Genomic DNA, 72,089 nt, shown 5'->3' with positions numbered 1-72,089 from the left:
AGGTGGGGAGTCAGGCAGGTGGGGAGTCATGCAGGTGGGGAGTCTGACAGGTGGGGAGTAAGCAGGTGGGGAGTCTGACAGGTGGGGAGTCAGGCAGGTGGGGAGTCAGGCAGGTGGGGAGTCAGGGAGGTGGGCTGGTGGGAAGTCATGCAGGTGGGGAGTCTGACAGGTGGGGAGTCAGGCAGGTGGGGAGTCAGGCAGGTGGGCAGGTGGGGAGTCATGCAGGTGGGGAGTCTGACAGGTGGGGAGTCAGGCAGGTGGGGAGTCAGGCAGGTGGGGAGTCAGGCAGGTGGGGAGTCAGGGAGGTGGGCTGGTGGGGAGTCATGCAGGTGGCGAGTCAGGCAGGTGGGAAGTCATGCAGGTGGGAAGTCAGGCAGGTGGGGAGTCATGGAGGTGGGCTGGTGGGGAGTCATGCAGGTGGCGAGTCAGGCAGGTGGGGAGTCAGGCAGGTGGGGAGTCAGGCAGGTTGGGAGTCAGACAGGTGGGGAGTCAGACAGGTGGGGAGTCAGGCAGGTGGGGAGTAAGCAGGTGGGGAGTCAGGGAGGTGGGGAGTCAAGCAGGTGGGCAGGTGGGGAGTCATGCAGATGGGGAGTCTGACAGGTGGGGAGTCAGGCAGGTGGGGAGTCAGGCAGGTGGGGAGTCAGGCAGGTGGGGAGTCAGGGAGGTGGGCTGGTGGGGAGTCATGCAGGTGGCGAGTCAGGCAGGTGGGGAGTCAGGCAGGTGGGGAGTCAAGCAGGTGGGCAGGTGGGGAGTCAGGCAGGTGGGGAGTCAGGCAGGTGGGGAGTCAGGGAGGTGGGCAGGTGGGGAGTCATGCAGGTGGCGAGTCAGGCAGGTGGGGAGTCAGGCAGGTGGGGAGTCAGGGAGGTGGGGAGTCATGCAGGTGGGGAGTCAGGCAGGTGGGGGTCATGCAGGTGGGGAGTCAGGGAGGTGGGGAATCAGGCAGGTTGGGAGTCATGTAACACGTTTAAAATTTGTTATTTTCAATGTTCAATAAAGAATAGTATTTTCTAGTTGAAAGAGTAATTAACCATGTCATTAATTGATTGTTAATTTGAAATTAATGTTGATTGTGTCTCGTGTCCACAGCTGACGGTGACTCCCAGGACGGAAACGAGGCTGAGAAATCCCCTCCAGATGACCTTGACAGTGAGTGTGAGCAGAAAGCGTGCGAGGCTGAGTACGCGGAGATCGGAGACTCTCGTCTGCCTCGGTACACGGACATTTTCAAAGAGAACATGGAGGAGAAGGGCGACCCCTTCAACAAGGCCACGGCCCCGCCCCTCTATTCAGAGGTCAACCGGAAGGGGTGTGTCACCTCCAGCGTGCGCGCGCCGCCCTCGCTACACAGCAGCCTGATGGACGAGATCCACGTCTTGCCGGCCGAGTCGCCGACACACAGCGACGGTGCGGACGACGTGTTCGAGGGCCAGCACGCCCCGACCCCCGGGCACGCCCCGACCCCCGGGGACTCCAAGTACTACAACGTCCGCGAGAAGAAACGAAAGAAAAAGTCGAGCAGCCAGGGGGGAAGCACGAGCAGCAGTAAGGGGGAGAGGAGGGGGGTCCGGCGCAACCGACCCAGCGTCCCGAGCTTTGAGATGATGGTCAAGAGCTCCAGCGCCTCGGAGACCATCGGCAAGCCGTCGGCCGCCTCCGTCACGCGACACAAGCGCCGGTCCGCGCCACTCGACTCGGTGGATGTGTACAGTGGAATCTTACATTCGGCTCTACCCCAGCACTCCACCTCACATCCACTGGTCACGTGTTCAAGCAGCACGTGCTCCGTCATTCACGAGGCGCCCAAAGCATGCCGGTCCAGCGAGCGACGTCACAAGGCGAGAAGTTCTCGCGAGAACGTCACTCCCGTCACACGAGCGTCGAGAAAAAGCTGCGACTATGAGAACTGTGACGTGACGTCACCAGGCGCGTGCCAAGACGCCGTGACGTCACATCCTGCGGATATTGATGACGCGACTAACAACTCTGTCTCCATCTCAGCGTCGAACGGCGCAGTTATAAACGGTTGTGACGCGGCATCGCTGGGCATTGGTTCCCTGGAGTCAGAGTCACCCCAGCCCAGCGAGAAGGACTCGCTCCTGCGGAGCCCGTCCTGCCACTCCGGATGCGGCAGTGAGCCGGGCTCCTGCGAGCACTGCTCGACGTACGACCAGCTGCAGTACAGCTCCGACACGGAGGGGGGGAGTGTGCACCTGTACCAGTCGCTGGAGGAGGTGGGGAGGGAAAGGCGGGCCCTCGCCTCCAGCCGGAGGGACGGGCGCCCTAACGGAAATGTAGCCCGGGACGAGTCGAGTCTCGCCCTGTCCCCCGCAGCTCGATGTTGACGATGCAAGCCTTCGTCAGTCTCTCGTCTGCTTCATGCAAGTCTAAAAGTTGGGCATGGCTAGCATCGGTGTCGTACACAAGTACACATAGGGTGGGACGTGTACACGCCCCCAACTTCAATCTCATCATTCTTAATGAGCCAATCAATTCAAAGATTAATTAGTGTACATTGTTACATGTGATTCTCTAATGACTCGAATGAGTCTTGGATATTTAGCTTCAACTTTATGCACTGAACACATCACATCCTGATGTGCATGTACACATCACATCCTGATGTACATGTACACACAACTTCTATATGGATAGTCTTAGGTTGGGGACCAATATGGCGCCCTTTTCTCAAGAAACCAAATCACCTTGACCTTTGTACCCTATGTGTACCTGGCCTCAAACGTTTTATTCATTGTGATAGCCCAGTCACTCCAGTTGTGTGTGGGGGCTGTGTGGGGTGGCTGTGTGTGGGGTGGCTGTGTGCGGGGGCTGTGTGTGGGGATCTGTGTGGGGAGGCTGTGTGTGGGGGCTGTGTGTGGGGATCTGTGTGGGGTGGCTGTGTGTGGGGGCTGTGTGGGGGGGCTGTGTGGGGGGGCTGTGTGTGGGGATCTGTGTGGGGTGGCTGTGTGTGGGGGCTGTGTGTGGGGATCTGTGTGGGGTGGCTGTGTGTGGGGGCTGTGTGTGGGGATCTGTGTGGGGTGGCTGTGTGTGGGGGCTGTGTGGGGTGGCTGTGTGTGGGGGCTGTGTGTGGGGTGGCTGTGTGGGGGGGGCTGTGTGGGGTGGCTATTTGTGGGGTGGCTGTTTGTGGGGGGCTGTGTGGGGTGGCTGTGTGTGGTGGCTGTGTGTGGGGCTGTGTGGGGTGCCTGTGTGTGGGGCTGTGTGGGGTGGCTGTGGGGGGCTGTGTGTGGGGGCTGTGTGTGGGGCTGTGTGTGGGGCTGTGTGGGGTTGCTGTGTGGGGGTGCTTGTGTGCGTGATTCCCCCACCCCATCCCCAAACTTTATAGGCTCCACCAGATCCCCCACTTTAATGTGATATTGCCATTAATTCCCCCCTACCCCCAATCCCTTCCCTCCACCCCTATTTAATTCCATCTTGTATTTTTGGCCAACTGGTGTTTCGGGATGTAACAAAACAAATATGTATCCTACGTCAGGTTACTTGTGATTTTGGGGGGGAGTGGGGGGGGGGGGAGGGGGGTGGTTGAAATGTGTGCACACAAGACTTTAATTATTGTTGTATTGTGTCGCTTTTTTCTTTTCTGTATTATGTTTTTTTCTTGAACTCAATGTTGACCGATTGTTGGCCATAGGTCCATCAACGTTTAAGTTCAAATGTTTTGTTAAAGGATCTAAAATGTGTGTGATAGTAATGTTCGTAGATCACTTTGGTTCAGTGATAAAATATTTTGCTCATGTAGAATACAGCCGACACATGAACCTAATTCAAATGTAACATTTTCAATTGTTGACATATTTTACGTGTTTCAAACGTTATCAAATTTTATCTGATAACAATGTTATCAAATTTTGTGTTTAAAATGTTAACAATTTTTGTCATCATACTCAGCTTTATTATAAACACGTTTTGATGTCAATGTGTGTGTGTGTAGTTCTGTGTGATTGTAAGTGTGTGTGTGTGTGTGTGTATGTGTGTGAGTGAGTGTGAGTGTGAGTGTGTGTGTGTATTGTGTGTGAGTGTGTGTGAGTGTTTGTGTGTGAGTATGTCTGGATGTGTGTGAGTGTGAGTGAGTGTGAATGTGTTTGTGTGTGAGTGTGTGAGTGTGTCAGTGTGAGTGTGTGTATGAGTGTGTCAGTGTGAGTGTGTGTATGAGTGTGTCAGTGTGTCAGTGTGTGGTATGTCTGGATGTGTGTGAGTGTGTGAGTGTGTGAGTGTGTGTGTGTGTGTGTGAGTGTGTGTGAGTGTGTGTGTGTGAGTGTGTGAGTGTGTCTGGATGTGTGTGAGTGTGTGAGTGTTACTGGATGTGTGAGCGTGTGTGTGTGAGTGTGTGTGTGAGTGTGAGTGTGTGTGTGAGGGATTGAGTGTGAGTGTGTGTGTGAGTGTGAGTGTGTGTGTGTATCTGGATGTGTGTTTAGGTGTTTCAGACACTCGTCACGTGATATTTTTAACATTCTTGATCTTGGACCTCTGTCCATAAATCTTCGTCTTAGCTCACTGAATTTGGTATCCAAACGACCTTTGACCCTAAACCTCGTTCAATAGACATTAAACTATGTTGCTAATGGGTCTAATTAGTTGTTCATTAATAATCTTTAAGCAGTCAGGCGCCTTCAAAGAAAGAAAATGTTGGGTCGATGTTAAAATGTGGCTCAAAAACAGAATATTTATTTGTTTGTTTGTTTGATTGATTGTTTGTTTGTTTGTTTGATGATACATTTAGTAGAGGCAGCAATCATCTGACTTTAGCGACAAGATCAGTTTGACTTGCAAAGAAATGTTAGTTAGTAACCTGATATATTATGGTCTATTTATATAGTTAGAGCTACAAAAAAGCAGTTAGGAATGATTTGCAAATATGACTTTTAAAAATACCTTTCCTGTTTGGTCGAAGACCTACTATTGGGTTACTGGAGCCCTATTCAGGAGCTAGACGATTGTATTTCATGTGATGTGGAGATGTGTTGTACCCATTTCATGTGATTTGTTCACTTTCAAAATGTTTTCACCACTAGACATAAACTCGGGTCACTGACCCCGTTAGTCGTGCCCCTCCCCCTCCCCCACCCCACCTTTGTTTACAACAAATGTATGCAATGATAACTCATGATTTGAATGTTAAAATCTATTTTAAAATAAAATCGTTGGTCAAACTTTCGGCGCTTGTCTCTTCATGTTTTCTTACCTGACGAATTAACGCTCTATATGTTGGGAGGGTGGGGGTGGGGGGGGGGGGGAGGAGGAGTTGGGATTACACCGGTTTGTGGCGGGGAGGGGAGGGAGGCTAATATCTAGATGTTTCTCACAAATCTAATTTGATTGGCTCGGAGTTTGTGTAGCGTTATACATTGTGTGTGTGTGTGGGGGGGGGGGGGGTGAGGGGGGAGGGGGTGAGGGGGCGGTACATGTGTCACATTTCACAGAGCGGGAAAAAAATGGCAGAAAAATGTCACAATTTTTTAAATCGAAAAAACGTCAATGAAATAAAGTAACAGGTAAAAAAACTCGCAATGATCTACAAAGAAATATTTTGATTGAATTACAATCTTTGGTGTTTCTAAATATAGGCGGAGCTTTAAGTAACGTATTTATAAACTTTATAGCATTATCATTTTTAATAATAATTTGGCTTCTATCTTCTGAATAAGTAAAAATACCATATATATATATATATATATGTAGCTAGGGTGGGCCTAGCTACTAGTCACAAATCTGATAACGAACGATAAGCCGAGACGCAGTATTACAGTCTGACGCAACCGATAGCAGGTGGCTTATTGGATCGGACTGATAACAATCTCAAAGCCAACGCGTGCTATTTTGGGAAACGGTACGAGGGGATTCAGACGGCCTGTCAACTTTGATTGATAGGATGCAGATGTTTATGACACGGACTGTACGTTAGAACTGCGCAACTAGTGGTCGGAGACATCGAGTACAAGTATCGATTACGGAGAAATACAAGTACGAAGATGAGTACGAATACAAGGGATAAATAGGAGGGGACGGCTGAACTCGCCCCTTCCCTCTTCATCGCTCGCTTTAGATCAGTCAGTCTGTGTGACATATCAAGTTGGTTATATTGTGTTAAGAAGGACATTAGACATGTGGATTCAGTTATATGAAGCCTAGTGAGGACTGTTAGGGGGTCAGTTGATTCAGACTATTATATTGAAACATTTCTGTTGATTCAGTGTGTTATATTGAAGCATTTCTTGATTCATGTAATAAAAGGATCAATAGCGAACCTGCATCTTCGAGTCTTTCTACTGTAGTCGATGTTGTGTAGCATGAGTGGTTCAACTCGTTACAATTGGCGTTGTCGGGCAGGATAGACTCGGGGAAGGTCACAATTGGCGCTGCGAACAGGATGAATTCAACTAGACTTGCCGAGTTAGGCACCCATAGTCAACCTTGTGCATAACTGTGTTTAGTGTGTGTGTGAATTCTGACATTCAGGAACGGTGAAAATCGAGGAAAATTTTTTTCATATACACACGGTAAGAAAGAACTCTTTTGTTTTACTTACGGAATAAAATGTCTACTCTGGACGAGAAGCAGACCCATATAGTGGTCCTACCCAGAGAGTCCCACATTAACAAATTTTACGGGGACGGTGATCCAACTTTAACCAACAGGTTCAGCGAAGAGGTCAAAGCGGCCTGGGCCTCGAGAAGCATGTCACCAGAGGAGAGATTAAGACTGCTGATGGGCAGTATAGGAGAGACGGTTAGGGCAGAGGTCAAATGCCACGATAAAACCATCCAATCAGATCCAGATAAGGTGCTGGATCTGATTATGGAGACCTTTGGGGAGAGACGGTCGGGATCGCAACTGCTAGCAGGGTTCGTAGGCTTAAGGCAGAGATTGGCGGAGAGTGTGATGGAGTACTCACACCGGATGAACAGGGCCTTTGATTCGGTAAAGGTCAAAACACCTGACATTGATGTGCGCCTACTGAGGGACCATTTCATCGAGGGGCTGGCAACCCCGATCCTAAGAAGAGAGTTGAAAGAGGAGGTCCACAAAGACCCGCAGTTGACCTTCCTTCAGGTCAGGAACTCAGCGATCCGCAGGTCCGAGGATGAGGACCAATCGAACTGTTCGGTGGACAAAGTCTCTGTGCCTGAACAGAGACAATCCCCACCCACAGGGGCCGACACGATGGAGACCATGATGGCTCAACTGTTGGCCCACCTAGATAAGGTTGACCAACGTTTGGAGAGGTTAGAAAGCAGGTCAACAGCTGAGAATCAGGAAAAGAACGGGACAAAACAGGGACGGGCTGGACGGCCGCGTCCCGCCAAGCCATCACTCCAATGGACGGCCGACGGCCGACCAATTTGTTTGTCTTGTTCACAACCCGGACATATGGCACGGTACTGCCAGGGAAACGGTCGTCCTCTGTAAGGCAGGGCCAGGCTACAGAGGGGCGAGGTTATGGCCCAAGAAGCAAAATGATGGGAGTCTGTCCCGAAATGGTGATTACGATTGGGGACATCGCGGTGAAGGCAATTGTGGATACAGGCTCCCAGGTGACGACAATCACGGAAAATTTTTACACCAAATGGATGAAAGGAAAAGACCATAGGTTGAGGTCTGACACATGCATGCGCCTGACGGCAGCTAATGGACTAACCATTCCATACTGTGGTTATTTTCTGGCGGATGTCGTGGTGGCAGGACATAGGTTGAAGCAGGTTGGGGTGTTCGTTACGAAACACAACCTAGAGACAAATGTGTCAAATATACCTTGCCTGTTGGGCATGAATATTCTTGGCCAGTTGCCAGAATTTCTTACAAATATTGTCGGATCGACCACACCAGGTCGGGGATCCAAGATGGCCAGGTTTGCCAAGACCAGAGGAAGGACAGCAGTCCCGGCAAACACGGTCAAGGCAATCACATTACAAATTGGTGATAGAAGTGTGAATGGTGATGTGATGATAGAACCATGTGGCGCCGCACTGAGGGCAGGTGTCGTGTTACTGCGGACATACACATCAGCGGAAAATGGACTAGTTCAAGGATTAGTGGCAAATGTTTTGGATGAGGAAATTTTTATACCGCCTAATACTCTGGTAGGAGTACCACAGAACGTCGAGGTACTAAGGTCGGCACAGTGCATCGAACTGAGCAATACCAGCAGTAATGAAGTAACAATTAGGTCGGTCAATGTGACGGCCGAGGTGAAGAAAGAGGATGGCCGATCATATACATTCCCGGAAACTGAGGACCCAAAACTAAATGAATTGCTGAATAAATACAGTGATATATTTGCCTCGTATGAGGGTGATTTGGGGTACACGGAAGTAATCAAACACCAGATACCCTTACTACAAGACAAGCCGGTGGCGCAACCTTATCGAAGATTACCACCAAGTCACTACTCGGCGGTGAAAGCACACCTGAATGATCTACTAAAAAGGGAATTATTACAACCAGTACAAGCCCGTATGCGGCACCGATAGTAGTGGTAAAAAAGAAGTCAGGGGAGATAAGACTGTGTTGTGATTACCGGAAATTGAACAATATCACAAGAAGGGATGCATTCCCCTTGCCTCGTATTGATGAATGTCTTGATGCGTTGGGGGGAGCAAGATTTTTTTCTACCTTGGATTTGGCTAGTGGCTACCACCAAGTGGCCATGCACCCCAACGATCAACATAAAACTGCATTTATTTCTCCACTGTGACTGTACGAGTGGACCCGTATGCCGTTTGGTCTAACTAATGCACCTGCTACATTCCAGCGAGTAATGCAGAGTGCTATGAGTGACTTTCTATTTCAAATAATGTTGGTGTATTTGGATGATATTCTAGTTTACTCAAAAACTTGGGAGGACCATCTAAAAAGATTAGAACAAGTGTTTCTCCGTCTCAGGGAGATAGGAGTAAAGCTGAATCCAGACAAATGCTGTTTTGGTCTGAAATCGGTACATTTTTTGGGTTATGTGATTTCGTCGGATGGCATCGCCACTGACCCAGAAAAAATTGCAGCTGTTAAAGAATGGAAACAGCCAACAACTACAGTAGAGGTCAGATCATTCTTGGGCTTTGCTTCCTATTATAGAAAATTTGTGCCTGGTTTTGCAAAAATTGCCGCACCATTGCATGACTTGGTAAACAAAATGACAAAGAAACACAGTAAGGAGAAAAAGAAAGGTAAAACACAACTGATAGGTGAATTATGGACTGATGAATGCCTGAACTCGTTTAAGCTCTTGAAAAAGGCTTTGACAGAGGCGCCGATATTGGGATACGCGGACTTTGATAAACCATTTCGGTTAGAAATTGACGCCAGCTCTAAAGGTCTGGGAGCTGTGCTATCACAACAACAAAAGCAAGGTTTCAGGGTTATTGCGTATGCCAGTCGAGCTCTGAAGGGATCAGAGAGGAACATGACAAATTACAGCGCCATGAAACTAGAACTTTTGACATTAAAATGGGCTGTGACTGAAAAATTCAGGGACTATCTATTAGGTGCTAAATGTGTGGTATACACTGACAATAACCCCTTGAGTCACCTAAAGACAGCAAAGTTGGGATCCATCGAACAGCGATGGGCAGCAGAATTGGCACTCTTTGACCTAGAGATAAAGTATCGCCCGGGGCGGTCCAATGGCAATGCGGACGCCTTATCAAGGAATCCTTACGAGAAACCGGGTGATGAGGAAGAAACGCTGACAGGAATATGTGAGGTCAGAGCGTCAACAGATATCCCTCATGGGGTACAAGTGATGCAAAACGGGCAGACCGGGGTGGAGCACATATCCACAGAGCCCGGACATATGGACAGTAGTGATTTTAATTGCTTTAATCACAAAAAGATAAGAGATGCCCAGAGAACGGATAGTGGCTTACAACCGCTATTGAAATACGTCCAGGAACAAAAATTCCCAGGAAGAAGGGAAAGAGAACAATTTGGTCGAGAAACAAAGAAAATACTGAGTCAGTGGGACCGTCTCAGTATAGAGGATGGTGTTCTCATGCGGAGAATTCATGACCAAATTGATGGGACAATACACCAGGTGGTGGTGCCTGGACAGTTACGAGAAGAAGTGCTAAGGTTGGCACATGACAGGGCAGGACACCAGGGTCAGGACAGGACGCACAAAATATTACGATGGAGGTGTTACTGGCCCAATATGGAAATGGAGGTCAAACGCCATTGTGAGGCTTGTGTGAGGTGTCAGCATGCGAAAATGCCAGTTGTCAAAATGAGACAGCCATCAGGACACCTACTAGCGACAAAACCACTAGAGATTGTGGCTATGGACTTTACGTCGTTGGAGCAATCATCGGATGGGACGGAACATGTGTTGGTAATGACTGATGTATTCACCAAATGGACGGTGGCGGTGCCCACGCGAGATCAGACTGCCAAAACAGTGGCAAAGGTCTTAATAGAACATTGGTTCATCAAATATGGCATACCAAGACAATTACACTCTGACCAAGGAAGGGCTTTCGAGTCAGAAGTAATTAACCAACTGTGCAGCCACTACGGGATCAACAAATCTAGAACAACCACATTTAATCCGAAAGGAAACGGACAGTGTGAACGGTTCAACCGCAGCATGCATGATTTGCTGCGTACGCTAGAACCTGAACAGAAAAAACGTTGGCCTGATTTTCTCCCAGAGTTGGTATATCTATACAACTGCACACCCCATGCCACAACCGGCTTTTCGCCACACATGTTGCTGTTCGGACGAGAGGCTCGACTCCCTCTTGATTTGTTCCTAGGAAAAAGGGAGAGTATGACTGGCTCATACACCGCACTGGAATATGTGAATGAACATATGAGAAGAATTAGAGAAATGTACAGGGTAGTACAGGAAAGACTAGAACATGAAGCACGGCGAAGGGAACCGCCGGTACAGACGAAGGACCCGCCACTCAAACTGAATGACAGGGTATTACTGCGTAGCCACCCGTTAGGCAGAAACAAAATCCACGATCTCTGGGGACAGGAGATATGGCAAGTCGTGGAGATGCCTAAAGTAGCAGGTGGCCCCTTTAAGATAAGACCCATCGATCACGCCAAACCGGATCGGTGGGCGAATATTGCTCAATTAAAGAAATATTGGAATAGGCAAGAAGAGCAGTTACACGCAAGGAAATCCAAGACAATTAGGGAACCGGAAACTATAACGGAAATTCACATACCCATCCCGGAACCATATCACCATCAACAGAACAACCGCGATATACAAGTGGAGGATAACGGCAACAAAGAGGATCCCGTTCCTTCCAGAAGCAGAGAGACAGTAGACCATCAGATAAGTGGTCCGCGGAGAAGTTTGAGGAACAGAAGGAAGACGAAATTTTTTGTCAGCAACCATCAAGTCTTTCATGGTCGCGCTGGTATGAGAACAGACGGTTCAAAAACCTATAAAACTGAACTGGTGAAGGCACCAAACGAGAAGGGTGGATGTGAATTCTAGAACTGTTTTGTGTCTCAGGAAGACGATGTAGACACAGTTGATATGTGAAATAGGTATAACTGTCAATCGTATACGAATGGAACGTCGTGGACAGTGAGTGGAACAATAGAATTTTTTTTTTACGATTGTGCGATTGACTTTGGAGGAGTGCACCTGCCAGGCGTTGTTTGTGGTTGAAAACACACAAAAAAAGGCAGGGGTGGATGTAGCTAGGGTGGGCCTAGCTACTAGTCACAAATCTGATAACGAACGATAAGCCGAGACGCAGTATTACAGTCTGACGCAACCGATAGCAGGTGGCTTATTGGATCGGACTGATAACAATCTCAAAGCCAACGCGTGCTATTTTGGGAAACGGTACGAGGGGATTCAGACGGCCTGTCAACTTTGATTGATAGGATGCAGATGTTTATGACACGGACTGTACGTTAGAACTGCGCAACTAGTGGTCGGAGACATCGAGTACAAGTATCGATTACGGAGGAATACAAGTACGAAGATGAGTACGAATACAAGGGATAAATAGGAGGGGACGGCTGAACTCGCCCCTTCCCTCTTCATCGCTCGCTTTAGATCAGTCAGTCTGTGTGACATATCAAGTTGGTTATATTGTGTTAAGAAGGACATTAGACATGTGGATTCAGTTATATGAAGCCTAGTGAGGACTGTTAGGGGGTCAGTTGATTCAGACTATTATATTGAAACATTTCTGTTGATTCATTGTGTTATATTGAAGCATTTCTTGATTCATGTAATAAAAGGATCAATGGCGAACCTGCATCTTCGAGTCTTTCTACTGTAGTCGATGTTGTGTAGCATGAGTGGTTCAACTCGTTACAATTGGCGTTGTCGGGCAGGATAGACTCGGGGAAGGTCACATATATATATATATATATATATATATATATATATATATATATATATATATATATATATATATATATATATATATATATCAGCCTCAAATGTGTGTTACATATTTGAGTACCCGGTAGAAAAAGAATGCTGAAAGAAATGTAGCCAACCACGGTGCCTTGTGCGTCCACATTATGTTGACAGCCTTTGTATTGTGTCGGCCTTTTGGCGTGATCCTATGTTTTTTGATGGAATGAGATGAGAAATGTGGGCATTAAAGATGGCGGGACTATTGTTGCGACGAGTTGAGGTCAACAAATCATTAACTTTGTCTTCTTCCCATTTCACTCTAATTCAAAGTTTGTATTTAAAAAACGCGATGAACCTGAGAAGGTTTGGACATTCTACTTAATTATATTCTATAACGGAGTTAAAACTTACTTCAAGCAAAATGTTTTGACGTGTTACAATAGATAAACAACCTACGAAAATTTATCTAAAATATCTATATTAAAGTTATTTAATCTTATGTTGATTTCCACTTTCTGAAAATATAAGAGTATTAACAAATTCCATGCAAATACACATTTGGTTTTTTTCTGTGACTTTTTTTTTCCTACAATCGTACGTAGACCAACTTTTTAAAAATTAAGACAATAAAGCATTGTTTAAAACCATATTCAGCTTTAGAAATAACTGGGAGGGGGGGGGGTAGGAGGTGAAATACCCCTTGGGGCTACCCCATCCCACCCCCGCCCCACGCCTGTCTCCTCTAACCGTCCTAGGTGTGAATCACCACACCCCAGGTGTGTGTCCTATGCCCCCCCTCCTCCCCACCTGCTCGTTAATGATTGATTAGGTGTCACATGGGATACCATTGATTTAGCGTACACAACATAAACAACGGGCAATGACAGCTGAGGTGAGCCAAATATCATTGGGCGTGCGACAGCCGATGTCATTGAGGTGAGGAAGTTTTCAGAGGGAGGCAGAGGATACATTTCAAACTCCGTTGTGGGAGAGTGGAGACTACCCCACCTCTTCGTGTAGTGTCTGTCATATCTGTTGGCAACAGTGAAATGTGTAGGCGTCAGTGCCATTTGTAGATGTCAGTGCCATTTGTAGGTGTCAATGCCATTTGTAGGTGTCAGTGAAATTTGTAGGTGTCAGTGAAATTTGTAGGTGTCAGTGAAATTGGTAGGTGTCAGTGAAATTTGTAGGTGTCAGTGAAATTTGTAGGCGTCAGTGCCATTTGTAGGTGTCAGTGAAATTTGTAGGTGTCAGTGAAATTTGTAGGTGTCAGTGAAATTTGTAGGTGTCAGTGAAATTTGTTAAGTGACTCACCTTCGTGTCAATGTGCTTCCGGTGGATCCAGCTTTGCGGCCGGAAGTCGAGCCTGTGCCGATGCGCGCGCATGTTTGTGTTTTGGTCTGTCGTCACTTCCTGTTGGGTGCTTTACGGGATCCACCTCAAGCAGGACAGTGGCGTGGGTGGGGACAGGGGTGAGGGCCGGGGTGGGCGTGGCTTGTACAGCGTGCTGGGGCAGTTTGGAGGTGAGGCGAACACGTCATGGCCTGATGGTGCTACGTCAGTCAACTGGACGGGAGATGGCCATCCTGATGTACAGCTAGATGGCCAACAGCTAGATGGCCATCCTGATGTAGATGGCCATCCTGATGTAGATGGCCATCCTGATGTACAATGGCCTGTGGCCAATGGCCCAAGAAAAGATCTCACAGACTTCAAACCAGGCCACCACGTGACTGAGCTAGAGAAGCCTCTAGAGAAAATCATGCCAAAGCTCCGCCCTCCCGTCCCGTACCAACCGGCTCCCGTCATACACCAACCGGCTCCCGCCCAGCACAATCCGGCTCCCGTGATCCACCAGTATGCCGAAGATGTGGAGGAACAGTGGAGCGACTTGATACGGCGTCGGATGGAGACAGGAGCCGGATCAAACTCAGACGCTTCAAAACTCGACCGGCTAAATAACGCTCCTGCCGGTCCCAGGGACCCAGCTGCCGGCCTCAAGTACCCAGCTGCCGGCAACATCACGACGCCATTGAATGACGATTTGACATCACTGATTGGGAAACTCAAAGAGCTGGAAGAAAAAAACTCACGGCAACAGACTTTCCCTGCCGGTAAAGACCGGAAAATTCCGGTTGCACCTGATGTGCCCGCGTATGTGTATAGAAACCTCCACTGGACGATCAGAGAGAGGGGGAGGTACAGCCCCCTGCTGTACGCCCCACCAGCACACGAACAGCCCACTCAGCGGCTGCCTCAGGTGGGTAGTTGTCATGGCAACTACAGCTTTACAGACTGACGTCCTACATGACTGTGACGTCTTACCGTGACGTCTGACTGTGACGTCTTACATCCCGCAGGCCATCATCATCGGTGCAGGGAAGTGCGGTACGCGTGCACTGATCAACTTTCTGGACATGCACCCGTACATCGTGACGGCGAGAGCAGAGATTCACTTCTTCGACGTGGATGAGAACTTTAGGAGGGGCCTGGGCTGGTACCGGCACCAGATGCCACTGTCCTACACCAACCAGGTGAGGTGACACACACACACACACATACACACATACACACATACACACACATACACACATACACACATACACACATACACACATACACACACATACACACATACACACATACACACATACACACACATACACACATACACACATACACACATACACACATACACACACATACACACATACACACATACACACATACACACATACACACATACACACATACACACACATACACACATACACACATACACACATACACACATACACACATACACACATACACACACATACACACATACACACATACACACATACACACATACACACATACACACACATACACACATACACACATACACACATACACACATACACACATACACACATACACACATACACACATACACACATACACACACATACACACATACACACATACACACATACACACATACACACATACACACACATACACACATACACACATACACACACATACACACATACACACATACACACATACACACATACACACATACACACATACACACATACACACATACACACATACACACATACTCACGCATACACACACATACAGGTCAGATGATACAATTATCTACTCCAATGACGTCACACAGCTACAAAACCGCTAACAAAACTTGAAACGCTGAGATGAGAAGGGACGGCATGGCCAGCGCTAGACAACTCATCCGAAAGTCTCGAGTTCGAATCCTGGTTCAAGGCAGTAGAACTTGTCTGAGTCCATCCAGCTCTGATGGGTACCTAACTCACGTTAAGAAAAGTAAAGGCGGCTGGAAATAGTGCTGACCACATTATCCTTTATATACCGAGGTTACAGAAACAGGTGAACTCTAGACCGTCAGGTTCAAAAATTTATTTCACTTCTGATAAAACTTGACACCATCAGATTACCTCTGATAATGTGACACCCTCAAGTTACCTCTGATAATGTGACACCCTCAAGTTACCTCTGATAATGTGACACCCTCAAGTTACCTCTGATAATGTGACACCCTCAAGTTACCTCTGATAATGTGACACCCTCAAGTTACCTCTGATAAACTTGAAACCATCAGATTACCTCTGATAACCTTGACACCATCAGGTTACCATGGAGAAGACGCCATCTTACATCTGGAGCGGGAGGGCGGTGGAGGAGATCTACAAAATGAACCGTGACGTCAAGCTGATCGCTGTCATCAAAGACCCAGTCAGCCGTGTCGTCTCACAGCTGGCAAAGGTCAGCTGGTTTGTTGGATGTCATGTTGGATGTCATGTTGGATGTCATGTTGGATGTCATGTTGGATGTCATGTTGGATGTCATGTTGGATGTCATGTTGGATGTCATGTTGGATGTCATGTTGGATGTCATGTTGGATGTCATGTTGGATGTCATGTTGGATGTCATGTTGGATGTCATGTTGGATGTCATGTTGGCTGTCATGTTGGATGTCATGTTGGATGGTTTGTTGGATTTCATGTTAGATGTCATGTTGGATGTCATGTTGGATGTCATGTTGGATGTCATGTTGGATGTCACGTTAGATGGTTTGTTAGATGTCATGTTGGATGTCATGTTGGATGGTTTGTTGGATGTCATGTTGGATGTCATGTTGGATGTCATGTTGGATGTCATGTTGGATGTCATGTTGGAAGTCATGTAGGATGTCACGTTAGATGGTTTGTTGGATGGTTTGTTGGATGTCATGTTGGATGTCACGTTAGATGGTTTGTTGGATGTCATGTTGGATGTCATGTCGGATATCATGTTGGATGTCATGTTGGATGTCACGGTAGATGTTTTGTTGGATTTCATGTTGGATGTCATGTTGGATGTCATGTTGGATGTCATGTTGGATGTCATGTTGAATGTCATGTTGGATGATTTGTTGGATGTCATGTTGGATGTCGTGGATGTCATGTTGGATGGTTGGTTGGATGGTTAATTTGATGTCATGTTGGATGGTTTGTTGGATGATTTGTTGGATGTCATGTTAGATGTCATGTTGGATGTCATGTTGGATGGTTTGTTTGACGTCATGTTGAATGGTTTGTTGGATGTTATGTTGGATGTTATGTTGGACGCTGGTTGTGTTAAATGCCGGTTACATGCCGGCTATTTGTTTGACGTGTTTTGCTGGCCATGTACTCGTCCTGCGCGTGACGGCCCAGCCACGCCCACATGACGCCAGCAGCCAATCAAACCAGACAGGAACACGCATGCCTACACGAGATCTCCCCCCCCCCCCCCCACCACCACCAGACACGCCAGCATCTAACACGTTAACACAACCACAACACGAGACGGCACTCCTGATAATTCTAGAAATGTCCATAGAGTCCAAAGATGAACGCGGAGTCGCTGTTTGTGACGCAGGAAGATGGCGTCACACGAGTCGATGACGCGAGTCGGACGGTGGACTGGGGCGTCTATGTCAAGTACTTCAAGCTGTGGCTGTCTCGCTTTCCGCTCACTCAGGTCTTTAGCTTCGCTTTACGTCGTCACACTTCTTTGATCGTTCTTCGCTTTACGCTTTTTTTTTTACTTCTCAATATCATTCATTCCCCCACCACCCCTTCCCTCCACATTTCCAATGTCACATCTCATCCAATATCCTTACATCCATCCATCATGTCTGATCCAACATCCACACATCCATCCATCAGATCCACGTCTTGTCTGGCGAAGACCTAGTGTCCCACCCCGCCCGCGAGGTGCAGAAGATCGAGAAGTTTCTAGGAGTCCCCGCCCGACTGACCGAGCGGAACTTTGTGTACAACAGGAGCAAGGGCTACTACTGCAGGCGGCCTCTCCACACGGACCTGGTCCAATGTCTGGGGAAAGGTCACTCCCACCCCGACCTCGAGCCTCGTTTTCACTCACTGCTCTACGACTTTTATAAACCCCACAACGAGGCTCTGTTTGATTTGTTGGGCCGGCGATTTGATTGGTCAGCTCGAGCTGCTAATAAACCATAAACAGAGAGACACCCACTAGCCGGGTCATTGACTGGACACGGGGTGATGGACGGGTCACACCATACAACATATGAACGGGTCATCCAACAAACTTTGCTGTGCTGCACGTTTCAACCATATTCACCCAACACGAGAACAGCCACAGGACAGCTGGCGACAGCCACAGGACAGCAACACAGGGCTGTTGGAAGGATTGTAGGAAAAAAGTCACAGGAAAGAAAAAAATCAATTTAATTCAAGTTAATTCTTTTATGTATAATATATTCAGAGAGTGCAAATCAACTTATGATTAATTTTATGTAATGTTTGTAGGTTGTATAAGTATAGTAATTTTTATAACACATCTAAAAATATTTAGTGTGAAGTATGTAGATTGTAACTATGTTAGACATAATATAAATCAATAGAATGTTCCAACGTTCTCGGTTTTCATCGTGTTTTGTTTTTTTAAATACTAACATTAAATTACCGTCAAATGGTAAGTTCTTCTGACTTGCTGCCGTCAACTAATTGCAACAATAGTTATGTTTAGTTCAACCACCTTTACTGCCCACATTTATCACGCTCATTACATAACAAAACTTAGGATCAAAACAGTGAGCCGACAAGGTTCAAAGGCTGTCATTGACGCATAACGTCAACAACACAAAATATGTTCGGACAAGGCCGACTGAGGAAAAGCCGACCAGAGAATAGACAGCGGCAAAACATATGCAACACAATAATGTGCCTAAATTTCTTTTATAATTAATTTTTCTACCACGAATTTAACTAAGTACGTAACAATAGTAGAGATTGTTGTGTAAATTATCTTAGAGTATTTTTACTTACAACTGATATAAACCATAATGCTTTTGACGTCTATAAATAATTTATGCTATCAAAAAATACAAACCACAAAAATAAACACACACAATTTTACAATTCTTGATAAATAAATCAAAATATTTCTTAAATTAGTTTTGTGACTCTTTTTCCTGTGACTTTTTTCCGTTGACCTTTGAAAGTGCTGTACCTTCCTAATTTTACCGTCGTGTTTGACAGCCCACGACAAAAATCTGCTCGATCAATAAATCGATGCAAATATTTCATGGCTCCGTGTTTCACGCCGTAAAGCGATTACAGCAGGTGGCAAATCAAGGCTTTCCACACCCGGTCTGTGCAGGGGGAGTAGAGTTGACCTATTCATAGTCTGTGTAGGGGGAGTAGAGTCGACCTATTCATAGTCTGTGTAAGGGGAGTAGAGTCGACCAATTCACTCATAGTTTGTGTAGGGGGAGTAGAGTTGACCTATTCATAGTCTGTGTAGGGGGAGTAGAGTCGACCAATTCACTCATAGTTTGTGTAGGGGGAGTAGAGTCGACCAATTCACTCATGGACTGTGTAGGGGGAGTAGAGTCGACCAATTCACTCATGGACTGTGTAAGGGGAGTAGAGTAGACCAAATTATAGACGTAATAGAAATGATCAAGTCACTGGCAGCCATTACAACTGTTCTAGCTGTAGCTATTACAAATATTATAGCTGTAGCCATTACAACTGTTCTAGCTGTAGCCATTACAAATATTATAGCTGTAGCCATTACAACTGTTCTAGCTGTAGCCATTACAAATATTATAGCTGTAGCCATTACAACTGTTCTAGCTGTAGCCATTACAAATATTATAGCTGTAAACATTACAACTGTTCTAGCTGTAGCCATTACAAATGTTATAGCTGTAGCCATTACGACTGTTCTAGCTGTAGCCATTACAAATATTATAGCTGTAGCCATTACAACTGTTCTAGCTGTCGCCATTACAAATATTATAGCTGTAAACATTACAACTGTTCTAGCTGTAGCCATTACAAATGCTATAGCTGTAGCCATTACAAATGTTCTGGCTTCCACTTTACAGCCATACAGTCGAGCTAAGATTACCCCCCCCCCCCACCAATCGAATGTGTGCTGCCATTTATCCCACAGGACTTACAGGATAATTGCTGTTGTTTCAAACCTGGTATGTCATTACCCGCAGGGGAAGTAGAGCTGGTCGATTGGCGCATTCTCTTCTTCAGCAATCTACTATCACCTTGTTTTTTTTGTTTGCAGATGTCATTCTATCTAGATGTCATGTGTCATTCTATCTAGATGTCATGTGTCATTCTATCTAGATGTCATGTGTCATTCTATCTAGATGTCATGTGTCATTCTATCTAGATGTCATGTGTCATTCTATCTAGATGTGAAATGTGTCAATCTAGCCAAAGATTGCATGTACCTACTTACAAATGTCATGTGTCATTCTGTTTAACATATATCAATCCACCTACATATGTCATATGCCTATCCACCTACATATGTCATATATCAATCCACCTACATATGTCATATGCCTATCCACCTACATATGTCATATGTCAATCAAATTGCAGGCTGTGTATGTTCTGTTCCAGCCCGTGGGTCGGGCATTGACGTCACTAAATTCAATACTCCAACGATCTTGACATTTTCCTACCCCAAGCTCCCCTCGCCTACCCCAAGCTCCCCCCACCTACCCCAAGCTCCCCCACCTACCCCAAGCTCCCCTCGCCTACCCCAAGCTCCCCCCACCTACCCCAAGCTCCCCTCGCCTACCCCAAGCTCCCCCCACCTACCCCAAGCTCCCCCCACCTACCCCAAGCTCCCCCCACCTACCCCAAGCTCCCCCCACCTACCCCAAGCTCCCCCCACCTACCCCAAGCTCCCCTCACCTCCCCCAAGCTCCCCTCACCTACCCCAAGCTCCCCTCACCTATCCCAAGCTCCCCTCACCTCCCCCCACCTTCCCCTACCTCTCCCCTCACGTACTAACCTGCTCAAATTATCTTTTATTTCACAATTGTAAACTTTAACATTTGAAATTTGGACTGGCTTTAGTACACCTGTGATTCTAGCACACCTGTGATTCTAGCACACCTGTGATTCTAGCACACCTGTGATTCTAGCACACCTGTGATTCTAGCACACCTGTGATTCTAGCACACCTGTGATTCTAGCACACCTGTGATTCTAGCACACCTGTGATTCTAGCACACCTGTGATTCTAGCACACCTGTGAGTCTAGCACACCTGTGATTCTAGCACACCTTTGATTCTAGCACACCTGTGATTCTAGCACACCTGTGATTCTAGCACACCTGTGATTCTAGCACTCCTGTGATTCTAGCACACCTGTTATTCTAGCACACCTGTGATTCTAGCACACCTGTGATTCTAGCACACCTGTGATTCTAGCACACCTGTGATTCTAGCACACCTGTGATTCTAGCACACCTGTGAGTCTAGCACACCTGTGATTCTAGCACACCTTTGATTCTAGCACACCTGTGATTCTAGCACACCTGTGATTTTAGCACACCTGTGATTCTAGCACACCTGTTATTCTAGCACACCTGTTATTCTAGCACACCTGTGATTCCATGATATCTGTGACAGCTCAAATTCCATCGCTATCAACATTGTGTGAGGCATGGCAATAACCCAGGTCTAGAATTATCTGATGGTGGTCGACTTTGATGGTGTGTATCTGAGCTTTATTGTTGATAAATGATGAGCCATCGTTTGACAGCTTTGACAGCAAAACAGCCACCACAGCAAGACAGCCATGACAGCAGGCAGCCATGACAGCAAGACAGCCATGACAGCAAGACAGCCATGACAGCAGGCAGCCATGACAGCAAGACAGACCATGTCTTTAGCACGCCCCATGAACACTATGACGCCTATGTTTGGTTTAAAGAGCGCCATACACAATGGATGTGGTGAACTCCTATAGTCGTCACCCGGAACCCCGCCCGTACGGGAGGGGGCCCCGAGTTTCCCAGAGACCCCTGCACGGGGTTCGTTGATTGGTTGTGCTGCACAATGATACCACGTGATGCAGCTGTAAAAATGCACACGGACGGCCTCCGGCACCCGGCAGTCGACTGACACGGAATATTCCGGTCTGCTATATGAGCACTATGTCGTCTACATTCGTTTTAAAAATCACAATACCCCCCCCCCCCAGAATGACCCACCTCAAGACAATTAGTCCACCCCTCCCCCAGAAATACCTACTTCCCCCACACCATATACTACCCATCCCCCAGAATAACCCACCTCAAGACAATAAGTCCACCCCTCCCCCAGAAATACCTACCCCCCCCCCCACCATATACTACCCCTCCCCCACACTAACCCACCCCAAGACAACACGTCCCCACCTCGCGTGTTGAGCATTGTGTTGGAAACTTGCGTGCAAGGGAGAGAACTGCTACTAAAACATTATGTCGAAGCCACCCTGATTGTTTACCTTGGTTGTAAAACATAAGCTGGTCAATTTGTGGTCGACTTGTGGTCAACTTGTGGTCAACTTGTGGTCAACTTGTGGTCAACTTGTGGTCAACTTGTAGTCAACTTGTGGTCAACTTGTGGTCAACTTGTGGTCAACTTGTGGTCAACTTGTGGTCAACTTGTTGTCAACTTGTGGTCAACTTGTGGTCAACAATATCATGTGGCTATTTATTTATATATTTAAAAAAAACTCATTTCAATTTTTAAAGCTGACTTATTCAGATAATTAATTAATTAAACGTGTAATTCTTTGTGAAGGAGATTGAGTGTGTGGAGGGGTGGGGGTAGTTGGTGAATATCTCAAACATGATCGTACACTATAAATAGGATATGAGGTTGGGTTCAATAGGACATGGGGTTGGGTTCAATAGGACATGAGGTTGGGTTCAATAGGACATGAGGTTGGGTTCAATAGGATATGAGGTTGGGTTCAATAGGACATGAGGTTGGGTTCAATAGGATATGAGGTTGGGTTCAATAGGACATGAGGTTGGGTTCAATAGGATATGAGGTTGGGTTCAATAGGACATGGGGTTGGGTTCAATAGGACATGAGGTTGGGTTCAATAGGACATGGGGTTGGGTTCAATAGGACATGAGGTTGGGTTCAATAGGACATGGGGTTGGGTTCAATAGGATATGAGGTTGGGTTCAATAGGATATGGGGTTGGGTTCAATAGGATATGGGGTTGGGTTCAATAGGACATGAGGTTGGGTTCAATAGGATATGGGGTTGGTTCTAAAAAAATATGGTCACCGGAAGTATAGATTGTGTCATATCTATGTTACACAGAGGACGGTTATCTTTTTAGATTGTGATCACTAGAGACACTGGAACGTTGCTACACCATTACACAATCAAAGATCTGTAATATTAGTTTTGTTATTACCCACGGTAGTTACCACAGGGTAGTTACCCCACGGTAGTTACTCCGGGGTAGTTAGCCCATGGTAGTTACTCCAGGATAGTTACCCCACAGTAGTTACCCCACGGTAGTTACCCCATGAATATGAATGCAAAGATAGGAGTTCAATAACAAAAGGTGGACAAGGACATAACCTGGTGTTCACCGCCATTTAAGGTCATGACGTAAGCAGGTCTCACCGGAGGTTTTTCTCACCTGAGGGCAGAGGCAGACGTTCATTAGGGGCAGAGACAGACGTTCATTAGGGGCAGAGACAGACGTTCATTAGGGGCAGAGACAGACGTTCATTAGGGGCAGAGACAGACGTTCATTAGGGGCAGAGGCAGACGTTCATTAGGGGCAGAGACAGACGTTCATTAGGGGCAGAGACAGACGTTCATTAGGGGCAGAGACAGACGTTCATTAGGGGCAGAGGCAGACGTTCATTAGGGGCAGAGACAGACGTTCATTAGGGGCAGAGACAGACGTTCATTAGGGGCAGAGACAGACGTTCATTAGGGGCAGAGGCAGACGTTCATTAGGGGCAGAGACAGACGTTCATTAGGGGCAGAGGCATGCGTTCATTAGGGGCAGAGACAGACGTTCATTAGGGGCAGAGACAGACGTTCATTAGGGGCAGAGACAGACGTTCATTAGGGGCAGAGACAGACGTTCATTAGGGGCAGAGGCAGACGTTCATTAGGGGCAGAGACAGACGTTCATTAGGGGCAGAGACAGACGTTCATTAGGGGCAGAGGCAGACGTTCATTAGGGGCAGAGACAGACGTTCGTTAGGGGCAGAGACATACGTTCATTAGGGGCAGAGGCAGACGTTCATTAGGGGCAGAGACAGACGTTCATTAGGGGCAGAGGCAGACGTTCATTAGGGGCAGAGACAGACGTTCATTAGGGTCAGAGACAGACGTTCATTAGGGGCAGAGGCAGACGTTCATTAGGGGCAGAGACAGACGTTCATTAGGGGCAGAGACAGACGTTCATTAGGGGCAGAGATAGACGTTCATCTTCCTAAATATTAGTAAAGGTATCCAATAGATACTAAAGTGACCCACGCTTTTTTTATAGTTATAGTATTGTCTAATATTTAGGAAGAGACCCACTCTTTTCTTTATAGTTATTTAAATAGTAGTTTATAATTTATTTTCTACTTTTTAGTGCATTATTACATAAAAGCTTTTTATTAAAACGTTTTTTTATGAATATTTTTTTCTTATTGTTCTTAAAAACATTTTTTCATTTCTTTTATTTTCTCAGCGTTCTTAAAAACATTTTTTCTATTTCTTTTATTTTCTCACTAGCCATCGGTACCCGTTTCACGTGAGTTATAGGCCTATATATTTTAAAATGTTGTACTTGTTTGAGAAAAATAATTTATAAAATAGTTATTGGTCAAAACGCAGTGTGCTTTACTACGTGCTGAACAATAATAGTGACAAAGCAAAGGAATAAATAATTAGCTAAAAACCATAACACAGGCACACACCGATTAAGTTACTTAAATGATTCCGTTAAAAATATGGCTATTCAATGGTCATTATGTAGTTTTTAAGTAATTTGTTGAGTAGATCTATATCTAGATCTAAATCAAATTTAAATGAAGTATTTCCTTTCTTTATAGTCTAAAATCGGAAGATTCACATATTAAAAAACAAGCAAAAAAACGTGTTTGACTTGGTGTGTCTCGATCCCGCTCCACCTGCGTGGTATTAAGTCTCTGCTATTTAGGTACCTTATAAAACATAATTTTATCCAAAATTAGCCAATTCCATAGTTAAACAAACAAAGATTTCTATAAAATAATTAAGGCCTGAAATAGTTTAATATAGAAATTATTATTGGAATAGATTCTAGAGTAGATAATCTAGATCTAGGTCTTGGCGTCTAAGTCTAGTCTAGTTTTGTGTGTAGATTATCAAGTCTTGATCTAGAGATCTAGAATTTAAATAGATAAAGTAAATTTTATAAGTTTAGGTTGAGAAAATTGTATTGTATAGATCTAGATTTCATAGCGTACGTAGATCTATCATATTTGAATGAAATAGTTCATTTTTACTTTCTCGTATATACGAAGTATAGAGAAAGTATTGTAATCGTGCACAAAAATCATTTGAAATTTTAACAATTTTCACCGTATTACACCTCAGTCCTTCATCACATCCGAAGTATAGAGGACTTATTTTAATCGGGCAAAAATTATCAATCCAGATTTATCAAAATTAAGAGGTTTTATGCGTAATCCAGTCTGAAAAACTGGACTTTGCAATTCTGTCCGTATGTCTGTGTGTGTGTGTCTGTGTGTGTGTCTGTCCGTGTGTAAACACGATAACTTGAGTACCGTTACAGCTAGGTTGATGAAATTTCATATATAAGTATTTTATCAAAATCGTAGATCCGTATCAACTTTTGAGCGATTTCCGATAACCGGAAGTGGTACTTTTCCTACTTTGAATTTTTTAAAAGCCTATAACTTGAGTACTATTTCAGATAGATAAATGAAATTTCACATGTAAGTAAAAGATCTAATTCTCTACCTTCTGTTAAATTTTGAGTAATTTCCGTTGACTGGAAGTAGTAATTTACGCTACTTCCGATTTCTCAAAAAACTAATGTAAATTTTTAAAGTACTAATAATATTGCGCACTATTATACGCGTTTTTATTCGGCGTTTGCTTGGTGTGCAATGTTTTTTTTTATGAGATTATATTCTATTTTTAAAAGTTTAAGTATTTAAAATGGATTAAAAATCATAACTATATCCCCAGTTACCATCCCCTGTTGTTTTATATAAGAATATTCGAGAAAGTTTAGGGGAGATCACTACCGGTTTATTTTATTTTATTCTAAACTCGGAAGATGACGTCATTAGTTTCGTGCTCTTTCCGTAGTGAAAAGATTAAGCGACGTCATTGTTAAATGCGTTCTTGTTCCAAGTCTAAACACTTTTCCGGTTGCATAATTAAAAATGTTTTTCTAAATTCGAATACGCCTTTATTTTTATTTTTCTTCATTAAATAAAATTAAGTTTATACATTTAAAACATCTACCATATTATTTTCAACAAAATTTCGTATCAAGTTCTCCATATATCGCTGAAGATTCTGATGTGATATCCTGCGAAAATATTTTGCGGACAGAGAAAGAGAGAAGTGCGCACATGGCCTTTTATATATTAGGATTGTTCTTAAAAACATTTTTTTCATTTCTTTTATTTTCTCATTGTTCTTAAAAACATTTTTTCTTTTTCTTTTTTTTTCACATTGTTCTGAAATATTTTTTTTTCTATTTCTTTTATTGTCCACATTTATTAAAACGTGACCACCTTAGCTACCAGCCTTTGAAAGATTTTGATAAGCTTTTGTTTAGTACACAGTGTGTGTGTGTGTTTGTGTGTGTGTGTTTATGTGTTTGAGTGTGTGTGTTTATGTGTGTGTGTGTTTTGTTTGTTTGTTTGTTTGTTTGACCTCACATCTAAAGCAGATGTCGTTCTAATTTCTTGTTTCCAGTGGCAATACAATTATATCTATAATGTAATATAATTAAACATTTGAATAGTCATTAAAATGTCATTTGAATAGTCATTAAAATGTCACTTTAAAATGACAACTAAAAAATTAAAGTGGAGATGACAAGATTAAAACTTGTGACCCCTACAACAAATGGCTGGCATCAGGGTCAGACAACTCGTGTTTAGGGATATTTTTTGTCATAACCCAGGGGTCTCCAAACTACGGCCCGCGGGCCGGATACGGCCCGCGAGGTCATTTTATCCGGCCCGCGACGATCTTTTTGTCCACTGAATAAATGTTTGTTGGAGGTGGCTGAGGAGCTTTGCACAGAAAATTCAAAACTGTTCCACCTCTCAACTGCTTGTGTTCATTAGAGTTGTGTATGAAGACCTGAACATAATACAAGAGCTGGTTCCGCTGGCTTCCCTACATAACATGTATGGCACTTTTACCGAAGAGGATATCTAACTATCAGAGACAAACAGAAAATCTCAAGATTTACCATATTTCACATCAGTAAGATTGATAATTTTGCGAGAAAATTCTGAGCAGAGTATCTAAGAAAAGAAATAGGTGACTTCCTGATAGTAAAGGCAAGTCACAGCCATTATTGTCTGATGAAGAGTGGGTATAGAAATTGGCCTCTGCTGCAAACATAACTGGTCATTTAAATTTTCTGAACTTATAACAGCAAGAGAGTGAAATCTAGTTTCTGACCTATACACCCACCTAAAGGCCTCTAGATACAAACTTGTCATGTTTTTTAAACAAGTACAGGCTAACAACTTGACACACTTTCTGCAGTGCAAGGTCTTTACGGCTGAAGCAACCAGTGAGTTCCCCACGTCATTTATATACGAGATCGTTAAAGACCTCCAGCTGCAGTTTCCGTAGCGGTTTTCTGAATTGGATTCAAAGGCAGAAGAAGTGAGACTGTTTCAAAGCCTATTTGAAGCAAATGTGGCCAGTTGCAAAGATGAACTGCAGCTGGAGGTCATTGAATTGCAAGAAAATGACTTTCTTAGAGACACGTTCAAAGAAGGGCGGATGGGTTTTCATAAGTTTTTGCACAAGGAAGACTTTCCTAACATTAAATCCTTTGCATCAAAGTACCTTTCAAATTTTCCAACAACATACCTGTGTAAACAAACATTTTCAAGAATGAAATACGTGAAGAACAGTTTGAGAGCAAACGTGGACCTCGGGTGTGGGGAGGGGGGGGGACACTCAAAATTTTTATATATTCCAATATAAATTATATTTCGTTGGAGGGGGGGGGGGGAGGGGCGGTAGTCGTTCTTCAGGGGGGGGGGGGGGGGGGCGCCACGACCCTGAAGAGATGCCTTAAAGAAACTCTGGCCCCCGAACTGATATTTGATAGTTAATGCGGCCCTCGGGCTGAAAAGTTTGGAGACCCCTGTCATAACCTATTGGCTGTCGACTTCATGTACAAGGAATTACAAGCAAGTTTTAAAATAAACCAAATATAAAAAAAAACACATTTATAATAATAAGCGTCCAAGTGCGTCGATAATAGGAAATTTATTTTTTTAGCTTTCGCTTATACAGACATTGCAAATACACATTTTTTTTTACTTTTTGTTACCCCCCCCCCCCCCCCATAAACACACACACGCTAGAAAAAAAAATTCAATATATGAAACTATACAGGCCAAGATTTAAGATCATGACTAGAGCCAGGAATTAAATTGGATGGTTATAGATACGAGTTCAAGTTGATGTTTACAGACTCAAGTTAAAATGTTGATGTTTACAGACTCAAGTTAAAATGTTGATGTTTACAGACTCAAGTTAAAATGTTGATGTTTACAGACTCAAGTTAAAATGTTGATGTTTACAGACTCAAGTTAAAATGTTGATGTTTACAGACTCAAGTTAAAATGTTGATGTTTACAGACTCAAAAATGTTGATGTTTACAGACTCAAGTTAAAATGTTGATGTTTACAGACTCAAGTTAAGGATGTTGATGTTTACAGACTCAAGTTAAAATGTTGATGTTTACAGACTCAAGTTAAAGATGTTGATGTTTACAGACTCAAGTTAAAATGTTGATGTTTACAGACTCAAGTTAAAATGTTGATGTTTACAGACTCAAGTTAAAGATGTTGATGTTTACAGACTCAAGTTAAAATGTTGATGTTTACAGACTCAAGTTAAAATGTTGATGTTTACAGACTCAAGTTAAAATGTTGATGTTTACAGACTCAAGTTAAAGATGTTGATGTTTACAGACTCAAGTTAAAGATGATGTTATGAATTGATCCTATCACGAGGCACCATTAGTCTTGAAACTTCGCCAGCATCACACCCCCCCACCCCCAACTATACCCCCCCCCCCCCCGTACATTTCCTCCTATCGTGACCTTGATACAGGTAACACGCAGATAACTCCTGCACGTGCAGGCTAGGCTGACATTTAACTCACACATTTACCTGCTGTGTGGAGAAAGGTCATCACACACGTGTACGCTGTAGTGGTGTAAGCTGTAGTGGTGTAAGCTGGTGTAAGCTGTAGTGGTGTAAGCTGTAGTGGTGTAAGCTGTAGTGATGTAAGCTGGTGTAAGCTGTAGTGGAGTAAGCTGTAGTGGTGTAAGCTGTAGTGGTGTAAGCTGTAGTGATGTAAGCTGGTGTAAGCTGTAGTGGTGTAAGCTGCAGTGGTGTGAGCTGTAGTGGTGTAAGCTGTAGTGGTGTAAGCTGGTGTAAGCTGTAGTGGAGTAAGCTGTACTGGTGTAAGCTGTAGTGGTGTAAGCTGTAGTGGTGTAAGCTGGTGTAAGCTGTAGTGGTGTAAGCTGTAGTGGTGTAAGCTGTAGTGGTGTAAGCTGGTGTAAGCTGTAGTGGTGTAAACTGGTGTAAGCTGTAGTGGTGTAAGCTGTAGTGGTGTAAGCTGTAGTGGTGTAAGCTGGTGTAAGCTGTAGTGGTGTAAGCTGTAGTGGTGTAAGCTGTAGTGATGTAAGCTGGTGTAAGCTGTAGTGGAGTAAGCTGTAGTGGTGTAAGCTGTAGTGGTGTAAGCTGTAGTGATGTAAGCTGGTGTAAGCTGTAGTGGTGTAAGCTGCAGTGGTGTGAGCTGTAGTGGTGTAAGCTGTAGTGGTGTAAGCTGGTGTAAGCTGTAGTGGAGTAAGCTGTACTGGTGTAAGCTGTAGTGGTGTAAGCTGTAGTGGTGTAAGCTGGTGTAAGCTGTAGTGGTGTAAGCTGTAGTGGTGTAAGCTGTAGTGGTGTAAGCTGGTGTAAGCTGTAGTGGTGTAAACTGGTGTAAGCTGTAGTGGTGTAAGCTGGTGTAAGCTGTAGTGGTGTAAGCTGGTGTAAGCTGTAGTGGTGTAAGCTGTAGTGGTGTAAGCTGTAGTGGTGTAAGCTGTAGTGGTGTAAGCTGGTGTAAGCTGTAGTGGTGTAAACTGGTGTAAGCTGTAGTGGTGTAAGCTGTAGTGGTGTAAGCTGTAGTGGTGTAAGCTGTAGTGGTGTAAGCTGTAGTGGTATAAAGTGACGTATATAAATGATATGTGACACAGCGTTTGCACTTAAGTTTGTCAAGAAAGGACAGTGACATTACAATTTCTGAAAATGAAACTTGCAAACATTGAAACCCCAGTGAACGGCTCCCGTCTATAAGGCTCCCCTCTATAATGCTTCCGACAATCGACTCAGGCGTCATGGCCTCACCAAAACCCTAACCCTACTACAATTGATATTGTGAAAATATCAATTCTGCCCCCCCCCCCCCCCACACCTCTCATCTCTCTCTCACACAAACTCACCCTCCAAACTCTTTGTCCCATCAAACAACACCCCCTCCCCCCTCCCACCATACACCAGCCCTCTATTGTGCGCGATAAAATTAAGGTGACGTCATAAAAATGAGCAGCGAGAAGGCGATCTAAAATTAGCTCACTGCCAGGTTTCCTTGTGCCGCCAACTACGTTATTGGCGTCTGCGGTTATCTGCTCCTGTGATGATTGTAAACAGTGAGCACGAGCTAGGTGAGGGGTACAGAATATATTGGGCAGTGATTGGTTCTATCTCAGGCAGTGATTGGTTCTATCTCAGGCAGTGATTGGTTCTATCTCAGGCAGTGATTGGTTCTATCTCAGGCAGTGATTGGTTCTGTCTCAGGCAGTGATTGGTTCTATCTCAGGCAGTGATATTTGTTGTGATTGGTTTTTTCTTCAGATCGTGAGTTCAGTGATTGATTCTTGCCTGGATGTCAATCTGTGGTCAGGAGGTCAATAACAGACAGAGTCCCAAGTCTGCCGACAACTAAGGTGGGTGTTGACATCATTGTCTGCCCTTAACGTCTTTCTTTGTTTTGATTTTTTAAGAAGTTTTAAAAGATTTTTTGTTCCATTTTGAATTTTTTTTTTAAAAGTTGTAGTGTCAGAGTTAATGAGAGGAGAGTGGCGCCACTGGCTTGTGTAGAGTGGCGCCACTGGCTTGCGTAGAGTGGCGCCACTGGCTTATGTAGAGGGGTGCCACTGGCTTGTGTAGAGTGACGCCACTGGCTTGTGTAGAGGGGCGCCACTGGTTTGCGTACAGCAGTTTATGGATGACTAAATTTGTAGGTGTGACCACTGTGGATCAGTCAACTGTGACTGTAGGACATTCCAGAAAAACATCAGTTACGTAACTACCCGGACCGGTACCCTTCCCCCCCCCCCCCCCCCCCCATCGCAGTGTCTATCTCTGCTTCAGCTGTTAACAAAGGGAAGTAATGCGGTTAACCCAAGCTATAAATAGCTCCACAAGTTCACTTCCTGCCAAACGTAAACAAAATATCGAAGCTGTAATCGTGGAGTGGGGGGGGGGGGGAGAGAGGGGGGGGGGACGACGACGTTCTGCTTGAGTGGTGCCAGGGACAAGATGGCGGAACTCAAGGCACAGCCAACCAGTGCTGATGACCGCTGTGATTAATTGAATTAATTAATGACGTCACATCCCATATGTCGCTAGGTTTAATGTACCAGTGTTGTTTCGCCAGATGGACACACATACATACACATACACATACATTAACACTACACCAAGAAACATACACATACATCAACGCTACACCAAGAAACATACACATACATTAACACTACAAACTCATACAAACAACAAACACATACATACATCAACACTACAAACACATACAAACACATACATACATCAACACTAGCCCATTAACCAGACCACGTAAGACTGGCAGTAGTATAGCTGAGTTAAAGCACTCACGCTCACTCACACACACACACACACACACACACACACACAAATCTGACACTAACCTACCACACACACACGAACAAATATGACGTCCCCGTATGTAAACGACACGTGACAATGTGACGTCATCGATTTATGACAACATTGTGTCGACCTATTTGTTTAGTTCATCTCTTTTTTTTCAGATTACCAAACATCATCAATAGACGGCCGTACATCATCAGTAGACGGTCTTACACCATCAGTAGACGGCCTTACACCACACCATCAGTAGACGGCTTTACCCCCGATGGGGCTGGCATTCTCTAATCTATTTTAGCACGAAGCAGGGTAGATAACTCAGGCCTGTATGTCAAGATGCGTGGGAAAAACTTGAATAAATGGATTATTTCCCCTGTATCGCCTTAATCACATTACAGCAGGCGCGCTGCATGACAGCAGAGGGAAGAATTTGGTCGGTTTAGATAATAGGATTGTTGCGGTGGGACATTGTCCCAGGACTAGCTGTATGACATTGTCCTGTAAAGCATGGGTCTGTGTACGGACACCAGAACGACCTTGAACTTTCTCTTGCCGCAGAAAAACCTGGGCGAGAATGACGTCATAGAGGCCACGAAGGGCAACCGAGAGGCCGAGGTCAAGCGGATCCTGACCTTTGACCCGTCCAGTCGCTTCCAGGTGGACGAGAGTGGCCGCACGGCCCTGCACTGGGCCACCGAGTACGGCTACCGCAGGCTGGCCCACACGCTGCTCAACGTGCCCACGTCATCAGAGAACCTGCAGCTTGGCCAATCGCTGCTCAACATGTGCGACTTCCGGGGCCAGACAGCGCTGCATATCGCCTGCAACTGCAAGAGAGAGGACCTGACCTCCCTCTACATCACCCTCCACAGTGACCTCAACTTGGGCGACCGCACCGGGAACACGGCGCTACACCGTGCGGTGCGCAACAACCTCGAGACGACAGCGATCATGATGTGCGAGTTCGGCGCTGACGTCAACGCGAAGAACGAACTTCAGTGGACGCCCCTACACGAGGCAGCCCGCACAGGCAACGAGAATATCTTGAGGGTTCTAATCCAGCGGGGGGCGGACCTAGACGCGGTGACTCAAAACAAAATGACGCCATTTTTGACGGCGTTTTTCTATTACAAAATCGCGTCGAAAGGAAACACATACTCCAACCTCGAGAGCGTCTGGAAGATTTTCATCGAGTCAGGATGTTCGCTGTCCAAAAGCGACGGCCACTGGACGCCTTTGACCGCCGCCATAGCCTGCGACAACAGCTTCATAGCCTCCATCCTGCTGCTCAACGGCTGTCAGGTGGACAGGGCGGGGCGCTGGGGGCGGGGCATCCTGCAGGACGCCTTCGCCTGCAGCGAGCCGATGCTGGTCAAGCTACTGGTGCTGCTGGGCTACATCCCCAGCCCCGACGAGGTCCTCTACTGCAGCAAGCAGATCCCCATGTACTCCAAGCTCTTCCTGCGGCTGCCTGGCCTCGGGTCCGGTCTACACCGGGACCGGCAGGCGGTCGTCAGGTGGCTGAAGGAGCGGCAGGCCACGCCCCCCTCCCTGTCAGAGTGTTGCCGGGTCAGCGTCAGGCAGGCGATGAACGTGTCGACAGGCGACAGGTCCATCACCCCCAACATCAGCCGCCTGCCCCTCCCCGGGAAACTTCAGAGGTTTCTGGCCATGTCTGACTTCACGCACTACCTGCTGGACTAGCTGCTGGGTACTGACATTAGCTGACTCAGCTCACAGCTGGATGACATGTGCTATTTTGTTGGCGCTTTGATTGACATTTGTTTAAGTTACTGGGCATTGTGTGAACATCTCAATGATTGAATCTGTTGTGTTGAGTGATTGTTTTAGCGCTTGGTTGAAACATCTCAATTATTGAATCTGTTGTGTTGAGTGATTGTTTTAGCGCTTGGTTGAAACATCTCAATTATTGAATCTGTTGTGTTGAGTGATTGTTTTAGCGCTTGGTTGAAACATCTCAATTATTGAATCTGTTGTGTTGAGTGATTGTTTTAGCGCTTGGTTGAAACATCTCAATTATTGAATCTGTTGTGTTGAGTGATTGTTTTAGCGCTTGGTTGAAACATCTCAATTATTGAATCTGTTGTTGAGTGATTGTTTTAGCGCTTGGTTGAAACTTTTGAATGATTGAATCTGTTGTGTTGAGTGATTGTTTTAGCCCTTGGTTGAAACATATCAATGATTGAATCTGTTGTGTTGAGTGATTGTTTTAGCGCTTGGTTGAAACTTTTGAATGATTGAATCTGTTGTGTTGAGTGATTGTTTTAGCGCATGGTTGAAACATATCAATGATTGAATCTGTTGTGTTGAGTGATTGTTTTAGCGCTTGGTTGAAACTTTTGAATGATTGAATCTGTTGTGTTGAGTGATTGTTTTAGCGCATGGTTGAAACATATCAATGATTGAATTTGTTGTGTTGAGTGATTGTTTTAGCGCTTGGTTGAAACTTTTGAATGATTGAATCTGTTGTGTTGAGTGATTGTTTTAGCGCATGGTTGAAACATATCAATGATTGAATCTGTTGTGTTGAGTGATTGTTTTAGCGCTTGGTTGAAACTTTTGAATGATTGAATCTGTTGTGTTGAGTGATTGTTTTAGCGCATGGTTGAAACATATCAATGATTGAATTTGTTGTGTTGAGTGATTGTTTTAGCGCTTGGTTGAAACTTTTGAATGATTGAATCTGTTGTGTTGAGTGATTGTTTTAGCGCATGGTTGAAACATATCGATGATTGAATCTGTTGTGTTGAGTGATTGTTTTAGCGCTTGGTTGAAACTTTTGAATGATTGAATCTGTTGTTGAGTGATTGTTTTAGCCCTTGGTTGAAACATTTGAATGATTGAATCTGTTGTGTTGAATGATTGTTTTAGCGCTTGGTTGAATAAGTGACTGTGTCACGTGTCTATTTTAATGAGTGACCAAATGATTGTGCATCAAATGAATTGTTGATAAAAAGTTTTTAAAGTTTTGAACCATGATCAAACAACGAGCAACGTCTTCTTTGTTGTTTTTTTTATCAACCGTTGTCAACTAGTACACAGTAATGATGACGTCAGAAGTCTAAAACACAACTTCACATTTTACACTAGCCTAACACACCAGCAGTAGACGCACATGTGAAGAAGTGGGTCTAGCACACAATGTGCAGTTTTCGATTGAATCAATCTGGGATAATCTACGGCGTCTTTAGTGGATTATCACCATCTGGTGCTGGGGAGGGGTGGGGGGGGGATCACAAACATTCTGCCGTGATATATCTCAATCCCTCACCCCTCACCCCCTCTCATGCACCCCTCACCCCTCTCATGCACCCCTCACCCCTCTCAAGCACACCACACACTGGCCTACACACCACGACCATCAACCGGTTCCCACACTCACCAGACCGTGACCAGCCGGACCCTGGAGGGGGGGGGGGTGCGTACATGTTGTCTGCTGGGTTTGACAAAACCTGGAGTTATCGTCTGCAAGAATATGGCTGTCATCTGTTGTATGACGTCATTCTGCCTGTCAATCTACGTCACTAGATTGTTTACAGTGGACCACAGGGCCATAATTCGCAGGTCGATATCGTCTGCTCAGATCGATGAGGTGAGGGTGGGGGTGGGGGTGGGGGTGGGGGTTGTTACCTTTGACGGCCACGGATGTGAATTGACTGGGATACGGCCTGACGGTCAGGTGTGGCCGTGTGTCAGTCACCACGACGTGTCAGTGTGTTCCTGCCAGTAACGCGGCCATCTTTGAAAACTGACCAATCGTCGCCTGGAGAGTGAAGCATGATGGGACGATCCAAACAGGGTGACGTCACGAAGAAAAACATGGCCGCATTTTTCAAACTTCGGTAAGTTTTTATCACCCACAACACGTCTACATAACAGCAACACACAACACGTCGACACAGTAGCTATACATCGACAAAATAGCAAAACATTGACACAGTTGCTACACATGAACACATTTCTAACAAACACACAACATATCGACATAATAGTAACACATTGACGCAGTAGCTACACATGAACACATTTCTAACAAACACACAACACACATCACTGTATCGATGTTTTCACATACCCCCCCCCCACTCCACCAGACGGTATAGATCAAAATTTAAAATCAATGTGACCGGGTCATAATTTGAACTAAAATCGGTTACCAAAGCTCTTGGGAAATAAAAAGCCCACATAAAAAGGTGATTTCGCAAGCACACACTAGTTAGTGACAACTCTACCGTAGTTCACCTCACGCTGAAAGTTTGAGCGTTAATTGTAGTAAGAAAGTTACTGTAACTTTCTGCTCATCCGGTATCCTAAAGTCACCTCTCTGTAACGTCACCATCAACTTATTGAGTGTCACCACCAACTTATTGAGTGTCACCACCAACTTATTGAGTGTCACCACCAACTTATTGAGTGTCACCACCAACTTATTGAGTGTCACCACCAACTTATTGAGTGTCACCACCAACTTATTGAGTGTCACCACCAACTTATTGAGTGTCACCACCAACTTATTGAGTGTCACCACCAACTTATTGAGTGTCACCACCAACTTATTGAGTGTCACCACCAACTTATTGAGTGTCACCACCAACTTATTGAGTGTCACCACCAACTTATTGAGTGTCACCACCAACTTATTGAGTGTCACCACCAACTTATTGAGTGTCACCACCAACTTATTGAGTGTCACCACCAACTTATTGAGTGTCACCACCAACTTATTGAGTGTCACCATCAACTTATTAAGTGTCACCACCAACTTATTGAGTGTCACCACCAACTTATTGAGTGTCACCACCAACTTATTGAGTGTCACCACCAACTTATTGAGTGTCACCACCAACTTATTGAGTGTCACCACCAACTTATTGAGTGTCACCACCAACTTATTGAGTGTCACCACCAACTTATTGAGTGTCACCACCAACTTATTGAGTGTCACCACCAACTTATTGAGTGTCACCACCAACTTATTGAGTGTCACCACCAACTTATTGAGTGTCACCACCAACTTATTGAGTGTCACCACCAACTTATTGAGTGTCACCACCAACTTATTGAGTGTCACCACCAACTTATTGAGTGTCACCACCAACTTATTGAGTGTCACCACCAACTTATTGAGTGTCATCACCAACTTATTGAGTGTCACCATCAAGTTATTGAGTGTCACCACCAACTTATTGAGTGTCACCACCAACTTATTGAGTGTCACCACCAACTTATTGAGTGTCACCACCAACTTATTGAGTGTCACCACCAACTTATTGAGTGTCACCACCAACTTATTGAGTGTCACCACCAACGTATTGAGTGTCACCACCAACTTATTGAGTGTCACCACCAACTTATTGAGTGTCACCACCAACTTATTGAGTGTCACCACCAACTTATTGAGTGTCACCACCAACGTATTGAGTGTCACCACCAACTTATTGAGTGTCACCACCAACGTATTGAGTGTCACCACCAACTTATTGAGTGTCACCACCAACGTATTGAGTGTCACCACCAACTTATTGAGTGTCACCACCAACTTATTGAGTGTCACCACCAACGTATTGAGTGTCACCACCAACCTATTGAGTGTCACCACCAACGTATTGAGTGTCATCACCAACGTATTGAGTGTCACCACCAACGTATTGAGTGTCACCACCAACTTATTGAGTGTCACCACCAACGTATTGAGTGTCACCACCAACGTATTGAGTGTCACCACCAACGTATTGAGTGTCACCACCAACGTATTGAGTGTCACCACCAACGTATTGAGTGTCACCACCAACGTATTGAGTGTCACCACCAACGTATTGAGTGTCACCACCAACTTATTGAGTGTCACCACCAACGTATTGAGTGGTACCACCAACTTATTGAGTGGTACCACCAACTTATTGAGTGTCACCACCAACTTATTGAGTGTCACCACCAACTTATTGAGTGTCACCACCAACGTATTGAGTGTCACCACCAACTTATTGAGTGTCTTTGACTTTTTTTCCTGTGACTTTTTTCCCTGTGACTTTTTTTTCCTGTGACTTTTTTTCCTGTGACATTTTTTCCCGTGACTTTTTTTCCTGTGACTTTTTTTCCTGTGACTTTTTTTCCTGTAATCGTCACCACCAGCCTGATGGGTGCCACCAAACACTCTACCACACGCTGGCGTTCATTTAATTGTAAAAGTTTCAGTTTGTTATCCAACCTCACCACTTGAACGTCTTAGATTAGACTGACTTCAACGTTTTATTAACTTGTAACCAACTGATTCAATTTATATTGAAAGGCGTGAGCAGAGTTTCTTCCAGTGTTTCTTCCAGACTTTTTTCTCCGGGGGGGGGGGGGGGGGTGGGGCACTTGAAATTTTCGGGGGGGGGGCGGTAGACTTTCTTCGGGGGGGCGGACACTGTTAAAAGTATATATTTTCTATATAAATTATATAAATTTCATTTCGTTCGGGGGGGGGGGGGGCGGTAAAAAATTATTCGGGGGGCTTCGGACCCCCCGAAGAGATGCCTGGAAGAAACTCTGGTTTCTTCCTGGCATCTCTTCGGGCGAAATGGAATTTATATAGAAAATATTTACTTTTAACAGTGTCCACCTCCCCCCCCCCCGTTTGATCACGTGTTTGTTAACCTAAAAGTCTTAGTTCCGTTTTGGTCACAACTGACCCCCCCCCCCCACCTGGGGTCATGGATGTGACAATGTGACAAAAGTGAGTCACGTCCATCTTGTCACGTGTAAGGTTTACTGGATGGCGGGAGACAGACAAGTGAACAACATGACATGTCACTGACCAGAATGTCACTAACTGACCTGTCACTGACCTGTTATTGACCTGTCACTGACCTTTCACTGACCTGTCACTGACCTGTCACTGACCTTTCACTGACCTGTCACTGACCTGTCACTGACCATTCACTGACCTGTCACTGACCTGTCACTAACCTGTCACTGACCTGTCACTGACCTGTCACTGACCAAACTGTCACTAACTGACCTGTCACTGACAATTCAAGGCTTGATCACCGATAAACCACAATACCGTAAATACCAACATTTTGTCAACAGCTAACGTTTTTATCAGTAGTTGCCAAAAGATGTACGTGAGCTATACCGTGTATATAGTTATACCGTGTATATAGTTATACCGTGTATATAGTTATACCGTGCATATAGTTATACCGTGCATATAGTTATACCGTGTATATAGTTATACCGTGTATATAGTTATACCGTATATATAGTTATACCGTGTATATAGTTATACCGTGTATATAGTTGTACCGTGTATATAGTTATACCGTGTATATAGTTATACCGTGTATATAGTTATACCGTGTATATAGTTGTACCGTGTATATAGTTATACCGTGTATATAGTTATACCGTGTATATAGTTGTACCGAGTATATAGTTATACCGTGTATATAGTTATACCGTGTATATAGTTATACTGTGTATATAGTTATACCGTGTATATAGTTGTACCGTGTATATAGTTATACCATGTATATAGTTATACCGTGTATATAGTTATACCGTGTATATAGTTATACCGTGTATATAGTTATACCGTGTATATAGTTATACCGCGTAAATAGTATCGCACATATATTCAAAGATCGCTGATAAAACAAGTTTCATAATGTTGCAACAAGCTAAACATGTGCCACGTGTTCTATGTGTCGTAAAGTGAATACAAATATGCAGGACATTAGGACGTGTTGGACATTTAGACATGGGGGACATTTGGGGACATACCAGTAACTGTGCGAGCGCCCTATACCAGTAACTGTGCGAGCGCCCTATACCAGTGACTGTGCGTGCGCCCTATACCAGTGACCCAGCAAGCGCCCTATACCATTGACATCGCGAGCGCCCTATACCATTGACATCGCGAGCGCCCTATACCAGTGACACCGCGAACGCCCTACACCATTAACCCAACGAACGCCCTACACCATTAACCCAGCGAGCGCCCTATACCAGTGACACCGCGAGCGCCCTACACCATTAACCCAGTGAGCGCCCTACACCATTAACCCAGCGAACGCCCTACACCATTAACCCAGCGAACGCCCTACACCATTAACCCAGCGAACGCCCTACACCATTAACCCAGTGAGCGCCCTATACCAGTGACACCGCGAGCGCCCTACACCATTAACCCAGTGAGCGCCCTACACCATTAACCCAGCGAACGCCCTACACCATTAACCCAGCGAACGCCCTACACCATTAACCCAGTGAGCGCCCTATACCAGTGACCCAGCCAGCGCCCTACACCATTAACCCAGTGAGCGCCCTATACCAGTGACACCGCGAGCGCCCTACACCATTAACCCAGTGAGCGCCCTATACCATTAACCCAGCGAGCGCCCTATACCAGTGACCCAGCGAGCGCCCTATACCATTGACACCACGAGCGCCCTACACCATTAACCCAGCGAGCGCCCTATACCATTAACCCAGTGAGCGCCCTATACCAGAGGTGACGTTAAGTGGGCGGGGAGGTGGCAACATCTGGTGTGCGATTAAAGTCATGTTCAATTCATGAGCGAGCATTCCCTCACCTACACCAGCGGACTAGTACTCAACTAGTGCTCACCTCGGCTACATTTGACTCCGTTTTTTTACGGCTGTATCCTTGATCCCATGGATTACCGCACTGTCAGAAAGCTGCTTAAAATGTTCCAGTCTCAGGTAGGGAAACAATCTCTGCCGCCTTAATGGCTTTATATTATGGCTTTACTGTAGTGGCTTTATTGTAGTGGCTTTATATTATGGCTTTACTGTAGTGGCTTTATATTATGGCTTTACTGTAGTGGCTTTACTGTAGTGGCTTTATATGGTGGCTTTATATGGTGGGTTTATATTATGGCTTTACTGTAGTGGCTTTATGTCATGGCTTTACTGTAGTGGCTTTATATTATGGCTATAATGTAGTGGCTTTATATGGTGGCTTTATATGGTTGCTGTATATCATGGCTTTATATGGTGGGTTTATATGGTTGCTGTATATTATGGCTTTATATTATGGCTTTACTGTAGTGGCTTTATATTATGGCTTTACTGTAGTGGCTTTATATTATGGCTTTACTGTAGTGGCTTTACTGTAGTGGCTTTATATTATGGCTATAATGTAGTGGCTTTATATGGTGGCTTTATATGGTTGCTGTATATCATGGCTTTATATGGTGGCTTTATATTATGGCTATAATGTAGTGGCTTTATATGGTGGCTTTATATGGTTGCTGTATATCATGGCTTTATATGGTGGCTTTATATTATGGCTATAATGTAGTGGCTTTATATGGTGGCTTTATATGGTTGCTGTATATCATGGCTTTATATGGTGGGTTTATATCATGGCTTTACTGTAGCTGCTGATAATCATGGCTTTATATTATGGGTTTATATAGTGAGTTAATATTTTGGCTTTCTAATATCGCTTAATAAGAGTTTATATCATGACTTCATATTCATGGCTTTATATTATGGGTTTTAAAGTAGTGGCTTTATATTATGGGTTTACAACCGTGGCTAAATATTGATAGCAAGTCCCAGAGCCAACTCTGCCCTAACAAGTACCCATCTATGCTGGTGAACGTTGGTACACTGACACGATATCACAACTTTACGAACTGGTGGCATTTTGTGGATAGTGGCATTTTGTTGTTAGTTCCATTTTTTTGATAGTGGCATTTTGTTGGTAGTGGCATTTTATTGATAGTGGCTTTTTGTTGGTAGTGACGTTTAATTTACATATGCATTTTAGTTGATAGTGACATTTAATTTACATAAGCATTTTAGTTGACAGTGGCGTTTCGCTGTCAGTGACAGTTAACCGTGGGTGACATATAGTTGACATGAGCACTCAGTTGCCGATGACATTTAGATGTCAGACCTACTGGTAATGACAGTTGTCAAATATGTCATTATCTCCCTGTGTAACTGTCAGTATATCTGTCTCACGTCACGTGGTGAGATAAAGTTATCTGATGTCGTTATCCTCGTCGGTCTGACGATGTGGGCCACTGGACCACCCCACGGGTCACTTGTTCCCTGGCCCACCCCCTCTCTCATGTGTCCCTGCATCTACGTGCTGACGTCATTGCGCCGCATCACCACAGGGTTGTGTTCACGTCAGAAGGTCCAGTTGGTCATCTATTTGTGTACACGTCAAAAGGTCCAGTTGGTCATCTATTTGTGTACACGTAAGAAGGTCCAATTGGTCATCTATTTGACTGAGACTAGGAGACTGGGATACAGGTGATAACTAACTTTATATATATATATATATATATATATATATATATATATATATATATATATATATATATATATATATATATATATATATATATATATATATATATATACCTCAGCTATCACAGTGGACTAGTTACAACTTACATCTGTATTTTATTTTATTGTTATGATGAGAGTGACTTCCCTTAGTTTTAGATCTATTAATAGAATGAGCTAATTGATTAGATCCAAACTTGGGTCTAATTACGGCGCGATGTACTGTTCCATGACGCGAGTGAAACGGTCAGGTGTGACTACTAATGACTCGTTAGTCAGCCAGCTATTGTAGATCAGCTGGGGTGCTAGCACGTCCGTGCTAATGGCTTAGTACTCTACACTCACGTGTACACGCACGTGTACGCTCACCTGTACACTCACCTGTACGCACACCTGGACCTATCGATATGGTCCTTTTGGCCGTCCTACGTTACGTCATCAGCAAGTGTCTTCTCAGGTCAGTGGAGAATTTTTGACCTTAAGATCACGTGATGTCCGCTTATCTTGTACTCCGGTCAACAGGTGGGATAGATATTTATCGTAGGACATGAGTAGGACATTAATAGGACGTTAGTAGGACATAAGGAGGACATTAATAGAACATTTGTAGGACAATAGTAGGACATTAGTGGGACATTAGTAGGATATTTGTAGGTCATTAATAGGATATTACAAAAACATTTATAGGACTTTGAGCATAAGAAAGGCATGAGTAGGGTAGTCGTAGGACATTATGACATTTGTAGGGTATACACAGGACATTAATAGGTCATTTATTGAGATGATAAGGCTTTTATAAGACATTAGTAGGACAATAGTAAGACATTAGTTGCTATTTTGTAAGACATGAGTAGAAGAATATTACAACAATAGTATAACTTATATCATACAGTAGTAGGACATTAGCAGGACATTTATAGGACATCAGTAGGACATGGTTGCGACATAGTTAGGATAGTAGTTAGTTACAGTTTAATAGAATATGAATGTTGGATTGTAGTACAAGGAACATGGAAGACATAGGACAAGGGGTGGGACATTAATATAAGGACATATGTTGTAGGACATTAATTTGAGGACATATGTTGTAGGACATTAATATGAGGACATATGTTGTAGGACATTAATATGAGGACATATGTTGTAGGACAATAATATGAGGACATATGTTGTAGGACATTAATATAAGGACGTATTTTGTAGGACATTAATATAAGGACGTATTTTGTAGGACATTAATATAAGGACATATGTTGTAGGACATTAATATAAGGACGTATGTTGTAGGACATTAATATGAGGACATATGTTGTAGGACATTAATATGAGGACGTATTTTGTAGGACATATAATGTTGCCCATGTTGAGCGGTGTCATCTGACGCTGCTCATTGGCTGCATGGTGTGGTGGTGGGGGGGGGGGGGGCAACCGGTGTCTGAGGGGGTGGGGGGGGGCATCCGGTTTCTGGGGTGGGGGGGCTGCTTACTGGCTAAAGGTTAATGGTTACATATGAGTGTGTCAGATGGTGTGTGTCAGATGGTGTGTGTCAGATGGTGTGTGTCAGATGGTGTGTGTCAGATGGTGTGTGTCAGATGGTGTGTGTCAGATGGTGTGTCAGATGGTGTGTGTCAGATGGTGTGTCAGATGGTGTGTCAGATGGTGTGTGTCAGATGGTGTGTCAGATGGTGTGTGTCAGATGGTGTGTCAGATGGTGTGTGTCAGATGGTGTGTCAGATGGTGTGTGTCAGATGGTGTGTGTCAGATGTCAGATGGTGTGTGTCAGATGGTGTGTGTCAGATGGTGTGTCAGATGGTGTGTGTCAGATGGTGTGTGTCAGATGGTGTGTCAGATGGTGTGTGTCAGATGGTGTGTCAGATGGTGTGTGTCAGATGGTGTGTGTCAGATGGTGTGTCAGATGGTGTGTGTCAGATGGTGTGTGTCAGATGTCAGATGGTGTGTGTCAGATGGTGTGTGTCAGATGTCAAATGGTGTGTGTCAGATGGTGTGTGTCAGATGTCAGATGGTGTGTGTCAGATGGTGTGTGTCAGATGTCAGATGGTGTGTGTCAGATGGTGTGTGTCAGATGTCAGATGGTGTGTGTCAGATGGTGTGTGTCAGATGGTGTGTCAGATGGTGTGTCAGATGGTGTGTGTCAGATGGTGTGTGTCAGATGGTGTGTCAGATGGTGTGTGTCAGATGGTGTGTGTCAGATGGTGTGTGTCAGATGTCAGATGGTGTGTGTCAGATGTCAGATGGTGTGTGTCAGATGGTGTGTGTCAGATGGTGTGTCAGATGGTGTGTCAGATGGTGTGTGTCAGATGGTGTGTGTCAGATGTCAGATGGTGTGTGTCAGATGGTGTGTGTTAGATGGTGTATATACTCTGATGTATTATGCCTTACGCTTCTGTTTTGCGCGTGTGATGCAGGAAGATGAACTTTGATGGCAGTCACGTGGTGAGAGAACAAACCATCCCATTGGTCCCCGACAGGAACAGGCCAGTGACGTCACAGTACGTGGACCTGACACTGGTGCCGGACAGGAGCCCCGAGCCCAGAGCCATGTTCACCAAGAAGCTGGGAGCCCGGATAGAGCACAGGAAACATCTTTTGTTGGTAAGTCCTGGGGGGGGGGGGGGGGGGGGGGGGGTGACGTCGCTCGCTCAATTTTAAACAAGCTGCAGATATCAGCAGTGAGTGTGACGTCACGCTCTACGCCTGTCATTTGTGTCATCTATTGTGTTCTATAAATAGCCACGGGATTAAATTTAGGACGCCATTGATAATCAGTGGAACATACCGGCACGCCTGTCGTGGTTCTTTAGGGGGGGGGGGGGGAGCGGGGTTGGGGGTGGCTGAGAAAAAGAAGTAGGGGAGGGAGATGAAGATTGGGGGGGGGGGTGGAGGTTGGGGGAAAGTTTAGCAGTTCAGTGTTAACCGACACCTGCCTCTAAACTCACCATCCCACCTGTACCATCTGACCTCTACCATCCCACCTCTACCATCCCACCTCTACCATCCCACCTCTACCATCCCACCTCTACCATCCCACCTCTACCATCCCACCTGTACCATCCCACCTCTACCATCCCACCTCTACCATCCTACCTCTACCATCCCACCTCTACCATTCCACCTGTTATATCCTACCTGTACCATCCCACATGTACCATCCCACCTGTACCATCCCACCTGTACCATCCCACCTGTACCATCCTACCTGTACCATCCCACCTGTACCATCCCACCTGTACCATCTCACCTGTACCATCCCACCTGTACAATCCCACCTCTACCGTCTGACCTGTACCATCCCACCTCTACCATCCCACCTGTACCATCCCACCTCTACCATCTCATCTGTACCATCCCACCTCTACCATCCCACCTCTACCATTCCACCTCTACAATTCCACCTCTACCATCCCACCTGTACCATCCCACCTCTACCATCTCACCTGTACCATCCCACCTGTACTATCCCACCTCTACCATCCCACCTCTACCATTCCACCTCTACCATTCCACCTCTACCATCCCACCTGTACCATCCCACCTCTACCATCTCACCTGTACCATCCCACCTGTACTATCCCACCTCTACCATCCCACCTCTACCATTCCACCTCTACCATTCCACCTCTACCATCCCACCTCTACCATCCCACCTCTACCATCTCCATCCTTCTATCCACAGAGACGACGCTGGTTGGTTGACCTGATGTTGGCTGTTGCTGTTATTGGTATCGTGCTGATGGTGGCGGAAAATGAGTTGTATTACCTTGACGCTTCCGGTAAGTTGATGACGTCAGCACTGAAAGTTAAAGCTTTAGAAGGAAACCAAGATATCTCCTATATATTGTTTGGTCTCACGTTAGTCCTAGTGTCACGTTAGACCTAGTGTCACGTTAGTCCTAGTGTCACGTTAGTCCTAGTGTCACGTTAGTCCTAGTGTCACGTTAATCCTAGTGTCACGTTAGTCCTAGTATCACGTTAGTCCTAGTGTCACGTTAGTCATATTGTCACGTTAGTCCTAGTGTTACATTAGTCCTAGTGACACGTAAGTCCTAGTGTCACGTTAACCAGTGTCACGTTAACCAGTGTCCATAACCTATTTTCTAACTCGTGATTTTTTTTCAACTTCTTTTCAACAAGACCCAAGAACGGCAGGTAACAAACTTTTTGCATGACGCTTGCATGTCTCACCTGGTTTTATTTTAATGTGGGAAGAAACTCCGCCTTATATTATTTTATATTTTATATATATATATATATATATATATATATATATATATATATATATATATATATATATATATATATATATATATATATATATATATATATACATATGAATATCTATATGTAAGGTGGGGGTTGAGTTACCGATGAAGAGAGATATGGTGATGGTTTTTTTCTCTCACATCCGTGCATCCTTGTTGGTCAAGGAGGTTTACCAGACCTGAGGAAAACTAATTTGCACATCTAAACAACACCAATATTAAACTATAAATGAAACGTGTGAACCCATACCTTTATTACATATTACGGACGATACAATAGATTACAGTGTTACAACAATCAGAACATATAACAATATCATCACTCTATATACTTTATATACTATATACATTAAATGGAAACACACAAACATGCCCACACCTATGGTCCGGTCAAGCTGATCTACGGCCGCAGTCCACGACTGCGAACGCTCATAAATTACCTGGTGCCACCATGGCAGACCCCCGCGCCGTGAGAACCGGGCGCCATCTTGTGGTCTGGGGGTGGGGGAAACATTACTCAAGCCAGCTACTACCAAACACAATAACAATACAACTACCAAAAAAAAAGTAAAATGTAACAACCAATTAAAATCCCCAGCCAACCTGCTTACTTAAGAATCAACAATACAGTACCAGCTAACAGATATGTATATATATATATATATATATATATATATATATATATATATATATATATATACCTTGTATATTGTGTAGAACAATTTAAAACATGAATTCTAACAATTTAAAACATATACTTTTGTAATTTGAAACGTTCGAACGAATCGTGTTGATCAAAACATTGAGATGAAGGCAACAATCAATGATTGTGAAGATTGTGTCAACATCATGTTATCGCCCTGTATCAGACAGGTGTTTTTAATTAATTAACAACTTGTCCTAATTAGAGTTCAGTGATGTGTGTCGTGTCACAGCTTGGGCCAAATATGGCATCACCTGGAGAGGTCACAGCCCATCGAATTATGCTAATTAATTAGGTGTAAAAACTGATCCCCTTTGATCGATTAAATGTTACTAATTTAATGGGGATCAAATGTTAATCATAAACTTCGTTTTTAATGTATCGATTATATTCAGTTAGCAACTAAAGTTGTTTTTTTGTATAACAAAAAATATTTATGTTTAAGATTAAAGCGAATTTTATGTCCTGCAAAAGTTGTATGACCAACAAAAGTTGTATGACCAACAAATGTTGTATGACCAACAAATGTATGACCAACAAATGTATGATCAACAAAATTTGTATGACCAACACATGTAGTATGACCAACAAATGTATGACCAACAAATGTATGACCAACAAAAGTTGTATGACCAACAAAATTTGTATGACCTACACATTTTGTATGACCTACAAATTTTGTATGACCTACAAGTGTTGTATGACCAACAAAAGTTGTATGACCAACAAATGTATGACCAACAAATGTATGACCAACAAATGTTGTATGACCAACTCACCTACCAATATTTCACCAGAGAAAGATTCGATGGTGTCTGTCATGCTGAAGCTCTTCGTCTCAATAAGTACGGGCATTCTGCTGGTGGGCATATGCCTCTACTACCATACGGGGGCAGAGATCAAGATGCTGGACGCTAAAGTGGATGACCCTCTGGGTAAGTACAGGGGGTGGGGGGTGGTAGGGGGGATGTGAGTCCCTCAGTGTAGCGGAACGTGGGGGGGGGGGGGGGTGAAGGGGGTGACAAATGTCACAATGAGCCTATACCGAGGCAGGAGGGGGTCTTAAGTATTTGACCCATGTCACCGTGACCCTGGAGGTAACAGAGAACATTACCCTCGATGAGCTCATCTCTATTTTTAGTTTGATTACTTACCTCGTGAGTTCATTATTGGCCGACGTAATTAAAGTCGGACAAGTGGTCGATAATTTCATCAGTTAATTGCTGTATAGGTCAAGATGACATGTAACACAATAACAGCCCCTATAGACAAAAGTTAATGTAACACAATAACAGCCCCTATAGACAAAAGTTAATGTAACACAATAACAGCCCATGTTATAGACAAACGTTAATGTAACACAAGAACAGCCCCTATAGACAAAAGTTAATGTAACACAATAACAGCCCCTCTAGACAAAAGTTAATGTAACACATTACACAATAACAGCCCCTATAGACAAAAGTTAATGTAACACAATAACAGCCCCTATAGACAAAAGTTAATGTAACACATTACACAATAACAGCCCCTATAGACAAAAGTTAATGTAACACAATAACAGCCCCTATAGACAAAAGTTAATGTAACACAATACACAATAACAGCCCCTATAGACAAAAGTTAATGTAACACAATAACAGCCCCTATAGACAAAAGTTAATGTAACACAATAACAGCCCCTATAGACAAAAGTTAATGTAACACAATAACAGCCCCTATAGACAAAAGTTAATGTAACACATTACACAATAACAGCCCCTATAGACAAAAGTTAATGTAACACAATAACAGCCCCTATAGACAAAAGTTAATGTAACACAATAACAGCCCCTCTAGACAAAAGTTAATGTAACACAATAACAGCCCCTATAGACAAAAGTTAATGTAACACAAGAACAGCCCCTATAGACAAAAGTTAAACACAATAACAGCCCCTCTAGACATGGCCTTGCTCATTACTGTGACGCCTGACTCCACCCTTCTGTGACGCCTGACTCCCCCCTACTGTGACGCCTGACTCCACCCTACTGTGACGCCTGACTCCACCCTACTGTGACGCCTGACTCCACCCTACTGTGACGCCTGACTCCACCCTACTGTGACGCCTGACTCCCCCCTACTGTGACGCCTGACTCCACCCTACTGTGACGCCTGACTCCACCCTACTGTGACGCCTGACTCCACCCTACTGTGACGCCTGACTCCACCCAACTGTGACGCCTGACTCCCCCCTACTGTGACGCCTGACTCCACCCTACTGTGACGCCTGACTCCCCCCTACTGTGACGCCTGACTCCACCTTACTGTGACACAAGAACAGCCCCTATAGACAAAAGTTAAACACAATAACAGCCCCTCTAGACATGGCCTTGCTCATTACTGTGACGCCTGACTCCACCCTTCTGTGACGCCTGACTCCCCCCTACTGTGACGCCTGACTCCACCCTACTGTGACGCCTGACTCCACCCTACTGTGACGCCTGACTCCACCCTACTGTGACGCCTGACTCCACCCTACTGTGACGCCTGACTCCCCCCTACTGTGACGCCTGACTCCACCCTACTGTGACGCCTGACTCCACCCTACTGTGACGCCTGACTCCACCCTACTGTGACGCCTGACTCCACCCTACTGTGACGCCTGACTCCCCCCTACTGTGACGCCTGACTCCACCCTACTGTGACGCCTGACTCCACCCTACTGTGACGCCTGACTCCACCCTACTGTGACGCCTGACTCCACCCTACTGTGACGCCTGACTCCACCCTACTGTGACGCCTGACTCCACCCTACTGTGACGCCTGACTCCACCCTACTGTGACGCCTGACTCCACCCAACTGTGACGCCTGACTCCCCCCTACTGTGACGCCTGACTCCCCCCTACTGTGACGCCTGACTCCCCCCTACTGTGACGCCTGACTCCACCCTACTGTGACGCCTGACTCCACCTTACTGTGACGCCTAAAGTTTCACTAAAACATGACGTCCCCTCCCCCAGCCGTGATGTCTGCCAGCACCTGGTTCTGCCTGCTCACCGAACTTCTCGTCTGCGCCGTCCACCCGTTTCCTGGTGACGTCAAGGTCTACATGTCGTCAGTGGCTGGTGACGTAGAGCGCGTGCACATTGATGGCATCCTGTCCGTCATCATGATGTTTCGTCTCTATCTCGTCGGTAAGTTTGACATCTTAGACTGATTCATCAAGATGATGTTCAGATTATGTTCAGATAATTTTTAGATGATGTTCAGATGATGTTTAGATTATGTTTAGATGATGATGCTCCCAAATGTCAGGTGCTAATTCTCCCAAATGTCAGGTACTAATGCTCCCAAATGTCATGTGCTATTGCTCCCAAATGTCATGTGCTAATGCTCCCAAATATCAGGTGCTAATGCTTTCAAATGTCAGGTGCTAATGCTGTCAAATGTCATGTGCCAATGTTCCCAAATGTCATGGGCTAATTCTTCCAAATGTCATGTGCTAATGCTGCCATTACTCTCCAGGACGGTTCCTGGTGGTCCACTCCTCCCTGCTGACTGACCAGTCGACCCAGACCATCTCAGCCGTCAGTCATGTCAAGATTGACCTCTTCTTCGTCTTCAAGGCCGCAATGGCCGACCACCCTGGCAAGGTCATCGCGTTCAGCATGATCTCCATGTACACGGTCAGCGTGTGGGCCATGCGGACATGCGAGCTCTACTACACCAGCATCACCGACGCTCACAGCTTCTCAGAGTCCATGTGGCTCTCAGCCATCACCTTCCTGACCGTCGGCTACGGCGACCTGACCCCCCGCACCCACTGCGGCCGCTTCATCGCCGTGGTGACGGGGCTGATGGGGCTGGGCTCGACGGCCCTGCTGGTGGCCGTGGTGGCCAAGAAGATGGAGCAGACACGGGCCGAGCGCTACGTCTACAACTACCTGTCCATCATACACCTGGAGCATAAGCGGAAGAACGCCGCCGCTGACGTCATCAAGAACGCGGTCAAGGTCTACAGCTGGAGGAACAAGCTCGCGCGTGAGCACACGAAGAAGAGTCAGGTCAAGGTGACCTACTACTCGTGGCGTCTGAGCAACGCCATCCGGGCCATGCGGTCGACGCGGGTGGCCCGGTGCCGGGTAGAGGAGGCGTCAGTTGGCCTGACTGAGCTGAGTCAGCAGGTCAGCCAGACCCAGTCCCTGATAGCCATGCTGGCCACAACTCAAGGTCAGATCCTTGACAAACTCACTGACCTTCAGGAAAGGACCAGGGTCAAGGACGATGATGACGTGTACAGCAACGACGAGGTGGGGGAGAAGGAGGAGGAGGAGAGGAAGCCTGTGGAGGGGGGCGGGGAGCATCAGGGCAACGGCTGGATCGGAACCTCGTACCTCAAGAAACTTTACAAGGGCGACAACCAGGACTAAACTTTACGGGGGCGACAACTAGGACTAAACTTTACAGGGGCGACAACTAGAACTAAACTTTACAGGGGCGACAACTAGAACTAAACTTTACAGGAGCGACAACTAGAACTAAACTTTACAGAGGCGACAAACTTGGCGGCAATTGATGTCACAACATTTTTTTTTTTACATATAACAAATGTCACAATTTTACCTGTATTATTCAACAGTCTTTTAACTAATTGACTGGCATAATTTTACTTTGATAATTGCTGTCACTAATTAACCTGCATGTTTTGAGTGTGTCCATTAGACCTATATCCACCTTTATTTGATTAACCTTCACTGTGATGTTTTGGATGTAGTTGGTCAGTCTCAGACCAAAAGGTCATCTCTCGGCTGTTTAGTCACCACCCAGACCTCGGCTAGCTAATTTATTGTAGCGACAGTAATTGGGCCAGTCGCTTTAATTTCTCTAATTATTAGATTAAGCTTAAAATTAGCTGCTGTCTTAAGCTACATGTTCCAAGTGTAGAATTCTTTGAATCTCAGTGTATTTTATGTCAATGGTAGATTTGGGCCCCGAAGTCAATGGTAGATTGGGCCCCCTAAGTCAATGGTAGATTAGGCCCCTAAGTCAATGGTAGATTTGGGCCCCTAAGTCAATGGTAGATTTGGGCCCCTAAGTCAATGGTAGATTTGGGCCCCTAAGTCAATGGTAGATTGGGGCCCTAAGTCAATGGTAGATTTGGGCCCCTAAGTCAATGGTAGATTGGGGCCCTAAGTCAATGGTAGATTGGGGCCCTAAGTCAATGGTAGATTTGGGCCCCTAAGTCAATAGCAGATTGGGGCCCTAAGTCAATGGTAGATTGGGGCCCTAATTCAATGGTAGATTGGGGCCCCCTATAGTCGGTTAAGCCCTCTATAACCCAACATGGCAGATAGGCCCTTAGCTTAGCTTAAAGTTCCCAGTGAAATGTTTTTTGTTTTGTTTACATCAGCAACCACGTGATAACCCTTCTGTGATAAATTGACTTGTCAGATACAGATTACGTCATCGATCAAATGACAGGCTATGCGTACATGTAAGCGGTTCGTGTATACTTTAACCGGGTGTATGTACACATGGACCAGTGTACACCTTTATCTGGTTCATGTACAACTGACCTATAATGAAATGTTGACATTAAAATTTCGCAATCGCATTTAGTGCCTTCCCAAAATGTTTGCCATTATTCTATTGAACAACGCATCATTTGCAAAGGTCATCATAAACTGAGGTTGTATATAAATGTATGTCTAACTGATCTTGTAAAGATCTTGTCTTGTAGATAGTGATGACGTCATTAATTCCAGCTAATGTGACCAGGACACCCGGATCTGGTACCTGATTCATGTTTTCATTTTCTTCAACACCTCAATACTGGCTCACTCTCTCACTATATCTCCCTCTCTCTCTCTCTGTGTCTCTCCCTCTCTCTCCCTATCTCTCTCTGTCTCTGTATCAAGCATCAGTTCATCTCTCTCCATACCATCCCCCTACCCCCCCCCCCCCCTGAACCTACACAAATGATTTTGTTAAATTACTTGGTGATATGGAAGTAAAGAAATGGACCAAAAAAAGTTGATGTTGTTTTCATTCTTGTCTCCCTTGGTCACGTGGTTAAAATGTCTAGGTCTGGTGTCTGGCAGTTATGGTGACACACTGCTACATGTTGGTGACACACTGCTACATGTTGGTGACACACTGCTACATGTTAGTGACACATTGCTACATGTTGGTGACACATTGCTACGTTTTGGTGACACATTGCTACATGTTGGTGACACACTGCTACATGTTGGTGACACACTGCTACATGTTAGTGACACATTGCTACATGTTGGTGACACATTGCTACGTTTTGGTGACACATTGCTACATGTTGGTGACACACTGCTACATGTTAGTGACACACTGCTACATGTTAGTGACACATTGCTACATGCTGGTGACACACTGCTACATGTTGGTGACACATTGCTACATGTTGGTGACACACTGCTACATGTTGGTGTCACACTGCTACATGTTGGTGACACACTGCTACATGTTAGTGACACATTGCTACATGTTGCGGTTGGTGACACATTGCTACATGTTGGTGACACACTGCTACATGTTGGTGACACACTGCTACATGCTGGTGACACACTGCTACATGTTGGTGACACACTGCTACATGTTGGTGACACATTGCTACATGTTGGTGACACACTGCTACATGTTGGTGACACACTGCTACATGTTGGTGTCACACTGCTACATGTTGGTGACACACTGCTACATGTTGGTGACACATTGCTACATGTTGGTGACACACTGCTACATGTTGGTGTCACACTGCTACATGTTGGTGACACACTGCTACATGTTAGTGACACATTGCTACATGTTGCGGTTGGTGACACATTGCTACATGTTGGTGACACATTGCTACATGTTGGTGACACATTGCTATATGTTGGTGATACACACCTACACACCATGTATCACATCAGTTTGCTTAAATTCAACACCTAGTAGATAACTCACACAACACACACAACACACACAACACACCCAACACACACAACACACCAAACATACGCAACACAACACACACAACACACCCCAACACACACAACACACCAAACATACGCAACACAACACACACAACACACCCCAACACACACAACACACCAAACACACGCAACACAACACACACAACACACCAATGACACACTACACACCCCAACACACACAACACACCAATGACACACAACACACGTAACACACATAACACACACAGCACACACAACACACCAAACACACACAATACACCAAACACACACAACACAAACACAACACACACAACACACACAACACAACACACACCATACACAACACACACACACAACACAACACACACACAACACAACACAGCAAACACAACACAAAACAAAACACACAACACACACAACAATACAACACACACATCACAAAACATTTCACTTTATTTATTCAACAACTACCACCAACAACTACCACCTATAACGACAACCAATCGAGTACCACCAATAGCCACAGTTAAAATATTTGGTCTCAAGTGATTACAGGCTGTTGCTGGCTGTTGGCACGGCTGTTGGCACGGCTGTTGGTACGGCTGTTGGTACAGCGGCTGTGGTTATAAGATAACGACATGTATGGTGTGCAACATTCCTGTCATCACGCGATAACATTTCAGTTTGATAACACGGCATCAGGTCCAGATATGGAAACATTTCTCTAAAGTCACAGATTTATGGCTCTAAAGCTGCTGTCTTGTCTAAAGTCACACATTTTGTAGATCTAAAGTTGATGTATTGTGTAAAGTCACAGATTTCGTAAACAACGCACATTTAATTGTCTGCTGTTCCAAAGTTTATTTGTTCACATAAAAATGACAAAGTAAATATTTACATATCACAACGTTAAAATATCACAAATAATAAGCTGACATTAAAATATCACAAATAATAAGCTGACATTAAAATATCACAAATAATAAGCTGACGTTAAAATATCACAAATAATAAGCTGACATTAAAATATCACAAATAATAAGCTGACATTAAAATATCACAAATAATAAGCTGACGTTAAAATATCACAAATAATAAGCTGACATTAAAATATCACAAATAATAAGCTGACATTAAAATATCACAAATAATAAGCTGACATTAAAATATCACAAATAATAAGCTGACGTTAAAATATCACAAATAATAAGCTGACGTTAAAATATCACAAATAATAAGCTGACATTAAAATATCACAAATAATAAGCTGACATTAAAATATCACAAATAATAAGCTGACATTAAAATATCACAAATAATAAGTTGACATTAAAATATCACAAATAATAAGCTGACGTTAAAATATCACAAAAAATAAACTGACATTAAAATATCACAAATAATAAGTTGACATTAAAATATCACAAATAATAAGCTGACGTTAAAATATCACAAATAATAAGCTGACGCGTTAAAACATCAGAAATAAGAAAATTGACGTTAAAACAAAGCTGAATTGCATGTCCACTATTTGCACAACGGCTTCATGTCCGTGATGCCTTCTGCGCATGTCAGGGGCAGCTGGACGACCTTTAGGATCGACTCACACACATTCTTGACGGGGTCAATGCACGCGCTGAAGGGCAGCAGCAGGATGTAGAGCCAGGCGATGAAGAAAGCCACGGGCCAGCCGAACACGATGAGGAACACGAGCCAGCAGAAGGACCAAATGATGCCCGGACACAGCCGGCCTTTGCCGGACCCGGTACCGGCACCCATTGTGCGAGCTAGGATCTCAAGTTTGTTGCAATTGGCCTGAAAGTTGGCAGAAAGTTGGCAGAAAGTTAGCAGAAAGTTAGCAGAAAGTTGGCAGAAAGTTGGCAGAAAGTTGGCAGAAAGTTAGCAGAAAGTTGGCAGAAAGTTGGCAGAAAGTTGGCAGAAAGTTGGCAGAAAGTTGGCAGAAAGTTGGCAGAAAGTTGGCAGAAAGTTAGCAGAAAGTTAGCAGAAAGTTGGCAGAAAGTTGGCAGAAAGTTGGCAGAAAGTTGGCAGAAAGTTGGCAGAAAGTTGGCAGAAAGTTAGCAGAAAGTTAGCAGAAAGTTGGCAGAAAGTTGGCAGAAAGTTGGCAGAAAGTTAGCAGAAAGTTAGCAGAAAGTTGGCAGAAAGTTGGCAGAAAGTTGGCAGAAAGTTGGCAGAAAGTTGGCAGAAAGTTGGCAGAAAGTTGGCAGAAAGTTGGCAGAAAGTTGGCAGAAAGTTGGCAGAAAGTTGGCAGAAAGTTGGCAGAAAGTTGGCAGAAAGTTGGCAGAAAGTTAGCAGAAAGTTGGCAGAAAGTTGGCAGAAAGTTAGCAGAAAGTTGGCAGAAAGTTAGCAGAAAGTTGGCAGAAAGTTGTGTTAACATTTTGCTCAAATTACTCGAGATCAAAGATTTGGTCTTCTGGTCAGTCCATTTTTTTTTATTAGAGCTCGTCTATAAATGACGTCACACTACTAGGGGGAGGGGCTCGTAATTTTATGACCAATCGTGGTGAGGGGGGGGGAGGTCAGATAGTGTGATGTCACACTTTGCATTTTACATTCGAAAATGTTTTCGTTTTCTCTATGGAAGTGCTTATATATTGGGTTGCTTGAGTATTTGCTTGCTTGTGTATGGGGTTGCTTGTGTATGGGGTTGCTTATGTATGGGGTTGCCTGTGGGATGTCTGTAAACTGTATGGGGTGGTCTGTCTGCCTAGAGCGCTAGACCCGAGACGAGAGACAGCCTTAGCACCAGTTCTACGGCTCAATAAAACCTACATGGCTCTAGGGCCGGTAAGTAGGTCACCAACATCTCGTCTCGTACTTGCCAGCTAGTACTTTAAACCAAATTGGAATATTTTTTTTTTTAAATCGGTAAAACTAAACAAATAGAAATGTTTCTTCCGATATTGTTGTTTAAAATCGTAAACAGTGACAGTGATAGGCTATAAGGTGTAGGGTAACCTATAGACAAATTTAGCCTACTTTAAATTGTGATTTTTTTTAAAGAAGAGTACCGCTTTTATTTATTTGAATCAGTAACACGTTTCTCTAAACGTAGTTACTTAATTTGATTCTATTTAATTAGTACGATTTCCGGTACTCAGGCCATTTTAAATCTTAAAACGAGGCCGAGAGACTAATAGTCGATAATTTTTTTATGTTCACGGCAAATAATTTAGTTGGGAAATTCTTATCTCTACCTGGCTAGCGCGATTTGGAATTTTAAGTGAGAGACGGAGACTTTCATTTACAACCCCAACAAATGCATACTAGGCATTGAATGTAAAGGGAAACAAGCCAGGACACTTCGATAATTTACACAGTTGCTTCCCTTACGTTACATTGAAAACAATTTTTTAAATTTATTTCTAATCTATATCAAGATAATTTTTTTTTTTAAATCTCAGCCTTGAAAGAGTAAACAAAATAAACTGTTGCTACGTCAGGTGTTGACATAATGAAAACAAAAACTATTTTTGAACGTGTAGTCCGATAATATCTTCATTACTTAGAATTAGCATTAAAACATTAAATTAACATATATGTTAACATACATTAATATATAATTAAATTATGTAAATTTAAATTAAAAGTTGTCACAACATTTTTACCTGAGTATAGTCTGATCTCAGTGGCTGGCTACACGCTACACACTACACGACTGACCTCGCTATGCTAATTAGCGACTTAATTAGCGACTTAATAAACACGGACTGTCGCTGATTGGCTACCAATGGGAGAACCACGTGACCTGGTATAAGTACGTATCACGTCAGACAACAAGGTGTCATGATAGCCACGGTCAAGGTCAGGTCGATAACGGCAGCTGACGGCTGCTGACGTCAGAGATCTGACACACGACAGACGTGAACCCGGCACACGACAGACGTGAACCCGGCACACAACAGACGTGAACCCGGCACACGACAGACGTGAACCCCGCACACAACAGACGTGAACCCGGCACACGACAGACGTGAACCCGGCACACGACAGACGTGAACCCGGCACACGACAGACGTGAACCCGGCACACGACAGACGTGAACCCGGCACACGACAGACGTGAACCCGGCACACGACAGACGTGAACCCGAACCCGAAACACGACATTTCCACGGCAGCGTCTGACACACACAAGGACACACATACACAACCAAAAACAAATCAAAAGATACACATTCATAACAAAATACACATCCAAAGACACACTCAAAGACACAAATACATAAGCTTTCAATAGAACAACAACAATATCATTTGTAATTTTTTAATTTAATAAACATTTAATTTAATAGACATTTGATAAATAGAGATTTGATATAATAGATACTTGATAAAACAGAGATTTATTATAACAGAGATTTAATATAACAGATTAGATAAAAAAGATAGAATGTTATAGAAATTTGGTTTCACAGAGAACGATTTGCTAACACGACTACAGCAACATTACTTTCAAGCAACAAACAAAATATTTTTAAAGATTTTCGTAAGGCTAAGATTGGCTTCAGCAGTCTGTTCCTCTCCTGGTTGGGGAAATGGGTGACGTCATCAAGTACTGATGACGTCACTATCCCCAACCACCCCATTCCACTGCTGCCGCAAACAAAATCCCCCCCCCCCCCCCCCCCCATTAATTTCGTGTACACGCTAGTTAAAAAGCCAGGGTTAAATACAAGTTTAATAACCAAGGGAGATAATCATTTTCTTCTTGTTATTTTTTAAATTATTAAGCTGTTGTTTCCCTTAGCATGATAGATTTTTATAATTTTTGTGGGTGGAATCAGAGTGGTCAAATGAAAGCAACTTATTATGCTCGTATTAAATGAACATAGACAGAGCTAACCAAAAACATAAAATTTAAATACAGCACGTGACGTCTGTTCCTGGACCATCATAAAAAGGAAACTGGGAGGTACAGCACAAAGTCCTCTGGTACAGTGTCCTCTGGTACAGTGTCCTCTGGTACAGTGTCCTCTGGTACAGTGTCCTCTGGTACAGGGTCCTCTGGTACAGTGTCCTCTGGTACAGTGTCCTCTGGTACAGGGTCCTCTGGTACAGTGTCCTCTGGTACAGTGTCCTCTGCTGTACAACCGAGCACTGCCTGTATGCTGCCCTTATCTGCCCTCCGCTGCCCATGGATCACGTGGTCTAATGGTATGTTTGATATTTCAATGACTTTGAAAAAATTAATACATCATTTTTTTTAAAACTAAAAGCTAATCTACATTGACCTAGATAATACTCTAAAAATAATCCATTGTTTTTATCCACAGGTATCCAGTTATCCACAGAGTGGCTTCATGCCAATCATGTTCTCTGCGCATGTCAGTGGCAGCTGTACCAGCTTTAGGATGGCCTCACACACGCCCTTGAGCGGCTCGATGCAGGCAGCGAACGGTATGAGGAAGACGTAGAGCCAGGCGATGAAGAAGGCCACTGGCCAGGCCAGGAAGATCAGGATCAGGAACCACAGGATGGCCCACAGCAGGCCCGGACAGATGCCCCCCGCGCCAGACCCGGCACCCTCACCTTGACCGGCTCCCATAATTCACTGGGTTTGGTGCTTGAGTAGGACGGAAGATGGACTTTCTGCACCTGAAAATATTTCAGCAGATTTCATCATGGCAATAAAATTGTGCGATACCTCTTGTATCAAATCACGTGACATGTTAAACGTGTAGTTGACTAGAGCATCATGGGAGTTTTCGTCTGCCATTCATATGAGAAGTAGAGAGAACCGGGGGGGGGGGGGCACCTGATATTTTTTAGGGGGCGGGATGACTACATTTTACTGGGGGCGGTGGGGGGGCGGATACTGGTAAGAGGATTTATTTTCTATATAAATTTCCATTTTGTTTGGGGGGGGGGGGGGGGGAATCAAAACATCAAGTGAACCTGTCTTAGATATTTTTAAAAAAACCAAGTAGAATTCAGTGTAGTTAACCTAAAAACAATTTAGAAATCTATTTGACATTGAAGCGGAATTTGAGGAAGGTGGTTATGACATTTGGAGAAGGTGGTTATGACATTTGGAGAAGGTGGTTATGACATTTGGAGAAGGTGGTTATGACATTTGGAGAAGGTGGTTATGACATTTGGAGAAGGTGGTTATGACATTTGGAGAAGGTGGTTATGACTTTTGGAGAAGGTGGTTATGACATTTGGGGAGGTGGTTATGACATTTGGGAAGGTGGTTATGACATTTGGAGAAGGTGGTTATGACATTTGGAGAAGGTGGTTATGACATTTGGGAAGGTGGTTATGACATTTGTGTTGTTGGCCCCGCCCCCTCACGCGTTCTTCTCGTGATGCTATCACGTGATTAGATCCAGAAATAAACCCACGTGTTGCTGCATGCGACTCCTGGTGAGAAATAGTGTGCGTGTCAAATCACGCATGTTTGATTGCGTGTGTATGTGTCGTGTGTGTGTGTGTGTGTATGTGTGGTGTGTGTATGTGTGGTGTGATTATGACGGAGTCTCGCTGTTAAATCACATTACTCTTAATCCAGTAATGTTTTACCAGATGCAGCTTACATATATTTATTTAATTATTTTTTTAAATAATGCAATTTACTTTTAAATTATGTTGAAAATCAAACAGCCACGTGTCTAGACTGGACTGTGTAGCTCACACGACTTGAAGCAACAACCCCTCCCCTCCCCCCTACAAACAGGTGTCATGCAAATTGGAAGCTCAGGTGAGCCACCAGCTGGCTCCACGCTCAGCTGTCGACACCTGTAACAATAGCAGGCAGCTCATCTGTAGCTGTGTCAAACTACACATTATTGTGTCAAACTACACATTATCTGTGTCAAACTACACATTATCTGTAGGTGTGTCAAACTACAGTACTACACATTATCTGTGTCAAACTACACATCATTGTGTCTAAACTTTCCACAAAGCAGACGAAATGGTTTTTTAAATATTGTCAACAAAATTATCGATCTCACTTTATCGATTGATTTTATTTGAGACAGTCTGATCTGATTTACTTTCAATAGGTCAAAGGTCAAATAGATTCTGTGTGATGAGGTAAACAGAGGTAAGGTGAGGTGTGGTGAGGTGAGGTGTGGCGAGGTGTGGTGAGGTGAGGTAAACAGAGGTGAGGTGAGGTGTGGTGAGGTGTGGTGAGGTGAGGTAAACAGAGGTAAGGTGAGGTGTGGTGAGGTGAGGTGAGGTGTGGTGTGGTGAGGTGAGGTGTGGTGTGGTGAGGTGAGGTAAACAGAGGTAAGGTGAGGTGAGGGGTTGTTGTTGTAGGGGTCGTGTGGTGAGGTGTGGTGTGGTGAGGTGTGGTGTGGTGTGGTGAGGTGTGGTGTGGTGAGGGGTTGTTGTGGTAGGGGTCGTGTGGTCAGGGGTTGTTGTGGTAGGGGCCATGTGGTATGATGACTGTCAAACAAGTTTCACAGAAAAAAGTCACAGGAAAAAAGTAACAAATACGTACTAGCATGAAATACTAGTATCTAGCAAGTATTTAGAATGTTAGAATTTTAGATATATGTCCCTATGTTGTATTTGTATGTTAATATGACCGACTAATGTTAACATTTTAGATATATGTCCCTATGTCGTATTTGTATGTGTACCGGGTATTCGAGGCCCACACGTAAATTATCATTTAGTTTTTTACTCATCAAGAACACCAACTTCGGATATATAACCCACAATATTTTTACAATTAGTAAATATGTTACTAAAAAATCACTACCCATATTTTAAACACCCACAATTTTACAATTCTTAAAAAGGAAATCAAAACATTTCTTAATACACATTTGTGAATTTTTCGGTCACTGGTATGGTGTGGTGCAGAGGCGTAGCGAGGGGGTGGGGAGCGGGGGTGACATACGTCCCCGGACGCTGACCTTACGGGGCGCCCAAATGGGTTGGAAAAACAAATTGAAAGATTGAGGGGGGGGGCTGCAAATCGAAAGTTTGAGGGGGGTGCAAGTCGAAAGTTTGTCCCCGGGCGCCGGGAAGGGTCGCTACGCCTCTGGTGTGGTGAGGGGTTGTGTGGGGTGGTGTTGGGCAGAGTGGGGTGGTGTGGGGTGGTGTGGGGTGGTGTGGGGTTGTGTGGGGTAGTGTTGGGTGGTGTGGGGTGGTGGGGGTTGTGTGGGGTGGTGTTGGGTTGTGTGGGGTGGTGTGGGGGTAGTGTGGGGTTGTGTGGGGTGGTGTTGGGTTGTGTGGGGTGGTGTGGGGTGGTGTGGGGTTGTGTGGGGTTGTGTGGGGTTGTGTGGGGTGGTGTTGGGCAGAGTGGGGGTAGTGTGGGGTTGTGTGGGGTTGTGTGGGGTGGTGTTGGGTTGTGTGGGGTTGTGTGGGGTTGTGTGGGGTGGTGTGGGGTTGTGTGGGGTGGTGTGGGGTGGTGTGGGGTGGTGTTGGGTGGTGTGGGGTGGTGTGGGGTTGTGTGGGGTTGTGTGGGGTGGTGTTGGGTTGTGTGGGGTGGTGTGGGGTTGTGTGGGGTTGTGTGGGGTGGTGTTGGGTTGTGTGGGGTGGTGTGGGGTTGTGTGGGTGGTGTTGGGTTGTGTGGGGTTGTGTGGGGTGGTGTGGGGTTGTGTGGGGTGGTGTGGGGTGGTGTGGGGTGGTGTTGGGTTGTGTGGGGTGGTGTGGGGTTGTGTGGGGTGGTGTTGGGTTGTGTGGGGTGGTGTGGGGTTGTGTAGGTGGTGTGGGGTGGTGGGAATGAAACTTTGTCAAGCTAACACCCTGATGACGTCAATCAATGGACCCCCCCCCCAAACACACCCACATACACATATGCTGACGGGTTAACAAAAGATAAGAACTGTCTACCCAGAACCGTGGGGGGGGGGGGGGGTTGAGTGTGTGGGGGGAGGGGGGGCACGTCCAATGTTTTGTAACTGATAAGCGGCAAAAGTGGTCACAGAGAAGTGTCTGATAAAAGAAGTGTATGACACATTGCAAACCAATAAGTTTCAAACTAATGCCAACAAATGTTGTTGAATAAAACATGAAGTCTGCAGACAAATTTGTTTCTCTGATGTAGCAACGTGTAGATCATTGATCTATCGATCACGTGTAGATCATTGATCTATCATTGATCTATCGATCACGTGTAGATCATTGATCTATCGGCAACGTGTAGATCATTGATCTATCGATCACGTGTAGATCATTGATCTATCGGCAACGTGTAGATCATTGATCTATCGATCACGTGTAGATCATTGATCTATCGATCACGTGTAGATCATTGATCTATCGATCACGTGTAGATCATTGATCTATCGGCAACGTGTAGATCATTGATCTATCGGCAACGTGTAGATCATTGATCTATCGGCAACGTGTAGATCATTGATCTATCGATCACGTGTAGATCATTGATCTATCGATCACGTGTAGATCATTGATCTATCGGAAATCGATCGTTGGAGAAAAATCGGTTTTTAAAATCACTTTTGTGTATCGATTATTGATCGGTATGGCTAGGCAGTCGGTTATTGCTGGTGTTACGTGATGGTCTAGTCAGGGGCATAGCTAGGGGAGGGTGGGTGGGGGGTCTCAGACACCGACCCTGGGGGGGGGAGGTTGGAATACTTGAAGATATAAAAGTAAAAGCTGACATGAGATGTATTACATTTGTGTACACAGTCAAAAGTCAGGACAACAGCCTGACTGTACGCATACATGAAACTGTTGTCTACATCGATGGGGGGGGGGGGGGGGGGGGCAGCCAAATCATCCTCCCTCAAGGCCAGTCAAGGATAAAAAGCCGCTCTCACAACAACATACAGGAGGGGGGGGGGCGACTTTATCGTGATCAAAAATATTTTCAACAGATCGGAGTGTAGAGAAATCTTTGATCACTTCGAGAATAAACAATTGAAAAAACTTAAAATTGGATAACATGTGATCAAAGTTGGGTCACTGTCGGTTCTAATGTTGATGTGAGCGGCTGGAGTGTGTTTATCTGTTATTATAATTATTTGTAACTAAGAAGGCGAATGTCGCTTTTTATGTTCCTTTTAGGATTGTTGTGGTTTTTAGTTAAGTAGTCCGCTATTATGGCGCTGATATGATTTTGATTTTACAATGGTTTGTGGCATGGTTATTGTGTCTTGTTTATATTTTAATGTTATTATTTATGCAAACTTTGTTTTGGATTGTTGCTCCACTTTGCTTTATGTCCTGAATGTTACTTATTATTGTATTAGGGACTATTTTCTTGTGCGTAGCATTGGTTTCTTTGTTCGTAGTATTGGTTTCTTTGTTCGTGAATGTGGTGTGTCGACAGGGAGGGACATTCGGCTGGAATGTCGAGGCCTGTGTGTTGAAGAGTTTCTGTGTCACGTTTATGTGGTGTATGGTAACGTAGGGTTATTTTTATAGTGTTTTATTATGTTTTCCATATTTTTGTTTGCTTATTTTGTATACAAAGTGACTATATACTAGATCTATTTAGTCACTTCGACTTTGAGAAGTCTCAATGTTTGTTTTATCCAGACCACGTGGTAGCATGATGGCCTGGGTTTAGTCATGGATTATTGTAGATTTTACTTTCATTTATGAGAGCCTCTTGTTTAGGCTGACATTAGTGTCAGCTTACTGCCTTGTGTATAACTGTTTTTACATTTTGAATTGATTTGTCTATTTTTCCTCTTTCTAGGACGGTGGTCCGAAATTGGGTGTTTTGTTTCGTTGAGTTCTGTTTGTTTTGTATGTCTTGAGTGTTTTATCTAGATCTAGATTCTGGTTTTTTTATAATAACTTCTGGTTCCATATTTATTATTTTGTTAAATAAATTTTATATTATTGTTAAAGTTTTTTTGTTTTTAATTTAGACTAAGGTTAGGTTATTAACCAGCCTGGGTTTAGCCGGGCTTGCACTGACCGGACAGTAGTTAGTTAGATAAGCCTAGAGAAGGGTTAGATAGATTTTAAGGTATCCCCCCCCTAGCAGGGCTTACAAATTGGTAGCACGAGTGGGGTCAGTGCTTTAGTCTAGTTAAATTTTTGTTTTTCTGTTAGGACTAGGTTAGCTTAGATAAATTTTTTTCTTGATAGGCCCTTTATGGAACCATTTGTGTTTAGTTTTTGTTTAGTGTAGGAACCGTTTGTTGTTTAAAACACCCAATTCGGACGAGATGGCGGAGGTGGCACCAACCATCATCATCGTTCCACCCAGGGAGATCCTCATCAGGAAGTTTCATGGGGACAGCCATGGCTATGAGGTGGACCGGTTCATCAAAGAGGTCCAGTCCCTCTGGAGGGCCAGGGGAGACCTCTCAGTAGAAGAGAGGAAGGACCTCCTCTGGCAGTACCTGGGGGAAGCGGTGAGAGAGGAGCTGAGCTGCAGGGGTGATGACCTGCAGCACGACCCAGAAGCCACCCTCAGGCTCCTCAGAGAGGTGTACGGCGAGAAGAGGAGAGTACCGCAGCTCATGGCCCAGTTTCAGATGGTTGTACAGGACCAACACGAGTCGGTGAGGGCCTACTCGCACCGACTGCACAGGGCCTTCAAGACCCTGGTTACGAGGCAGAGTGCCCTGCAGGTCCCACAGACTGATGCAGGGTTTCTTCGAGACCAGTTTGTGGAAAACCTGAGCCAGGCCACAGTCAGACGCCATCTGCACGAGCTGATTTTCCGGGACCCCAAGATCCCCTTCCTGGCCATACGTGATGCGGCCATTCGATGGTCTGGAGACGAGGACCCTCTTGCTGAACCTGCCTACGTGGCAGCAATAAATGCCAGGCCCATTGAAAAATGTTCGTTCAGGTCCAAGCTGGAGGACAAAGTCAACAGGCTCACAGAGCAGCTTGCTGCTCTGCTGAAGCACTTTACGCGGGACCCCAAATTTTCCAATGTGCGCCAAGCACCTCGCAAGCGCACGGAGGTCCAATCAAAGGGCTGCTTTAACTGTCACCAGAGGGGTCACCTCGCCCGTCATTGCCATAGGGCAAAGAAATATGTGCCCAAAGGGAATCAAGTGACACCGAAGGTATGGCGAGGGGACAAGGTCCTCCGCCCCCGCGAAAGGACTCTGGTGCCTGCCAAGGGTGTACCAACCATTCAGGCGACGGAAGGAGACTCCAGAATGAAAGACGACAAGGTGGTACAGCCATTAGACCAACCTTTTCACCCAGATCCGTCAGTGGTATCAGGCCCAACATCCTGCCTACGCGCCAGCATAACCAGGGTAAAGGTGGACCAATCTGAGGAACTAGAGGCAATGGTTCCACCTAACCCATCTTTAATTAAGGCACCGGGTGGTGGTGCTGGGGCATGCCCCCAGACAGAGTCAAGCAAGAAGGACAAACAGGTCAAAAAGGCACCTGTAGCTGAACTGGCCATAGGCGACCTGGTCCTTCTGAGACAACCCTCACTTGGCAGACGCAAAATGGCAGACCTGGACGGCCCGACAGTTTATGTCGTTGTCGAATTACCTCCGATCACCGGCGGGGGTTACGCCATTAAAAAGAAAGATGGCCCTTCTGGCACCCGCCGGGTGGCCAGTACACAGATTAGGAGATATGTGCCTCCCAAGGCTCAACCGTCCTCCCCAAGGCCGGTCAAAGTTGTACCGCCGGCTGCTACAGCCACATCGTCTGATTTTTTTGCAAAATTTTGTTTTTTGTAAAATTATGATTGTGCCCTGTGGGCTGATTTTTTTTCAAGTTATTTAGCTTGCGGTGACCGCAAGCTTTAAGGGGCGTGTATGTGAGCGGCTGGAGTGTGTTTATCTGTTATTATAATTATTTGTAACTAAGAAGGCGAATGTCGCTTTTTATGTTCCTTTTAGGATTGTTGTGGTTTTTAGTTAAGTAGTCCGCTATTATGGCGCTGATATGATTTTGATTTTACAATGGTTTGTGGCATGGTTATTGTGTCTTGTTTATATTTTAATGTTATTATTTATGCAAACTTTGTTTTGGATTGTTGCTCCACTTTGCTTTATGTCCTGAATGTTACTTATTATTGTATTAGGGACTATTTTCTTGTGCGTAGCATTGGTTTCTTTGTTCGTAGTATTGGTTTCTTTGTTCGTGAATGTGGTGTGTCGACAGGGAGGGACATTCGGCTGGAATGTCGAGGCCTGTGTGTTGAAGAGTTTCTGTGTCACGTTTATGTGGTGTATGGTAACGTAGGGTTATTTTTATAGTGTTTTATTATGTTTTCCATATTTTTGTTTGCTTATTTTGTATACAAAGTGACTATATACTAGATCTATTTAGTCACTTCGACTTTGAGAAGTCTCAATGTTTGTTTTATCCAGACCACGTGGTAGTATGATGGTCTGGGTTTAGTCATGGATTATTGTAGATTTTACTTTCATTTATGAGAGCCTCTTGTTTAGGCTGACATTAGTGTCAGCTTACTGCCTTGTGTATAACTGTTTTTACATTTTGAATTGATTTGTCTATTTTTCCTCTTTCTAGGACGGTGGTCCGAAATTGGGTGTTTTGTTTCGTTGAGTTCTGTTTGTTTTGTATGTCTTGAGTGTTTTATCTAGATCTAGATTCTGGTTTTTTTATAATAACTTCTGGTTCCATATTTATTATTTTGTTAAATAAATTTTATATTATTGTTAAAGTTTTTTTGTTTTTAATTTAGACTAAGGTTAGGTTATTAACCAGCCTGGGTTTAGCCGGGCTTGCACTGACCGGACAGTAGTTAGTTAGATAAGCCTAGAGAAGGGTTAGATAGATTTTAAGGTATCCCCCCCTAGCAGGGCTTACATTGAGGTATGACAAGACTAGAATAGATCAGACATTCGCGAAGGGGCACTACGCCTCTGTGTAGTGATCCTGTAATCCGCTAATCCACCGCCTGCGCATAATTCCACAAGTTTAATTGCCATATTATGAGAGGATTCCGCACCCATTACTAATACCCCCACCTGCCCCCCCCCCCCACCCCCCTCTGTCATTCACATCTGGCGGCAACCTACCTGAGCCGTGTGTTCTACAAACTACAGGTAGCATTAAGTGGCCCCTACAAACTTGGCTACAGGTAGCATTAAGTGGCCCCTACCAAACTTGGCTACAGGTAGCATTAAGTGGCCCCTACAAACTTGGCTACAGGTAGCATTAAGTGGCCCCTACAAACTTGCCTACAGGTAGCATTAAGTGGCCCCTACAAACTTGCCTACAGGTAGCATTAAGTGGCCCCTACAAACTTGGCCACAGGTAGCATTAAATGGCCCCTACAAACTTGCCTACAGGTAGCATTAAGTGGCCCCTACAAACTTGGCTACAGGTAGCATTAAGTGGCCCCTACAAACTTGGCTACAGGTAGCATTAAGTGGCCCTACAAACTTGGCTACAGGTAGCATTAAGTGGCCCCTACAAACTTGGCCACAGGTAGCATTAAGTGGCCCCTACAAACTTGCCTACAGGTAGCATTAAGTGGCCCCTACAAACTTGGCTACAGGTAGCATTAAGTGGCCCCTACAAAGTTGGCTACAGGTAGCATTAAGTGGCCCCTACAAACATGGCTACAGGTAGCATTAAGTGGCCCCTACAAACTTGGCTACAGGTAGCATTAAGTGGCCCCTACAAACTTGGCCACAGGTAGCATTAAATGGCCCCTACAAACTTGCCTACAGGTAGCATTAAGTGGCCCCTACAAACTTGGCTACAGGTAGCATTAAGTGGACCCTACAAACTTGGCCACAGGTAGCATTAAGTGGCCCCTACAAACTTGGCTACAGGTAGCATTAAGTGGCCCCTACAAACTTGGCTACAGGTAGCATTAAGTGGCCACCCAATGTTATACAAAACTTGGCTACAGGTAGCATTAAGTGGCCCCTACAAACTTGGCTACAGGTAGCATTAAGTGGCCCCTACAAACTTGCCTACAGGTAGCATTAAGTGGCCCCTACAAGCTTGGCTACAGGTAGCTTTAAGATCTAACAAAGCGAGCCTACAGTTGTGTTTCAAAGAGCCCTTGTCAACAAATCGCGTCCTTAAAGGCTCCATTGACTTGCTTGTAACGACAGCGTTTTCTATTGACGGTCTGAGCAAAAAAGTTCCGGCCTTATGCCGGCGACACGTTCTTGAGAAAGTTCCGGCCTTATGCCGGCGACACGGTCAATGAATGTCCCGCTACTTAATACGGCTTTCATGAACGTGCCGCGGAAGAACTGGGCCACATTACACCCAAAGATGACACCAACTGGTAGCATTAGCTAGAGGCTTTAGGACATGGGATAGGCTTTAGGACATGGGATACAGGCTTTGGGACATGGGATAGGCTTTAGGATATGGGATACAGGCATTAGGACATGGGATAGGCTTTAGGACATGAGATAGGCTTTAGGAATGAGATACAGGCTTTAGGACATGAGATAGGCTTTAGGACATGACATACAGGCTTTAGGACATGTACTGTAGTGAGTAAATGTTTTATTTGAAACTCATGACATGATCAAGTCATCGAGATGACATCTGATGTCACCCAGCATGTCATCTGTCAAGCATGTCATCTGTCAAGCATGTCATCTGATGTCACCCAGCACATCGTCAAAAGGTGTAGTTTGACCCAGCACATCGTCACAAGGTGTAGTTTGACCCAGCACATCGTCACAAGGTGTAGTTTGACCCAGCACATCGTCACAAGGTGTAGTTTGATCCAGCACATCGTCACAAGGTGTAGTTTGACCCAGCACATCGTCACAAGGTGTAGTTTGACCCAGCACATCGTCACAAGGTGTAGTTTGACCCAGCACATCGTCACAAGGTGTAGTTTGACCCAGCACGTCGTCACAAGGTGTAGTTTGACCCAGCACATCGTCACAAGGTGTAGTTTGACCCAGCACGTCGTCACAAGGTGTAGTTTGACCCAGCACATCGTCACAAGGTGTAGTTTGACCCAGCACATCGTCACAAGGTGTAGTTTGACCCAGCACATCGTCACAAGGTGTAGTTTGACCCAGCACATCGTCACAAGGTGTAGTTTGACCCAGCACATCGTCACAAGGTGTAGTTTGACCCAGCACATCGTCACAAGGTGTAGTTTGACCCAGCACATCGTCACAAGGTGTAGTTTGACCCAGCACATCGTCACAAGGTGTAGTTTGACCCAGCACATCGTCACAAGGTGTAGTTTGACCCAGCACATCGTCACAAGGTGTAGTTTGACCCAGCACATCGTCACAAGGTGTAGTTTGACCCAGCACATCGTCACAAGGTGTAGTTTGACCCAGCACATCGTCACAAGGTGTAGTTTGACCCAGCACATCGTCACAAGGTGTAGTTTGACCCAGCACGTGTGTAGTTTGACCCAGCACGTGTGTAGTTTGACCCAGCACGTGTGTAGTTTGACCCAGCACGTGTGTAGTTTGACCCAGCACGTGTGTAGTTTGACCCAGCACGTGTGTAGTTTGACCCAGCACGTGTGTAGTTTGACCCAGCACGTGTGTAGTTTGACCCAGCACGTGTGTAGTTTGACCCAGCACGTGTGTAGTTTGACCCAGCACGTGTGTAGTTTGACCCAGCACGTGTGTAGTTTGACCCAGCACGTGTGTAGTTTGACCCAGCACGTGTGTAGTTTGACCCAGCACGTGTGTAGTTTGACCCAGCACGTGTGTAGTTTGACCCAGCACGTGTGTAGTTTGACCCAGCACGTGTGTAGTTTGACCCAGCACGTGTGTAGTTTGACCCAGCACGTGTGTAGTTTGACCCAGCACGTGTGTAGTTTGACCCAGCACGTGTGTAGTTTGACCCAGCACGTGTGTAGTTTGACCCAGCACGTGTGTAGTTTGACCCAGCACGTGTGTAGTTTGACCCAGCACGTGTGTAGTTTGACCCAGCACGTGTGTAGTTTGACCCAGCACGTGTGTAGTTTGACCCAGCACGTGTGTAGTTTGACCCAGCACGTGTGTAGTTTGACCCAGCACGTGTGTAGTTTGACCCAGCACGTGTTGACCTATTTGTGAGAGCTACAACTATTTCTGTGACAACAAATGTGTGCCCTACAGTGGCGTAGGCAGGGGGGGGGGGGTTAGGGGGGTCAGAACCCCCCCCCCCCCTAGACTCCTCGGTAGATACATAAAGGTTGAGTGGGGGTGCAAAATCGAAAGTCTGAGGGGGGGGGGGGGTGAAAAGTTTATCCTCGGGGACCGGGAGGGACGCTACGCCTCTAATATTTACATTTTTAAGGCGGGAAAAAATTTGAACCCCCCCCCCCCCCCCCCCCCCCCCCATGAGACGATCCTTGCTACAACTATTTCTGTGACAACAAATGTTTTGAAAATCTCAGCCACAATCTGTCAGCCGCTGGTGGAATTTTAAAAATGTCGAACTCAGACAACAGGGGGGGGGGGTTGCAAGGTGGTGTGGATGTGGAGTGGTGGTGTGGGTGTGGAGTGGTGGTGTGGGTGTGGGTGTGGAGTGGTGGTGTGGGTGTGGAGTGGTAGTGAGGGTGTGGAGTGGTGGTGTGGGTGTGGAGCGGTGGTGTGGATGTGGAGTGGTGGTGTGGGTGTGGGTGTGGAGCAGTGGTGTGGGTGTGGAGTGGTAGTGAGGGTGTGGAGTGGTGGTGTGGGTGTGGAGCGGTGGTGTGGGTGTGGAGCGGTGGTGTGGGTGTGGAGCGGTGGTGTGGATGTGGAGTGGTGGTGTGGGTGTGGGTGTGGAGCAGTGGTGTGGGTGTGGAGTGGTAGTGAGGGTGTGGAGTGGTGGTGTGGGTGTGGAGCGGTGGTGTGGGTGTGGAGCGGTGGTGTGGGTGTGGAGTGGTGGTGTGGAGTGGTGGTGTGGGTGTGGAATGGTTGTGTGGTGTGGAGTGGTGGTGTGGGTGTGGAGTGGTGGTGTGGGTGTGGAGTGGTGGTGTGGGTGTGGAGTGGTGGTGTGGGTGGGGAGTGGTGGTGTGGGTGTGGAGTGGTGGTGTGGGTGTGGAGTGGTGGTGTGGATGTGGAGTGGTG

The 72,089-nt window shown here is 44.9% G+C and overlaps 4 protein-coding genes and 1 long non-coding RNA gene across 8 annotated transcripts in view; 4 read left to right on the top strand and 1 right to left on the bottom strand.

Moving 5' to 3' along the window:
- LOC131941397 (uncharacterized) overlaps positions 1-2,717 on the top strand; it is a 16,997-nt gene extending 14,280 nt beyond the window's left edge. The window contains exon 6 of the mRNA XM_059300644.1: positions 1,087-2,717. Within this exon, the coding sequence (XP_059156627.1) occupies positions 1,087-2,342 (1,256 nt within the window). The 3' untranslated portion in view covers positions 2,343-2,717. The remainder of the gene's footprint in view (positions 1-1,086) is intronic.
- Positions 2,718-13,730: 11,013 nt separating this feature from the next.
- On the top strand, positions 13,731-18,343 carry LOC131941380 (bifunctional heparan sulfate N-deacetylase/N-sulfotransferase 3). Its single transcript, XM_059300624.1, has 5 exons — positions 13,731-14,606; positions 14,707-14,880; positions 16,007-16,141; positions 17,240-17,380; positions 17,569-18,343. The coding sequence occupies exons 1-5, from the start codon at positions 13,731-13,733 to the stop codon at positions 17,878-17,880; spliced, it is 1,638 nt and encodes a 545-aa protein (XP_059156607.1). The 3' UTR covers positions 17,881-18,343.
- A 12,242-nt stretch (positions 18,344-30,585) lies between these two features.
- LOC131941404 (putative ankyrin repeat protein RF_0381) lies at positions 30,586-33,854 on the top strand. The gene is made up of 2 exons (XM_059300655.1): positions 30,586-30,939; positions 32,065-33,854. The coding sequence occupies exon 2, from the start codon at positions 32,408-32,410 to the stop codon at positions 33,602-33,604; it is 1,197 nt and encodes a 398-aa protein (XP_059156638.1). The 5' UTR covers positions 30,586-30,939; positions 32,065-32,407; the 3' UTR covers positions 33,605-33,854.
- Positions 33,855-35,645: 1,791 nt separating this feature from the next.
- Positions 35,646-52,814, top strand: LOC131941399 (small conductance calcium-activated potassium channel protein 1). 4 transcript variants are annotated; one of them, XM_059300645.1, is made up of 7 exons: positions 35,646-35,763; positions 44,662-44,848; positions 45,930-46,026; positions 46,388-46,402; positions 48,016-48,153; positions 50,222-50,395; positions 50,727-52,814. In XM_059300645.1, the coding sequence occupies exons 1-7, from the start codon at positions 35,699-35,701 to the stop codon at positions 51,629-51,631; spliced, it is 1,581 nt and encodes a 526-aa protein (XP_059156628.1). In that variant the 5' UTR covers positions 35,646-35,698; the 3' UTR covers positions 51,632-52,814. The 4 variants fall into 4 exon arrangements, with proteins under 4 accessions (XP_059156628.1, XP_059156629.1, XP_059156631.1 ...); XM_059300648.1 differs by lacking the exon at positions 35,646-35,763 and adding an exon at positions 40,469-40,630; XM_059300647.1 differs by lacking the exon at positions 35,646-35,763 and adding an exon at positions 42,441-42,692.
- Positions 52,815-55,029: 2,215 nt separating this feature from the next.
- Positions 55,030-58,011, bottom strand: LOC131941376 (uncharacterized). The gene is made up of 2 exons (XR_009386635.1): positions 57,820-58,011; positions 55,030-56,008 (listed from the first exon to the last, which is right to left on the bottom strand). It is a non-coding gene; the product is annotated as an uncharacterized LOC131941376 (long non-coding RNA).
- Positions 58,012-72,089: the final 14,078 nt, after the last annotated feature.

The sequence above is a fragment of the Physella acuta genome, unplaced genomic scaffold (assembly GCF_028476545.2).
Source record: "Physella acuta isolate Inbredline_101_S28 unplaced genomic scaffold, ASM2847654v3 ptg000360l, whole genome shotgun sequence".
Taxonomy (NCBI): domain Eukaryota; kingdom Metazoa; phylum Mollusca; class Gastropoda; family Physidae; genus Physella; species Physella acuta.
The sequence above is the reverse complement of the archived record's forward strand: the minus strand, read 5'-3'. Positions and strand labels throughout refer to the sequence as shown.

Excerpts from the sequence above, each read along its gene's own strand:
- LOC131941380 (XM_059300624.1), top strand. The coding sequence starts at position 13,731 with ATGTTTGTGTTTTGGTCTGTCGTCACTTCCTGTTGGGTGCTTTACGGG. Across the intron at positions 14,881-16,006 it reads CACTGTCCTACACCAACCAG|GTTACCATGGAGAAGACGCC; the intron begins GTGAGGTGACAC and ends TGACACCATCAG. Across the intron at positions 16,142-17,239 it reads TCGTCTCACAGCTGGCAAAG|AGTCCAAAGATGAACGCGGA; the intron begins GTCAGCTGGTTT and ends AAATGTCCATAG.
- LOC131941404 (XM_059300655.1), top strand. The coding sequence starts at position 32,408 with ATGGGTCTGTGTACGGACACCAGAACGACCTTGAACTTTCTCTTGCCG.
- LOC131941399 (XM_059300645.1), top strand. The coding sequence starts at position 35,699 with ATGATGGGACGATCCAAACAGGGTGACGTCACGAAGAAAAACATGGCC. Across the intron at positions 44,849-45,929 it reads ACAGGAAACATCTTTTGTTG|AGACGACGCTGGTTGGTTGA; the intron begins GTAAGTCCTGGG and ends TTCTATCCACAG. Across the intron at positions 50,396-50,726 it reads GTTTCGTCTCTATCTCGTCG|GACGGTTCCTGGTGGTCCAC; the intron begins GTAAGTTTGACA and ends ATTACTCTCCAG.